We start from the raw sequence: 72089 nt of genomic DNA, 5'->3' as shown, positions 1-72089 counted from the left end.
CTTTACATGTTTACATTTATAAACATTCAGAGTAAAAAAAGATAGCACCATTGTTTTTACTCGTTACTGCTTTTTGTTGTCACTTTACGTTTGTTCATGTTTTATGATTAATAATCATATTTCTAAAAATTTGTTTTTTAGAGGCGGTGTCTCACTGTGTTACCCACCTAGGCTGGAGGGCAGTGGGACAGTCATAGCTCACTGCAGCCTTGCACTCCTGGGCTCAAGCGATCCTCTCACCTCAGCCTCCCAAGTAGCTGGGAATATAGGCGTGCACTACCACGCCTGTGTTACATCTTTTATTCTCTCAGTGACAGTGTGCAGTAGTGTGCTGGTATTGTTTAACAAGCAGTTCTCCAGGGGAGGAGTTTACTAAGTTTTGTGGTGTGAATATTCTTACCAGAGCTGAATTCGGGTTACTGACATGAGGTCACTGATTACTGAGTTGGGAAAGGCAGGCACAGTCAGGCCTTGTGAGCCCATGTCCAGGACACTGTGGAGAGTGAGGTTCAACCAGTGCACCGGCTCTTGCTTGATCCACCCATGGATTCTAAACTCTCAAATCACTGATCATGCTTGTAAAAACGTGCTAAATGCTTGTTCCCAGGGGCTCATTACTCCATGGATGTAGAAGCTGTGTTATCCTGTTCACCACTATTTCGAGGACTTAATCTTGCTTTCTTCATCTGTTGCTTTCTTAAAATTGCATAGCCAATGAAATGTGATTCCTGAAGAGCCCACACCTGGTGACATTGTGCACGGGTACCAGTATTTCCTCCACACCCATAGAGCTCAGTCTCATTCTACATTGATTTCTCAAGTGAGCTCTCACTTCTAACAAAAATCCTCTCTGTGCTGGTCATTGCTATGATGATTAATGACTATTTTAAATAAAGAATATCAATTGCCTACTTGCAGTTGATACTGAACCCATCCTGGGGACTGTGCTGGAGAAATACACTCTCTGTTTTACTCACCATTATTGGTACTGTAGACTTTGACTTCCTCTTATGGTCATCAGCCAGGGAATATTTCTTTAGCAAGGAGGGAGGTTTACCTAAAAATAAATGAGTTTTAAAATCTTTATCCTAAAACTTGTCTGAATTGTAAAATAAATCACTCTGGAGATTCGGTGAATTTTCTGGCCCTGAAAGCTTCTATATTTGACTGTCCCGGAACACGGTGTTCTCTGACTGTTAAACCATGTCCATTTGTTCCTGGCTCCAACACTTCAGAGGACTTTGTGGCCTTGTTTTCCAGATCTGAGTTTAATTGGAGAGTTAATTATCTGAGCAAGAACATGTAAGCCAAGTTGAGTTTGGGAGTGAAGCCTATGATCTCTGTTCCGCTTCAATAGACAAGAAGGTCTTTGTGAATCTTTGTTGATTTATATTTTTACATAAGCGGATGTTCCATATAGCAAAGGGAAGAAATCAGGGAGAGGAGCCTGTAACAAGATCATGTTTAGCTAAGATGAGTACAAACGTCCTTTATCTCTTTGCAATAACTTAGCCCAGGAAGACCCACAGCCAGAACTGTGAGATGTTCGGTTCAGTTCCAAGCAGACGTCTGAGCTACTAAAGCAAAACAGGAAAGCACGAGGGTTCATTCGCGTGGCCTCAGCCTTGGTCATGATTTCTGATCAGCATGTGCTTCCCAGATGGAATTCATAAGCACCTTGAATAATTTATCCTTCTTCTCATTCCAGAAATTCTTTAGTTAGGTATTTTCAAAAGTTTCTTTCTTTTAAATCCACATGACCCAGGCTACTAGACTGCCTTCACTAATTCATGGTTTCCATGGCAACCAACTGATGGCTCTATTCAAGTCCATCTACAACAACCTTAATGCAAATGATGTAACATTGCATAAAATAGGTGTCTCTTCTCTGTAGCAGGGTTAGATTCCCTGCACTTCTGATGACTGTCTCTTGAAGAATCCTCTCCTCCACATCACAGGTTTTACACATTTTTGTCGTTCCCAGAATCCTATATCTTATCAAATTGTTGTTTTACTACAGGGAAACTACGTACTAATCTTGGTCTCATTTGAAAAATGAGGATAATAATATTCCTATCTATTTTGTAAGATTAGTTCAAGATTAAGATGGATGCCGGGCACTGTGGCTCACACCTGAAGTACCAACACTTTGGGACACAGAGGCAGGAGGATGGCTTGAAGCCAGGAGTTTGAGACCAGCCTGGGCAACAAAATGAGAACCCTACTCTACAACAACAACAACAACAACAACAACAAACTAGCCAGGCATGATGGTGTCTGCCTGTATTCCCAGCTGCTCAAGCTGAAGCAGGAGGATCACTTGAGCCCAGGAGTTCAAGCCCAGAGTAAGCCGTTATCAAGTCACTGAACTCCAGCCTGGGTGACACAGCAAGACCCCATCTCAAAAAAAAAAAAAAAAAAAAAAAGAATGAGACGGTGATGTGTAGGTGCTTGAATGTAAAGAAGCACTTGGCGTGGATTACACAAATGCCTACTGAGACCAGGTGGGAAACATGAAGGTGAGAGAATCCAGGAATAAGAAAAGTGACAGTAACATCACAAGGAAAAATGGCAGCTGACACTAGGAGACGTTATCCGGCTAGTGGACTACGAAAATGCGGGTCCAGGCGCATCTGAAGGCAGCAGCTGCTACTCAATTTCAACCAAATGTTGTTTTTTTGGGAATATGCAGCCAGTGTTGCCAGTTCTTCTGATTTCGTTTTTAAGGAAGAATCAGAAATTCAGATCTTAAAAAAAAAGTCCTAATATTTAAATTCTGGCAACAAATTCACACTGAGTATATGTATATGTACACATGTGTGCACACTCACTGGGTGGGACAAGCAATATGTAGCTGCTGTCTGGAAGGAACCTGTGGGCATCTAGTTTGAGACCTTTGCTCTAAGACATTTTTAGAACCATTTATAAGTCTGGAACGAGCTAGATATTAACCTCTGTTTGTTTAATCTTGTCACTCGTACTTGCAGATGTGTGTTAGGAATGTATTGAGAACAACTGGAGAATGCCAAGAAGTGAAATTTCCAGGGAGGTTATGTTGGCTGAATGTTGGGAGAAATTTACTGAGAATCAGAGATGCTGAAAATAGGACGCAGAAAATCACTATACATGTATTAGAAGGGCCAAAATCCAGAACACTGACAACACCAAATGCTCGTGAGGATGTGGAGCAACAGGAACTCTCACTCATTGCTGATGGGAATGCAAAATGGTACAGCCACTTTAGAAGACAGTTAGGTGGGATTTTTTGTTTTGTTTTGTTTTGTTTTTTAACAAACCTAAACATACTCTCACTATCAGATCCGGCTATCACACTCTTTGGTATTTACCCAAAGAAATTGAGAAGTTATGTTCACACAAAAACTTGTAGACAGATGTTTATAGCAGCTGTATTGATAAATGCCAAAACTTGGAAGAAACCAAGATGTCCTCTGCTAGGTAAATGAATAAATTGTGGTACATCCAGACAATGGAATATTATTCCATGCTAAAAAGAAATGAGCTGTCAAGCCATGAAAAGACATAGAAGAAACCTAAATGCGCATTACCAAGTTAAAAGAACTAATCTGAAAAGGCTACATACTGTATGATTCCAACAATGACATTCTGGAAAAGGCGAAGTATGGAAACAGTAAAAAAAATCAGCGGTTGCCAGGAGTTGTGGGGGACGAATAAACAAACAGAATACAGAGAATTTTTAGGGCAGTGAAAATACTCTGTGTGATACAATAATGGTACATGTCATTATACCTTTATCCATCATATAGAACATATAACACCAAGAGTGAATCTTAATGTAAACTGTGGACTTTGGGTGATAATGATGTGCCAATGTAGGTTCGTCAGTTACAGCAAACGTATCACTCTGGTGGGGAGGTTAACAGTAAGGGAAGCTACTGCACATGTGTGTGCAGGGGATATAAGGCAAGTCTGTCTATCTTCCTCTCAATTTTGCTGTGAATCTAAAACTCCTCTAAATAATTGCTTGAAAAATAAGATGGAGACAAACCAATCACATATGATAGATAAATCTTGAAAAGATCTGATTTCCGGGGGAAGAAAGAAACAAGAAAATAAATTCTGTCCAGGACAATTGCAGAAGTTTAAATAGAGGTTGTATATTAGATGGTATTATTCAATTAATATTAATTTCTTGGGTGTGTGTAGTAATAGAGAGTGCTGTAATTATGTAGGAGAATTTCTTTATTCATAGGAGATGCATGCTGAAGTATTTAAGAGTGGAGTGTAAGAATGCATACAACTTAGTTTTAATGGTCTACCCAAAAAAAGTGTGTGTGTGTGTGTGTGTGTGTGTGTGTTGAGAGAAGGAGAGAAGGCAAATGTTAATAGAAAGAGTGGCTAACCTAGGTGAAGAGTATCCACTGTGCTGCTACCCTTTCAACTTTTGTATAGGAATATAATTTTTATTTTTATTTATCCATTTTAAAAATTTAATCGAGACAGGGTTTCATTATGTTGCTCAGGCTGATCTCAAACTCCTGGACTCAAGGGATCCTCCTGCCTTGGCCTCCTGAAGTGCTGGGATTACAGGCATGAACCAACTTGCCCAGCTTGGAATTTTTACTTTTAAACAAAAGGCTGGGCATGGTGGCTCATGCCTATAATCCCAGTACTTTGGGAGGGCAAGGTGGGTGGATCATCTGAGGTCAGGAGTTCGAGACTAGCCTGGTCAAACCCCGTCCAGGCTGAAACCCCGTCTCTACTAAAAAATACAAAAATTAGCTGGGCATGGTGGTGCATGCCTGTAGTCCTGGCTACTTGGGAAGCTGAGGCAGTAGAATCGCTTGAACCCGGGAGGCTGAGGTTGCAGTGAGCCGAGATCGCACCACTGCACTCCAGCCTGGGTGGCAGCACAGGACTCCATTTCTAAAAAAAAAAAGGCTGGGCATGGTGGCTCATGCCTGTAATCCTAGCAATTTGGGAGACCTAGGTGGGCAGATCACTTGAGGTCAGGAGTTCGAGGCTAGCCTGGCCAACATGGTGAAACCTCGTCTCTACTAAAAATACAAAAGTTATCCAAGTGTGGTGGCAGGTGCCTGTAATCTCAGCTACTTGGGAGGCTGAAGCAGGAGAATCGCTTGAACCTGGGAGGTGGAGGTTGTGGTGAGTCGAGATTGCACCACTGCACTCCAACCTGGGTGACAGAAGGAGACTCTGTCTAACAAAAAAAAAAAAAAAAAGATTTCATATGAGGTAAGCTATGAGCTTCTGGCCATGGGAATCATTCAAGTTGATTTACTTGAGGGACTTCGGTTGGGAGTGTTGATGCAATGGCTGACTAGCTGGACCTCTATAGATGGCTTTCAAGTCCTTTATTAAGGGTCTACTAGGGAAGGACCCAAAGAGGCACATCTAGAAGGCTTCAGTTGTTCAATTCTGCAAGCCAACCGTTTTAGTTTCCTTACTTAAACTAGAATTTACCTAAGTGAACTAGTTAGGTTCTAGACTTATGATAGGTGTGCATCTAATGCTATTTTTCTTTTCATTTTTTTACTTACCTATGTCATAACTAAAGTATTAACATCTTACTAAAATCATATTAGGAATAAACTTCAGCATGAAGGGAAATGTTTTCAATTACTGTCCAATTAAAACCTATTCTGGTGAGTCGTAATATCTAAATCCAGGAAATAACCTCATATTAACACTTAAAGAAATGATTTGAGGCTGGGCACGGTGGCTCGTGCCTATAATCCCAGCATTTTGGGAGGCCGAGGTGGGCAGATCACCTGAGGTCAGGAGTTTGAGACCAGCCTGGACAACATGGTGAAACCTCGTCTCTACTGAAAATACAAAATTTGGCCGGGTGTGATGGCGTGTGCCTGTAATCCCAGCTACTTGAGAGGCTGAGGCAGGAGAATCACTTGAACCCAGGAGGCGGAGGTTGAGAGACAGAGTGAGACTCCGTCTCAAAAAAAAAAAAAAAAAAAAAAAAGGAAGTGATTTGAAGTTCTCACTTTAAGGGTACTCTCATCCTCAGCTCCCGCTTAAGGACAAATGAAAAGATGTGCTACCTTAAAAGTTTCAGAACAATCAGATGGCACACAGAGACACCAGAACAAAACGGAACACTTCACACAGACACGTGGACGTCTTTGGGAATCATGGCTATAACCTAGAATTCCCGGTGTGGTCTCCTCCGTGCGGATGCTGAAGGGCTCCTCTCTGGTAAGCTTCCCCTCCCTGAGGACACCCTGCCCATGTTGGCATCAGTAACTACAGCACTCTGTGGAGCTCACTCTCACGTGGAGTGTCTGCTGTCCCCGCTGGCATCTCCAAATGGGCACATTCTAGGATCTGTCCTCATACCGTATTTTACTTGACCTTCTAAACATTTTCTGGGATCCTGGAGCACTATTTTCAATTTGCCCACCTTGGAACCTGTTCCGGTTCTCATTGCCTCCGTAGAAACCACTCTGTCTCTGGGTTTCCCAAATGCATCTCCCTGGGACACACGGCTCTGCTCTCCAGAAGCCCACAGTCACAGTAGGGCATGCCGTCTCGAAGCCCTGCCTTAGAGGCAGGTTTGCTGGAATATTTGTAGGAGCTGGGTGAGAATCCATGTAGAGGCCCATATGACGCCTGTTTAAGTGCATAAATGTTTGAAAGCAAGTTTATGAGCTGTTAAATATACTATGTTCTACCCTCCTTCCTTGGCAAATATACCTTCTCTTGATGCCCTCCAGGCAAAGACCACCAGGAACATATTTGGAGCTAACAAAGTTGGGGGGGTTGACTCATTGCACTGAGAGATCACACCCCATGGGGACCCAAGGAGTATCTCAATCACGTGTAGAAGGGAGTTGTTGGAGCATTTGGGCTGGTGATGGGGAACTTGCGAGGAGGGTTCAAGCAGGCACAACTTTGCTCTGAATTAAATAATCACCATCAGAAAGTGGGGGTAGTTCAGTGAGCAAGTATCTTAACAAAGCAGGGCTCATGCCGTGATTGGTAAAGGAGTAGTGGTCACTCACACTAGCAAGGAAAAAGAGATGTGGTCATTGTTGTGGTTTGGATAATGTTCTTGTTTTGGTCTGTGCTCAGATATGATTACAGACTGGTCTTGTTTTCATCTTGCTCCATCCTGGTCACAGAGTGGCCTTGTCTGATGTTGGTGTTTTGTGAAATTGTTTGGGTTCAACTGGAGAACACCAGGGCCCATCTGAGAACTGGAGCCAGCTCCTGGTGACACTGGTCTGGGTAATGGTGCCACGTTGCTTTTCTCTTCCTCCCTTCATAATGACAAGGAGGGTCATATTTGAATTGAGAAGTCTTGAGCTCCTCAGTGTTCTGAACTGGGACATGGCAGTGGGGGGGGACCCATCTCCATACCCCTTCTCCTCCCACTCCTCACTGGCTCCTCCCTGCTCTGAATTTGTCTTGCGCTGTGAAAGGCTGAACACTCACGAGTGTGCATATCCCGTTTCACACATCCAAGCTGACCCCTCGCTACCACTTGGGCCTGGAGGTCCAGTCACGCTGGCAGTGATGTGCATCCTTGGGAGGATGATCTCTGGAGAGAGGCCCCCACAGGCCTGGTAAGGGCTTGGACTGCTTGGGCAGGCAATTCCAGGGCCTTGGGTACCTGGAACATAATCTAGGAGTTGGCTGCAGGTGGATCATGCCTTTGGTTCAACAGATTTCTCCCCTCATGGGGAAGGGCATGGCCAGAAGCGGGCCACAGGGGACCCCTCTCTGGTGTGGGCCCAGGAGCCCTCTTGCCTAGATCTAAGATGGTCTGTCTATAATTGTTGACTCCTTGCCTTGGTCCATTCATTTTATTGATCTCCTGAGTCTGGCTGGACTTCCACTCCTGGCCTCTAGCTTGCCCAGTTCTGTTGTCACTTATGCTGTTGTATGATGACAGTCACTTAGCACACATGTATGCATGCACACACACATGCACACAAACAAAAGATGGGAACCCAAATTGACAGTAACAGTGAAACCTGTTCCATATTTAATGCCATTGCTAGTCCCTCAACTGTTTTTCTTTTTTCTTTTTCTTTTTTTTTTTAAATAGAGACGAGGTCTTGCTATGTTGCCCAGGCTGGCCTTAAACTCCTGGGCTCAGGTGATCCTTCCACCTCAGCCTCCCAAGTAGCTGGGACTACAGGCACGTGCCACGGTACTTTGCTCCATCAACTTTTTAAAAGGAAACATAACAATACACAAAAACTGACTTATAATTAATGTTTGTATAAATGGCCTAACTCCGTAGGAGTAAAAATAGGCCCCTAATGGGCCAGTATTTACCAAAATGCAGTAATGGGTGAGTCACATTTCCTGAGAAGCTATACTTCCTTCTATAATTCTATCTTCCTTAAAGATGTTTTGGTTTCTAGATTAGAAACAAGGTTAACATTTCCAGAACGAATGTTCATAATGGATTTCAGTTCTTACCTAAGAATATTTGAGGTTCTTCTCTTGATCCTTAACTATCCAAAGAGGAAAAGTCTTTATTATTCTAGAAGGTGGAGAACATGACCTCTCATTTTTGTGCTCAAAGAATACCCCTTTAGATAATAATAACCTCCAGTGATGACACTGTAGGATGTTGGAGATGAAGGTTTTTCAAGCAAGGCAGTGAGGGGTTATTGGTGTAAATATTGATCTACAGCTGACCCCATGAGAAAGGGCATCCTGAAGTTTTTTTCTCACCCGGAAATTTTTCTCACCTATTTTTCTATCCCTTGCATTTATGCAAAATAATATTTGTCCCTTCTTTCAGGTAGTAATATTTAAAACATTTTCACCTTGCTGTTGGTCACAGATCAGTGAAATTTCTGAGCGCTATATGTGTGTATTTCCTTCTTGAATCTTCCATCTGTTCTTCCTTTCATTCCATGAGTATGATCAATGAAGGAGGTAGGTTTGGAGTCAGACTTTCTGTTGAATCTCAACTGTATAATTTAGAGTTCCTGCACCTCAGCTTCCCACCTTAAAATGGGGAAAATAGGCCGGGCACGGTGGCTCACACTTGCAATCCCAGCACTTTGGGAGGCCAAGGCGGGCAGATCACCTGAGGTTAGGAGTTTGAGACCAGCCTGGCCAACATGGTGGAACCCTGTCTCTACTAAATAGAAAAAATTAGTTCAGTGTGGTGGCACGTGCCTGTAATCCCAGCTACTTGGGAGGCTGAGGCAGGAGAATCGCCTGAACCCAGGAGGCAGAGGTTACAGTGAGCTGAGATCACACCACTGCACTCCAGCTTGGGCAACAGAGCAAGACTCTGTTCAAAAAAAAAGTGGGTGGGGGGGAATAACAACAGTTACTTCATAGGGTTGAAAGGATTAAATGGAAATCGCATTTAACCTGGCACACAGTAAGCATTTACTTACATGCTGGCACACAGTAAGCGTTCAGTAAATGTATGTGTTGATTTTTTTTTCAACAGTATTTAATGAATGCCCACTATTGATGAGGCACTATGCTAGATGCGGAGGACACAGTAGTGAACAAGATGTGTTTTCTATTCTCTGGGGACTGACAGTACACACATGGAGGCAGGCAGGTAAATAGTAGGGCATAATGTGATTGGAGTTGAGATGCCATAGGAGTGCCCCCTATATGGTTGAGAAGTCAGGTAAACCTTTCCAGGGCTGATGTCTCCACTGACTCCTAAAGAGTGACCAAGAACCAGTGAGGTCATGTGGGGTCTGATGAGGCATTCGGAGCAGCAGGAACAACAGCATGTGCAAAGTCCCAGACGCAAGAACGACCGTGGACACTGCAATCCTACCATCTAAGCTCCTCAAATCCTTGATGCACTAAGAAAGAGTGAAAATAAATTAAACAACTTCCCCGCCCCCTACATCTTTCGTTCTTTTTGCGTTTTTCTCTGCTTCTCAGAAGTCCCGGATGGAGCCCAGAATGATGGCCCCTCGTGTAGCGGGACCAGTGTGATTCTGCTTCCTCATGGACAGCTTCAGATCTTGCCTGACTTCCCTCTCCCCTTACACATCCTCAGCTTTTATGTCTTGTTCATCACCCCCTCTCCCTGGGATTTTTCATCCCAGCAAATATTTGTTTTAGCTTCTTTTACGCTTTTAGATTTAGTTTGTTGTTTTTAAGGTTAACTTTCTTCCCATTCTATAAAGTCTTAGATTTTTTTCCCCCACTGTTTCCTGTTGTTCTTAGTGCCTTCAACGGATGGTCAAGCTTAAGTTTTTCACGTGTTTATTTCATTCCTTTGTCTTGTGAGCAGTGAAGACTAAAATGTGTTTAGTCCCCGAAATGGTCTTTAGAATATAGTATTTTCCTTCACACTGATCATCTTCCTATACAATGCTTTTACTAGGACTTAGTCCATTTTTAGGATGTTCTTGGCCAAGATATCGAAATTGGTATTACAATAAAAATGTCACATGCTTTTGAATAACATACCTTGCTGAAACCAAAATAAATCATTTCTACTGGCTATTTAAATGGAGTCTGAGATACTTGGGCACTTAAAAATCCACAATCAAAATTTGCCCAGAAGGATTAGTGACTGGCTCAAAACTGAATATCTTATATATCTCAGAAAATCATCACTTTTCACCTTTTTTTTTTTTTTTTTTTTTTTTTTTTTGAGATGGAGTCTCGCTCTGTCACCCAGGCTGGAGTGCAGTGGTGTGATCTTGGCTCACTGCAACCTCTGCCTGCCGGGCTCAAGTGATTCTCCTGCGTTAGCCTCCTGTGTAGCTGTAGAGGGGCTAATGCGGTTACAGGCATGCGCCACCATACCCAGCTTTCTTTTTTTTTTTTTTTTTTTTTGTATTTTTAGTAGAGATGGGGTTTTGCTGTGTTGGCCAGGCTGGTCCTGAACTCCTGACCTCAAATGATCTGCCCACCTCAACCTCCCAAAGTGCTGAGATTACAGATGTGAGCCACTGCGCCCAGCCTAAGAAAATCATCACTCTTAATCCCGATTGTGATACCCTCACCCACCACCCTTTCCAATGATAACAGCAGAAGTTGATAGATTTTGCACTTGCTTCGCTGAGTGAATGCAAGCACTAGCTCATTTAGTCCTTATAAAAACCCTACAAGCTAAATACTATTATATGATTTTCCTCTCTGTACAGATGAGATTTCTCAAGAGATTAATGCTCTGCCCAGTTTCACACAGTGATATGTGACACAGCTGGGGTCGAGCCCTTTTCAGAAGTCCACTCGATATTACTTTGCTCTGTGGCCAGATGACCTTGAACCCATAAAGGAGCAAGTGATAGAGAAATTGGAGGTGTTGATTAGCAGTCAGGTGGGCCAGTGCAAATTCTATGGGTGCTGAATTTGTCTCCCTATTTGAAGTTTGTAGTCAGGTGCCCTGTACCTCTAGTTAGCTAGACTAGAATATAGCTCATTCTGTGCTGCTGATTTTCAGTATCTGTAGGTCTATTGTTAGCTTTTTCTTAAGTGTGCTTATAGTAGGTGTTCAGATTTTGTTTGTTTTGTTTTTGTTTTTGAAATATGCCCTCAGTCTGTCGTCCAGGGTGGAGTGCAGTGGTGCTATCATGGCTCCCTGTAGCCTTCACCTCACCAGGCTCAGATGATCTTCCCACCTCAGCCTCCTGAGTAGCTGAGACTACAGGCATGTGCCAACATGCCCAGCTAATTTTCGTATTTTTTGTAGAGACAGGGTTTTACCATGTTGCCCAGGCTGCTCTCAAACTCCTGGGCTCAAGTGATCCACTTGCCTTGGCCTCCCAAAGTGCTGGGATTATAGGTGGGAACCACCATGCCTGGCCCTATGTTGTGATTTTTAAAAGGTATCTTCCTTATCTTTTAAGAGATTCATATTGAAATGATGTGATATCTGGGATTGGCTTCATAATAGTTCATTTGGTGGAGGAGGGGGAATGGGTAGCACTAAATGGAAATAAGATAGGCCATGATTGTTGTCATGAGGCAGTAGATAGATGGAGTTCATTATACTATTCTCTATATGTTTGTGTGTATTTGACACTTACCATAATAAAAATCAACAAAAAAGTGTTTTAGCTACATCGCTCATCCCCTGTAAGGATGTCTTCTCCCTAGCTCCCCTGGCTGATTATATTTCGTTGTCATTTTTAACAGTTCTGTAAATATGTCACTTAAGGGCAGCACTCATCCAGGCATTCTCCTTGTGGACTCTTTTCACTCCTCTGTGACAAGACTTATTAAAAGCTTGGTTATTATCATGTATATTTTCCTTCATCTTCCTGCATCTGCCTTTTTGTTAAAGCAGCACTTGACTGCTAGCCCAGGTTTTTCCTCCTGGACCTTTTCTCATCCATTCTCTAACACATTTTTCTCCTGACAGTTCGATTTTGTGCAGTTAATTATAACATGACATTGGTGCGTTTTCCCTACACAAATCCCTTCCCAGAAGTACTGCAGTGTTCCAAATTTTAGGAGAATATTAATTCTTTTTTACCATTATGAAACTCGAATGGCTCTCTGGTGCATCTTTCCTATGAGAGACACTCACATTCTTATTAAAACAGAGTTCGGGTTTGAATGATGGGCTCACTTATTTATTTGTGCATTCATTAATTCATTTGTCAATGAAAAAAGTATTAAATACCTATACCTATTGAGTACTGCAAAGAAGAATCTGCTGTCTTGAATACTAATATTTTTGCAGGGATTTTTATAAAATATTACTTTTAAAAAATGTAGCCTGGGTGCGGTGGTTCATGCCTGTGATCCCAGCACTTTGGGAGGCTGAGGCAGCGGGTGGATTGCTTGAGCCCAAGAGTTCGAGACCAACCTAAGCAACATGGTGAAATCTGATCTCTACAAGAAATACAAAAATTAGCTGGGCGTGGTGGTGTGCACCTGTAGTCCCAGCAACTTGGGAGGCTGGTTTGAGGCTGGGAGGCAGAAGGTGCAATGAGCTGAGATCGTGTCATTGCACTCCAGCCTGGGCATCAGAGCCAGATCCTGTCTCAGACAACAACAAAAAAAAATTTGTTATGCTGAAACTGAATTTGGAGCCATAGCTGACATTAGCTGAATTATTTTCTGTAGGGATCATAAAGCTCATGTTTCTTTTTATATAGTATGCACTGAAAAGAATGATAAGGGGAAGATTCATTTGTTCATTCACTCAATAAATATTAATTGAGAGCCTCGTGTATGCCAGATACTTTCCTAAGCTCTACTGATATTTTGTTGAACAGATGTAATTCCTGACATCTTGGAGTTTATATTCTAGTGGAGGAGACAGATAACCAAAATAAACAAGTTTACACACAGTGAGTCAGAAAGTAAGGAGTGGGCAGAAAACAAAGCAGTGAAGAGGAAAAGGAAGCACAGGCTGTGATGTTAGAAAGGGCAGTGCTGTGGACTGAATGCTGGTGTCCCCCCAAATTCATATGTTGAAAACTTAATCCCCAATGTGATGATACTAAGACGTGGAGCCTTTGGGAGGTGACTAGATCAAGAGGGTAGATTCCTCATGAATGGGCTCATAAAAGAGGCTCCAGAGAGCCAGCTAGCCCTTTCCACCACGCAGGGACACAGCTAGAAAGCACCATCTAAGAACGAGAAAGCAATTTCTTCCCAGACACCAAGTCTGCTGGTGCCTTGATTTTGGACTTCCCAGCCTCCAGGATCGTGAGAAACAAATGTCTGTTGTTTATAAACCACCCAGTTTATGGTGTTTTGTTCTAGCAGCTTGGAGGGACTAAAACAGGCATCCAGGAAAGGCCTCCTCAGCTTTTGAGTGAAGAACTGAAAGAGTGAGGGGGCTGGCCTGGGTGACTTGGGAGCAGAGGAGTCCAGGTAGGGCCTGATGCAGGAGCAGCAAGGAGGCTGGTCTGGTGTGGCTGGGGCAGTGATGGGAGGGAGAGAGAGGCAGGAGGTGGGGCTGAGGGGCCAGAGCCCAGGGCCTTGCGGGCAGGGAAGGCCAGGCTCTTCCTCTGAGTGAAATGGGAAAGAAAACTTACACTTGAAAAAAATCACTCTGGTTGCTGTGTTAAGACCGTAGGAGAACAAGGGCGATGGAGACAAGTCAGGACCCCAAACAGTAATTCAGGTGAGAGCAGGATGCTGGCAGGCGGATGGTGAGAGGTGTTTGGATTCTGTACATGTTTTGGAAGTACAACTGATATTGGTGCAAAAGTAATTGCTGTTTTTGCATTGTTGAAATTTGCTGTTTGACCCTGGAATACATTCTTAAATAAATGTGTTTACATTATACATCATTTCAATGCACATTTCTTGCTTTTTTTTGCTAATGATTTATTACTTGTTATTTTATATTTATTTAAGGCTATGGAAATGATGTTAGACAAAAAGCAAATTCAAGTGATTTTCTTATTTGAGTTCAAAATGGGTCATAAAGCAGTGGAGACAACTCGCAACATCAACAACGTATTTCGCCCCAGGAACTGCTAATGAACGGTGGTTCAAGGAAGTTTTGCAAAGGAGACGAGAGCCTTGAAGATGGGGAGTCTTGTGGCTCCCATCAGAAGTTGACGATGACCAGTTGAGAGCAATCATGGAAGCTGATCCTCTTACAACCACACAAGAAGTTGCTGAAGAACTCAACATTGACTATTCTGTGGTTGTTCGGCATTTGAAGCAAATTGGAAAGGTGAATAAGCTTGATAAGTGGGTGCTTCATGAGCTGAGCGAAAATTTAAAAAATCATCATTTGAAGCGTCATCTTCTCTTATTCTACACAACAACAATGAACCATTTCTAGATCCGATTGTGAGGTATGACGAAAAGTGGATTTTCTACAGCAACTGACAACTGGCAATGAACAGCTCAGTGACTGGACCAAGAAGAAGCTCCAAGGCACTTCCCAAAGCCAAACTTGCACCAAAAAAAGGTCATGGTCACTGTTTGGTGTTGTGCTGCTGGTCTGATCCACTACAGCTTTCTGAATCCCTATGAAACCATTACATCCAAGAAGTATCCTCAGCAAATCCATGAGATGCACAGAAAACTGCAGCACCTGTAGCCAGCATTGGTCAACAGAAAGGGCCCAATTCACCACAACACCCAACCGCATGTCGCACAACCAACGCTTCAAAAGTTGAATGAATTGCGACGCGAAGTTTTGCCTCATCCGCCATATTCACCTGACCTCTTGCCAATCGACGATCACTTCTTCAAGCATCTCAACAACGTTTTGCAGGGAAAATGTTTTCACAACCAGCAGGATGCAGAAAATGCTTTCCAAGAGTTTGTTGAATCCTGAAGCATGGATTTTTATGCTACAACAATAAACAAACTTATTTCTTGTTGGCAAAAATGTGTTGATTATAATAGTTCCTATTTTGATTAATAAAAATGCGTTTGAGCCTAGTTACAATGACTTAAAATTCATTGTCCAAAACCGCAATTACTTTTGTACAAACCAATATTTGTTGCTGGGTGGGATGTGGGGAGTGAGCGAGAGAGGAGTTAGGGATGATGGCAAAATATTTGTTCTGAGCAATTGGAAGCTGGAGTCATCATCAGTTGAGGTGGGAAGACTGCAGGAGTGGCAGCATTAAGGATGATCAAGAGACTGGCTTGGGTGTGTTAAATTTGGAAGCTTTATCAGACATTCAAGTGGAGATGTTAAATCAGATCTATGGTTTGAAGTTCAAGAGGGAAAACCGACTGGATAAAAATTTGGGAGTCAAAATTTCCATCAATGGCTTCCTAGACTATTTATAAAGTTAAATGAAGACCCCAAGTAAAAATTTCTGAAGCATCCTTCATAGCCTCTGTTAATTGCCAAAAGTCTCCCTGCTGTTTAGAATTGAAAAAGGATGGCATAGTGGGAAAAAAAAAAGTTTTTGATATCAGCCAGACTTGTTGGAATCCCTCCCTGCTCTACCACATAATAACTGGGTGACCTTGAGAGAGTTACTCAACTTCTCCGAGCTTCTTTCTTTAGAAAAATGACGATTCGCTGTACAGCTCCAGGGCTGTGTGAGGCTAAAATCTGATAATGGATAAACAGTCCACTTGTACAGAGCTGGGAAGTGCTGGATGATGTTAGCCCTTTTTCCCTCTGATAGGGACTGCTTAAATGGTATTTATAGCAAAATGCCTCACCAGCCGTGACTGGGTTATCCCTAAGGTGTGGGGAAATTAATGCTGGGGTGAGGAGAAAGCACCCGGAGAGCGTGGAGGGACCCAGAACCCATCTCCCACTTCACACATCCCCACCAGTGTGATCCTAGGCTCCACAAAGTATCTGTTAAGTTGAATTCTTGTCCATGTCGTGTAACTTGGCTAATTTAAATCTAAGGACTGTTTTGGCATTTAAATATTTGCAATCATACACAGTTTCTGGGAAATCCCAAAGGCTTTAGAGGTTTTACCTCAAGCGGTGGGTCCTAAATATTGATGAGCAGCTTGCTTCAGAAACTGTGGTAGTGCAGAGTCCAGCCAGCATGGTTACAGGATTACAGGGAGGATCCCAGAACCAGAATATTTGATCCCGTTAACTCAATAAGGCTATCTCTTGATTAGCCACGGACAAAAATCTTGTATTAATGTAAAAACACGGCATCTTGTTTATTTTCTATGAGCCTGAATTTTAGCGATCTTGAAATCTTGAGTCTCTTTCTAATTTGCTTGATTCCTGACCAAGGGGTCTATACAACTGAAGGGGGGCAGCAGGGGGTGAGGAGTAGACCCCCTATTCTCAGAGCAGTTGCCTCTCCCTGAGGGATGCCCTCTCTTGGTAAAACCACAGGAGTCCTGCTACTCTGCCTCCTTCTTGAATTCTTTCTGGAGGCCTGAAAATACCCTGTACCTCAAACCCGGAAAAGCCTCCCTCCATCCTGGTTTGAATGGGGTCTCCCAGTTGTCCTTCCCACTCAGCTCAAGCGCATCCTGCGCCCAGCCCCCGCACCACCCCCCGAGGGCCTGGAGGAAAGGACAGGTTTACAACGGCTCATTTTTATAATAATGTCTCTTGTTTGTCTCTGTACTTAGAACTCTGTCTGGAGTGGATTTAAAAGTCTCGCTCCTTGAAACGTGAGGCAAAGGGATCCACAGACCTGGGAGAGGAGCGGGCTCTAGCTTTCCTACAGTCTGTGCACTAGAGACTTGGAGCCAGTTTTTCTTAAATATTAAAGGAAAGGGTGACTCCACAGGGCTAAAGTTAAGCCATGGATTTAAAAAATAAATAAGCAAATTATTATTTTTTAAAACAACCTTTCTCCTCGTGATGCTCCTGAGCTGTTTACTCTTGGAAAAGCTCCTGGAACACCAGTGTTCTCAAGTCACCTCCCACATGGACGGGGAGAGCTGTGTGTCCTTGTTTCTCCTTCTCTCCAGCCTGGAGGGACCTGTGAATTATTCCAGCCTGAGCCTGTGATCAAATTCCCCGTGAAGTCACATGACGATTCCATTATAGGTGACTGTGAGAAGAGATCTCAAGAGGTTCAAAGGCTCTGCTTTCCTTGGGGCCCTAGCACTGCACAAAAGGAGTTGCATTAATAATTTTATAAAAAAGCTTAAATCATGGTTACTTTTTTCTGATCATAAAAATTATGTTTACCTGGGCACATCCAGGTTTTGTGGATCCTAAAGCTTATGCAGCTTGGGAATACTTTTTTTTTTTTTTAATCAGCTAATTTGAAAAAAAAAAAAAAAAAAGGATAAGCCAGGCGTGGTGGCTCATGCCTGTAATCCCAGCACTTTGGGAAGCCGGGGTGGGTGGATCACGAGGTCAGGAATTCAAGACCAGCCTGGCTAACATGGTGAAAACCCATCTCTACTAAAAATACAAAAATTAGCCGGGTGTGGTGGCATGTACCTGTAGTTCACGGCTAGTGTTTTCAGTGTTCATCCATGTTGTAGCATGTGGCAGTAGTTCCTTTTTTATCGCTTAATAATATTCCATTGTATGAATACGCCACACTTGTAAAATCCACTCATCAATGGATTTTTTTATTTTATTGTATTTTATTTTTTATATTTTATTATATTTTTATATTATTCATTATATTATTATATTATATTATTATATTATTACATATTATTTATAATATATTATTACATATTATTTATAATATAATATATTATATTATTATATATTGTTTATATATTTCATATATTTTTATCATATTTTTTATTTTACTATACTTTAAGTTCTAGGGTACATGTGCACAACGTGCAGGTTTGTTATATATGTATACATGTGCCATGTTGGTTTGCTGCATCCATTAACTCATCGTTTACATTAGGTATTTCTCCTAATGCTATCCCTCCCCCAACCCCCATCCCACGACAGGCCCCAGTGTGTGATGTTCCCCGCCCTTTAAATCTCCTGGAGACACAGTTGATGGTGTCCCTAGAGAAAGGGGAAAGCTTATTTCATTAGCTTCATTCTTAGCTCTTCCTCTTCTGCTTCTTCCTTTCCCATCCCCAGATTCTGGCTGTATTGGAAATTAAGAAAGAATCAGAGCCCGTGAGTTGGGTGTCATCATTTCCATTGTGTTACTGAGAACTCCTGGTTCCTGAGCTTCATGACACAGGCCCTGTCTGTGGGGTGAGCTGGGTAGTAGCTGCCATTCTTCTGCTTGCTGGTGGGATTTGGCCCAAGGAATGGGCCGGCCCCAGGCACTGATGGATGGCCATACTCTCCCCCTTAGGAAAGCCCGATGACAAGTTCAGGGAAGACAGAGAATAATAACAACTGGAAGGACCCTGGACAGGCAGGTGGTTTGGAGTAGGGCCGTCTCTTTGATTTTACTTCTGAACCTTGAGTTTATGCACATGCCTGGAAGGTGGGAGAAAGTGGATCAAGCCTAGTCTGGAGTTTAAGGTTCACTGGAGTTTAGGCCTGGCACTATTATAAATACAAGGCCCAAGGGGCAGAGAATACTAACCTTTAGACTTTTTGCCTCCTAAACCTGAAAGACACTGGGGACTTCTGAAACAGCCAACTTCTTACCAAGAAAGGATGTGGGCATCTCAGAGAATTGGGCTGAGTATTCATTCATCCCACAAATACTTATTGAACACTTACTATGTGCCAGGCACAACTCTAGGCTCTGAGGATACAGTACCAAACAAACCAGTCAAATTCCCTGCATTCAAGGGACATATCTTCTAATAGGGGAGACAGCTGACAAAATGATAAATATAGTATATTGATGATGATAAATGCTATAGAGAAAAATAAAACCAGAAAAACAGCATTTGGAAATATAAGGTGCTATAATACCAAATAGGTTTCTCAGGAAAGGCCTCACTGAGAAAGTAATATTCAACCAAAGACTTGAAAGAGTGAGCCATATTCATAGCTGGGAGGTGCTCCCATGCAGAGAGACAGCCAGTGCAAAGGCCCTGGGGTGGAAACATGCCTGGTATGTTCAAGGAACAGAAGGGGCTACTGTGGCAGAGAGAGTAAGGGGAAGAGTAGGAGGAACTGAGGACCAACAGGTGACAGGGGCCGGATCATGCAGGCATCCCACATCATTTTAAGGACTTTGGCTTTCAGTCTGGTCATTGGAGGATTTTCAGCAGAGGAGTATCATCTACCTGACTTGAATTTTAACAGATTTGCTAGAGCTGCTGTATGGGGAATAGACTGCTGGGTGTACAGGCAAAAGCAGAGCCACCAGTCAGAGGCGCTTGCAATAATCCAGGAGAGAGAGGATAATGGTGCAGAGCAGGATGGTAGCAGTGCTCAGGAGTAATCAGATGCTGGATATACTTTAAAGGAAAAAGAGACATGAATTGTTGATGACTTGGATGTGGGATTTGAGGAAACCCCACTGACTTTAGTGACAGCAAGGTTTTGGGACTAAAGAATTGGACCACAAAAATGTCTGGTAACTGAGATGGAGGTAAGGCAGGGAGGCAAGGCAGGCTTGGTGGGAAAGTGGGGACTTTCATGGATGCAGGTCAGCTTTGGATGTATCACTTTTGAGATGTCTACTAGATATGTATGTGAAGGTCTTGAATAAGCAGATACATCTCTGAGTTTGGAGTTCAGAGAAGACATCTGGTCCGCAGAGGGAAATATGAGAGTTCGCAGTGTTTAGATGTGTCTAAAGCTGTAGATTAACTGAGCTCACCAAGAGAGGATAGCTGATTAAAAAGAAAAGACAAAGGATAATCTCTGGGGTACTACAACATTCACAAGTTGGGGAGATATGGAGGAACCAGAAGAGAAGACTGAAAAAGAGCCACCTTTGAAGCACAAGAATATCTGGGAGGGGGAAGTTCCAGAAGCCAAGGGAATAAAGTGCTTCCAAGTAGAGGGAAAGATCAGCTTAGTCCAATGCCAACAGGCCGGGGAGGCGGGGGCAGGGCTGAGCATTGGCCGCTGGATTTGGTAATGTGAGGTCAATGGTGACAAGATCAGTTTTGGTGAGGGGTGAGGGCAAATGTCCTATTATAGGGGATTGATGAGGGAATGAGAGGGAAGGAATTAGGGGTGGAGAATAGAGATGACTCTCTTAAGAAGTTTAACTTTCTTTATAAAGAAGGAATGAAATGGGGTGGTAGCAGCATGAAGATGGGGTTGAATGGGAACTGTGTGTTTGAATGAATCAGTAGAGAGAGGAATTGATGCTACAGGAGAGAGGGAGAAAGGCCAGGACCAGGCGAGGGGGTTGGGGAGGACATGACTGTAGCCCTTACACAGGAGCAGGACTGTTCTTCTGTAAAAGTAGGAGGGCAGGGGAGCTCGGGTGCCCTCTTTGGAAGGTTTTAGGGGAAACAGGAAGCATAGGTACCACTTGAGAGGGAGGAGCTGGGAGTAGGGTGTGAGGTTGGAGGAAAGCACACAGTAGGAGGGAAGGTCCAGGGGCACTTCAAAGGATGTCTGGAGAAGGCTGAGGGCCACTGGAGCATATCCTCCAGCACGTGCTTTTCTCCAGCCACAGTCAGCAGCCTGGGCATGGGTTTAAGATGGGTGGAGAGTTGGGTTTTACCAGAGGTGGACGCTTGGCAAGTAAGACTGACTAGTTCAGAGAGAGAAAAGAGAGTTTAGAGATACTGAGGTTTGAATGTGTCCCCCAAAGTTCATGTATTGGAAATTTGATCCCCATTGCAACAGCATTGAGAGGTGGGAGCTTTCAGAGATGATTGGGTCATGAGGGCTTGGCCCTCATGGATGGAGTAATGTCACATCAGTGGGCTCCTGATAAAAGAATGAATTCAGGCCGGGCATGGTGGCTCATGCCTGCAATCCCAGCACTGTGGGAGGCTGAGGCGGGCGGATCATGAGGTCAGGAGATCAAGACCATCCTGGCTAACACTGTGAAACCCCGTCTCTACAAAAAAAAAAAAAAAAAAAAAAAAAAAATTAACCAGATGTGGTGGCATGCACCCGTAGTCCCAGTTACTCAGGAGGCTGAGGCAGGAGAATCACTTGAACCTGGGAGGCGGAGGTTGCAGAGAGCTGAGATCGTGTCATTGCACTCCAGCTGGGCAACAGAGTGAGACTCTATCTAAAAAAAAAAAAAAAAAAATGAATTCAGCCCCTTTCCTTCTCCTCACTCTTGTTGTTTCTTGCCCTTCCGCCTTCTGTCATGTGATGACACGACACAGTAAGAAGACCCTCACAGTAAGAAGATGCAGCTTCTTGATCTTGGACTTCCCAGTCTCCAGAAGCATGAGTCAAACAGATTTCCATTCATTATAAATTACCCAGTCTCGGGTATTATGCTATAGCAGCACAAAATGGACTAGGCAAGAATGTACATGAGGAAGCATTCTACACTGTAGATTTTAATGATGTGAGATTTAGTGAAGGTGAGGAGGGAAAAATGGACATGAAGGGGTAAGGACAGTAAAAAGTTATAGGATCAATGGATTTGCAACTTACATGTAGTGTTCTTTGGTTTGCAAAATACAGTAGTGTTCTTTGGTTTGTTTTGGGCACTTAGGGTATTTGGTGTGGTTGAAAAAGCATAGACTTTGGAGCCGCACAGATAAGAGTTCAGTTTTTCAGCTCAGTCACTTAAGAGACGCTTAGCCACACCTCATTTCTTCTTCTATAAAGCAGGGCCCTCATTCTTCCCTTGCATGCTTATATGAGGTGCCATTTAGAAGACACAGGTGAAGGGGTGCAGTGAGTGGCACTTACCACGGGGGTTTCTGAAACAAGGTCCCATGTCCTCACCCACCGGCATCGAAAGTATTAAAATGATTATTTAAATAATTTAATGACTTACATCATTATTCATATGAATAATTATTTGTTATTAAATGGTTAATTAACTATTTAAATCACCCTCTGAAGATACTGATTCAACAGAAGTTAGTTTAAAAAAATAAACAGAGCTGGGCGTGGCAGCTCACACCTTTAATCCCAGCACTTGGGGAGGCTGAGGTAGGTGGATCCCTTGAGGTCAGGAGTTTAAAACCAGCCTGGTAGACATAGTGAATATCATAAGATATTGAACTTCATTCTCATGTCCAGGATAATGGATTTAACCTCACGATAATTTTCTTTTTCTTTTTTTTTTTTTTGAGATGGAGTCTCTGTCACCCAGGCTGGAGTGCACTGGTGTGATCTCAGCTCACTGAAACCTCCGCCTCCCAAGTTCAGGCGATTCTCCTGCCTCGGCCTCCTGAGTAGCTGGGATTACAGGTGTGCGCTACCACGCCCGGCTAATTTTTGTATTTTGAGTAGAGACGAAGTTTCACCTATGTTGGTCAGGCTGGTCTCATCTCCTGACCTCATGATCTGCCCGCCTCAGCCTCCCAAAATGCTGGGATTACAGGCTTGAACCACCGCGCCCGGCCTAAAGTTTGTCTTAAATAAAGGGGATAAAGTGCTCTCACAGTGAGGAGCTGTCTGCTGTGGAGGCATTTGTGGTTCCAATACTGCTGGTAGGCAGGTGTATATTAGATCAGCACCTGGGAGTGCCCACCCATAGTGGAGGGTAGGGCAGGTGGCCTGGTTAGCGGGGCAGAGGGCTGGTGTGGCAGGGTGGGGGTCAGATACTGGACACTAATTGGTGGGAGAGGGAGAGCTGCTTGTCATCCGATGTGTTTGGGATATGTTAGTTTCTGCCATTCTGTTTCCTCTTCTTTCTCTTTTATTCCTGTTTTTCTTGAGGGCCAAGCATAGTGTCCCTCCTAAAGCATGGCTCGCCTACCTGGAAAGTGCTTGACAGTAAATCTTCACGAAAGATTAAAGCACATGAAGGCACATGGTAAGAATGCTGGTGATCCCGCAAGCCTCATTCTAGAGGAAGGAGAGGCAGTCACCTCCCCACCCTGCTGGGATTGACTGCCTGAAGCCCAGTGGGCTGGCATCCGTCTGCTGCGTGTACTGACATCCGGCACAGCAGTTACTGCCCTGTTCTGCCATGCTTGCTTCGGTCCCTTTCAGTTCTAGCAGATGTAGTCCCCTGAGGGTGGGAATTGCTCTGGATTTAATACTGTGTCCCTGGAACTTAGCGAAGCCCCTGTCACTCAGTTGAAGTGAGTTTCAGATCTGCAGAGAGACAGAAGGACTCTTTAAATCTGCACCAGGTTAATGAAATGTCCTTATTTTTAATAATGTTTACCTTTAAAAATATTGTGTTCCAGGGCCTCTCTGTTTCAAGACAACTGCAATGGTTCCCAGTGACTAGCGACAGTGCAGCAGCATGAAGTTACTTCACCTGGGCAGACGTGCCAGTGCCCCAGTCACAGTCCTTGGCTAAGCCGAGAGTTCACCTAGAACTTTGGTGGGCAGTTTGCCTACACCCCTGCAATAGGTATCCTCTACATTAGCTCCTGGGGGTCTCCTGCTATTCCATCTCTAGTGTAACTCCTTCCCCTTGACTGTGGGATGAACTTAGCACTCATTTCTAATAAATAGAACACAATGAAAGTGATGGACGTCACTTTTGAGGTTGGGTTACACACAGAAGACTGTCTTTGGTCATGCTTGTCCTCTCTTGCCCTCCTGCTTGCTTACTCTGAGGAAGCCAGCTGCCACGTGTGAGCTGTCCCATGGAAGGCCCTTGTGGCAAGGAACTGAGGGTGGCTTTTGACCAACAGCCAGCAGAGAACTGAGTTCCTCAGCCCATCAGCCTGTGAGGAGCTGAATCCTGCCCACAAACCCCTGAGTGAGCCTGGAAATGGATCCTCCCCCAGTTGAACCTTGAGATGCTCGCAGTCCCAGACAAAACCTTGCTGGCAGCCCCTGAGAGAAGCTGAGCAGAATCACCCAGGAAAGCTGTGCCTGGGTTCCTGACCCCCAGAAACCGATATCATAGTGTGTGTTGCTTGAAGCCACTAAATTTTGGGGTAACTTTTTATGCAGCCATAGAAAACAAATGCAGCTCTGCTGTCTGCTTAACTTCAACTACTGCTTCTTTCTGACCAAGGGCCTTCTCTGTCCACTAGAGCATCCCTGGTTGCAGAAGCGACAGCCTAGACAGGCCTGGAGTTACTGTCCCAGGAGCAACCCTCAACCAGCGAGGAATGGGAGTTGGTAGATAAATATTCCCCCTTGCTAAGGCTTAGAGGCACAGTTCTAAGACGTGTTCGTGTTTGGCACAACCCGTTGGAGGGCCCAGTGGAACTGAGCCACGGTTGCCCACATAGGTCACCATTTGTTAAAGCACATGTCAGTGGCTTCCTTCCCTTCCCCAACTTCTTACCATGCTTCCCGAGGTCACTTCCCAAATAAACTACTAGCATCCAAATACTGTCTCAGGGTCCGAAGGAACCGAAACTCCAATGAAGCCTCTATATGGTATTTTCTAAAAGTTCCCTTAAGGATGTAAAATAGCTAACACAACCTCCAAAAGTTGTATTCAATTCCGTATGTAAGGCAACAGCAAGTACCTCCTCTAGACAAGGGTGAATAGGGTGAGCCTGAGCAACTTTTGCAGTACTTTTTCTCTTTTTCCTCATTTATAAATCTCAATGTCTGCTCCATGATGCTAAGAGTCCTAGGGCTTGTGACAATGACAACCACAAACAACACATGTTTTAGAGTTGAGAATTTAGATATTCCCAAACAATCAAATAGTGAAGCTGTGTGATGGGTCTCAGAGGATCCTGTGGATGCTGGTGCCATAGAGATAACGGCTGATGGTCTCTGCTCCTCACCAAGTCCTCTGTCGCTACTCCACTGCCCCACTCAGCACTGCTGTGCCTGTGGAAATTACAGAACTTTTTATGCCTCTAATAATCCTTTGGCTCCTTTCTTGAGGATTAGTTGAAAATGAGAACGGGCGTGGTGGCTCATGCCTGTAATCGCAGCACTTCGGGAGGCTGAGGCAGACGGATCACTTGAGTCCAGGAATTTGAGACCAGTCTGGGCAACATGATGAAAGTCCCTCTCTACCATAACTATAAAAATTAGCCAGATGTGGTGGGGTACACCTGTGGTCCAGCTACTCGGGAGGCTGAAGTGGTAGGATTGCTTGAACCCAGGAGGTAGAGGTTGCAGTGAGCTGAGATAGCACCACCGCACTCCAGTCTGGGGTAAAACCCTGTCTCAAAAAAAAAAAAAGAAAGAAAGAAAGAAAATGACCACATTGCCAGGATATTCTAATGTAAGCGTAGGTTGAAAATACTTTCTAGATGAGCTGATGAGAATGGTGAGGGGGAGCTCTTGAAATCCACTGCCCCTTTGGAAATAGGCACTGGGTGTAACACTAGCCCAGCCCAGCAGTTCTCAAGTGGGGATGATTTTGCTCCCTCTTCCTCTAGGGGACATTTGCAATATCTGCAGACATTTTTGAATGTCACAGTAAGGGAGGAGACCACCCCTCACCTTGTCTTATGCCCAATTTCTGCCTCCAAAGGAAGAAGAAGTAAAAACTAAAAGGCAGAAATGAAATCCACAGGCAGACACCCTGGTGCTGTGCCCTGGGCCTGGTAGTTAAAGATCAACCCCTGACCTAATCGGTTATGTTATCTATAGATTTCAGACATTTAATGGAAAAGCACTGTGAAAATCCGTGTCCTGTTCTGTTTCATTCTGATTACTGGTGCACGCGGCCCCCAGTCACATACCTCTTCTTGCTCAATCGATCATGACCCTCGACCCTCTCACGCAGACCCGCTTAGAGTTGTGAACCCTTAAAAGGGACAGGAATTGCTCACTCGGGGAGCTTGGCTCTTGAGACAGGAGTCTTGCAAAGCTCCCGGTTGAATAAACTCCTTCCTTCTTTAACTTGGTGTCTGAGGAGTTTTGTCTGTGGCTCATCCTGCTCCAACAGTTGTTGCAGGGGTAAGGGGCGTTTTACTGGCATCTAGTGGGCTGAGTCCAGGGATGCTGCTCAACATCCTACAATGCACAGGACAGACCCCACAACAAAGAATCATCCAACCTCAAATGTCCATAGTGCTGAAACTGAGAAAACTGCACTACAGCCAACTCTTTAAAAATAAAACTGTGGGTCTGGGCATGGTGGCTCATGCCTGTAATCCAAACACTTCAGGAGACTGAGGCGGGTAGATCACTTGAGGTCAGGAATTCGAGACCAGCCTGGCCAATATGGCAAAACCCCATCTCTACTAAAATAACAAAAATGAGCTAGGCATGGTGGTGGCACCTGTAATCCCAGCTACCCAGGAGGCTGAGGCATAAGAATTGCTTGAACTGGGGAGGCAGAGGTTGCAGTGAGCTGATATCATACCATGGCACTCTAGCCTGGGTGACAAAGTGAGACTCGGTCTCAAAAAAATAAAAATAAATACATAAATACATAAATAAAACTGTGAGGAGATGGGTTTATACATAATGCTATTGACAAGTGAAATCAATTTAGAATGTAAAGAACAAAGTTTTTATTTAAAAGGAAAGGCAGGCAGCAGTTTTCTTTGAGGGAGGTCGTGAAGCCCAACGGTTAATGGCTTGGCTTTAAAGTAAAAGTTGAGGTGCTGCTGGACTCCAGAGTCTGTATTTACTGCTCTGTGACCTTGGCGAAAGATGTGAACTTCTTTAGATATGTTTCCCCGTTTGTAACATAGGTTTAGTAATGGTGCCTGCCGCACTGAACTGTGAGAATTAAATGAGCAGAGCATAGAAGTGTGAAAGGATAAGATCTTGCGCCCCTTCAAGCTGGGAACTGCTCCCATTCTATTCAAAGTCACCCCTCTGCTCGCTGACATAGATGCATATCTGATTGCCTCTGTTGGAAAGGCTAATCAGAAACTCAAAAGAATGCAACCATTAGTCTCTCACCTACGTGTGACCTGGAGGCCCCCTCCGCTTCGCTTTAAGTCTTCCTGCCTTTGCTTCGAGTTGTCCCGCCTTCCCAGACTGAACCAATGTACTTCTTACGTGTATGGATTGATGTCTCCTGTCTCCCTAAAATGTAGAAAACTAACCTACGCCCTGACCAAGAATAGTTCTGGCCAGTGGGCCCTGGAAATGAGACCTGGGAATGTGAAGTCTCCATGTTAGCAGGACTTCCCGAGGCTGTGCCACAGGCGTGGGTCCTCAAACTTGGCAAAATAAACTTTCTAAATTAACTGAGACCCATCTCAAATGTTCGGGATTCACAGAAGGCTCTCAGTGCAAAGCGTCGCATCCAATAAGCCCTTAATAAACGGAGGCAAGGTAAGAACAAAAGCAAGGAAGAACAGGGGCCTGGAATCCAAGGACTGCAGGTAACAGCAGGGCAGCGAGAAAACGGACTGTTCCACCCTCAAACATATTAGTATGAGGACAGAATCCTCTCCGAAATCCTGCTTGTGAAATCATCACACAATCTGCCTTACCACCCAGAATGTCTCTGTCTAAATTCCTGCTGGTTTTGATTTTCATTCTTCAATGTTTATTTCTTGAACGTAAATAAGCAATCCACGGCCGGGGCCTGTGGGGGCCTTCACACAAACGAAAGCATTCTCACGGCCGGCTTGCCGCCTCTCCCCACGCTCCTTAAGCGACGCTCCGGGTTACTGCGGGAAGACAGCCTGCACAAACAGAGCGGCCCAAGACAAATAAATGCTGGCCCTATTTGGTCTCCTATTCAAGGCGTGAGGCCTCAGAAGAAGAATGAGTCTTCACAGGCTGGGAGGTCTCCTGGATGCATCTGCTGGTAGCTGGCTCCTGAGAGTGAGAGAGAGAGAGAGAGAGAGAGAGAGAGAGAGAGAGAGAGAGAGAGAGAGACAGTGAGAGGTGCAGAGAGAAAGAGAGGGAAAGAAGGAGGGGGAGGAGAAGAAAGAGAAGGAGGAGGAGGGGGCGGGAGAAGGCAGGGAGGAGGGGAAAGGGAGGGAAGGATGGAAGGAGAATGTACAAGCAAGGAGTCACAGTCTTTCATAACCCACTCTTGGAAGTGACATCCTATCTACTCCAGTGTAGCCAGTAGAAGGAAGTCACCAGGTCCAGCCCGCCCGTCAAGGGGAGGGAATTCTATCAGGGCATGAACAGCAGAACCCACTTCAGAAGCAGTCTACCACAAGGACCTGCATCTGCTTCGTGCACACACACTGTCGGTCCTCATGGAGTGGACCTACTGATGGATTGGACCTCCACCTAGGGTGGAGTAAACAGGCATCTTGAGGGCAGGGACTTGTATCACCGTGTGCCTAGGAACTTGTGGAGTAATCTACATTTTCAAAGGATTTAAACTGGAGAAAAAGAATAATTCTGGCCAGCGGGCCCTGGAAATGAGACCTGGGAATGTGAAGTCTCCACAGTTTCTGCACTTGGCCCATACTGTATTCAGTTCCTATTGCTGCTGTAACAAATTAACACAAATTTAATGGCTTAAAACAGCACAATGTTATTCTCTTCCAGTTCCGGAGTCCAGAAATTCTAAGTCACTTTCAGTTGGCTAAAGTTATTGGAAAGGCTGGTTCCTTCTGAAGTTCTAGAGAAAAATCCATTTCCTTGCCTTTTCCAGCTTCTGGGAGGCCACATCCTCCATCTTCCAAGCACATCACTCCAACCTCTGCATCTACTGTCACATCACCTTATGACTCTGATGCCTCCTTCATCTTTCTTATACAGACCCCTGTGTTTACATTGGGTCAACTTGGATAATCCAGTATAATTTCCCATCTCAAGATCCTTCATTTAGGCTGGGTGCAGTGCCTCACACCTGTAATCTCAGCACTTTGAGAGGCCAACGCAGGCAGATCACCTGAGGTCAGGAGTTCGAGACCAGCCTGGCCAACATGGCGAAACCCCATCTCTACTAAAAATACAAAAATTAGCCAGGTGTGGTGGTGGCACCTGTAATCCCAGCTACTCAGGAGGCTGAGGCAGGAGAATCTCTTGAACCAGGGAGACGGAGGTTGCAATGAGCCGAGATTGTGCCACACTGCACTTTAGCCTGGGTGACAGAGCAAGACTCCATCTCAAAAAAAAAAAAAAAAAAAAAAAATCTTCATTTAGTAGCATCTGCAAAGTCTTTTGGCCATATAAGGTAACATCACAAGCTTTGGGGATCAGGATGTGGATATCTTTTGGAGGCTTTCAGCCCACCATGATTGTATAAAAGTTCACAGCAATTTAATGGATCTTATTGTCACTCTCCAATGCTATGATTGTTACATTCTCCTCCAGGATCCCCTCCTTCCCAAACTGCAATGCCATGATTGCTAACATTCTCCTCCAAAAACCCCAAGCACAGTCAGATTGTGGGATTGGACTATTCACTACTCGTCTAATCCTACAATGACTAGTCCAATCCTACAATATGACTATGCTGTTGCTTGCCTGATTGCTCCCAGATCTGTCCTGCTTTTCCCCGCAAATTAATTTCCAATCCAAGGCTCTCTTGCCAACCAGCTCGTAGCTGTGTTTGGCCAGTGTGCTGGTGAGAGATTGGAGGGTAGTGGAAGAAGCCAGGGGACACCCTCTGCCCCAAGTCAGGCAGTGTCTCTTAGTGGCAGTGCTCTTCTTTAGGGTTCCAAACTCTTGCCAGACTCCCTCCATGGACCCAGATCTTACTGGGCAGCATCCACCCAAGATCCAGCTCCTCCAGGGGAGCCCCAGCTCTTAAGGCTCTGGCCCTATGGGTGGTAGCAGCTCCCTGTTGGTGATAAGCCCAGGTGGCTTCACCATCCCTTATTAACTTTTCAGCTTTCCCAACACCTTTGTAACTAATTCCTCTTATGAAATTATTTCAATTGGTCTTGAGCTGTATAGGCTCTGACTGAACCCCAACTAATATACTGGCTTTCAGGGGTTTTTATAACATTACACCAAACTATTTGTTTAACTTTATCTCCTAGATTCCTTTATTCTAGCTAACCCAAACTACGTTATTATTATTATTATTATTTTTTTTTTTTTTAAACATAGTTTTCTGCTTCAGGAAAGGTATGCTCAAGCCACTCCGTCCATGTGAAATGCCCCTCCTCCATTATTGGCTTTGCTTGTCAAAATATTTGGGTTTTTGGAGGATCACTTCAAAATCATCCTCTTGCTACAATGCCCTCTTGATTACCATGTCTGGAATTATTTCCTTTTGCAGACGCAGTGCTGTATAGTAATGAGCTGTTGGAATGTATGCAAAGCCTCATCACATAACTGCCTTGCATTGGAGAGATTTGTTTAGGTCATAAGCTCCCACAGTTTGAGTCTGTGCAGTGTACTCTATGGGTGCTCAATACATAGACCATTTAATCAAATAAATGTTGGGATTCCAATCATGGGCATGACTCTTACTATCATTCTCTGTTAGATAAAAGAAGGTAATCAATTTTCATTCTATCCTTACTAATTATATTTACTCGAGGCTAGAAAAACAAATTTAATGTTTTAAAATTACAAAACTGCTCTCCATCCTTTCCATTCTAGTTAATTGAAAGAGTATCAATTTCCCAACCAAAAAATTCATGCCTGTGTTTCACAGTACATACATAGCTTAAAAACTCAATCAAATGTAAGATATTTCTGTCATTATTGTCACTAGTGGAGGGGTTAGCATCAACTATTTTCTTTGTCCATCAGCAGTTACTCCAGTAAATTTGCAGGCTGACAAAGTCACGTGCTCATCACCTTGTGTGATAAGCTGCAGAGCTGACCAAACAAGCATGTGTTTGATGAATTTTTTCCATTTATGTGAGTGGGGGAAATGACTCCTAGCAAAGAAACCTGACCTCATCACAGACAAAGACTGTCTAGATTGACTAGGCTACCTAAGCCAGCCTGGGATAGTGCGGACAGGGAACATAATGACCTTGGTGAGTGTCTTACCTATCAAGTGTCCAAGAGCAGGTCAAGCATGGGGTCCATTCTTCTCTTCATGCTTGGCTGCTCAGGCTCAATTTTAGGTATCCCCCAGTGACAATGACCCACACGGATCAAGAGGCAAACAGACTCAGGCTTATCCCCCTTCCTCCCTAGCCAGCATCACTGGCCAGAGTCCCAAAGGCCTGGCCTATGCTGTCAACATGGCCTAACAGCAGGGTTACCAGCTGCAAGGGACTTCCTGGAGACATTTGAAAATCTGTGGTGCCGTTCCCAACAGCCTTATTCAAACAGAAGGCAGAAACTCTGACCTGAAAAAGAGGTGCAGCCTCTAAGAACAGGCTGTCTACAACCTTCCTGAAGACCAGCACTTTCGGAGGAGTGGCTGGTTGGTAGCCTGCCCAAACCTGCCCTCTTGAGAAATATGACTTCCCAAGATGCAGAGCGTTTGAATTGATAGGAGGGCCTGCATTCATTAATGCTTTTGCTTGTGGGTCTGTTTTTGGGTAGCAGCCTCTCCAGGTCAGGAATTCATCTTTATGGTTGCTAGCGATTGTCTGGGGGCATGATATGGAGTGAGAAGGAGGGTCTGGGGACTGTAGCTTGCGCTTGACTTCTCTCTTTAAATGGCAGCGTCCGTGACCATTTCCTCTTCTCTCTTCATGTGGCCACAGGATGGCAATGTTTAGGAATGTTACTGTTACCTCCCAGGGGCTGTTTAGATCCTAGATTAGAGCTCAGCAATGCACATGAGCAACTGGAGATTTGTGTAGGGCCAAGAACTTTTAAATCGGGAACAAGAGGAGGAAAGGAAGGGTCATTTATTATGAGATTTTTTAGAAATCCAATTAAAAGTATTGCGAAGTGCATGCTGAAGGGTACTTGAGTAAATGCAGAACCTGGCTGAATCCTGCGTGAAGCCACACTGCTGGGGGTACCTACTGTCCCTGATGATGCATCTCATGCTGAATTCTGACCATTACAAGTGATTTTTCTCCCCCTGCTGGGAAGCACTTCCACAGTTATGTGACTAATTTGTCACATAATTAGTTTAGCACGCACCATGCTATAATACCTTAATCTGAATCAGTAGGTTTCCCTAGGTTGGAAGTTCCCTGGGACAAGGACCCATGCTTTCTTTATCTGTTTCCTCAGATATAAGATGGATTATAAACAACCTGAGCTCACTGAAGATGGATTATAAACAACCTGAGCTCACTGCATGTTAAATAAGTAACTCATGGGCTGAAATAGTATCAGAGTTTAGGGACAAAAATTCCTGTAGACTAATTTGTCAAAGAATGAGCCAGAAAGGTAATATTTGGCCTGAATTTTGAAGAGGACTCAAAGGAGAGGGGGCTGGTTAGGAGTGGCTCAGATAGCCCCCTCTCCACTCACCTCGCTCAGCCCGGAGCATGGGGAAGAGGACATTCTGAGTTTAGAGGAGCTGAGGCAAAGGGGTGTGGAAATCAGAAAGCCGTGTTCAGGGCTGCTTGTGACATGGAGAAAAAAATATGGGATTATGGTAAATACAACTGGAAGAGCAGATCCAGGCATTTAATTTGAGGAGTTTTTAAATGATGTTAATGAGGCCTTTTTGCTTGATTTTTTCCATTTTTCCTTCCAGTGATAGCCCAGATTTGCGATTGACACAATGAGGGAGCAGCTGTTTGCTTAAACAACCCAGGAAACTGCTAGAGAGGAATGGGAAACGGTGATCCACAGACCTCAAGCTCTGGAGAGGCAGGAACAGGCACCCTGACCTGCTCTGACTCACAAGGCTCCAGGCGATGGCCCCAGGGGAGGGTCCTGGGTAGTGGCCCCAGGAGGTGGCATTAGATGGTGGCTACGGGTAGTGGCCTCAAGTGATGGATCCCAGATGGTGACCCTCAGGGGGTGGCACCGGATGGTGACCCTGGGTGGCTGCCCCTGATTCTCTGTCCCTGTAACTCAAACAGAGGCTATTTTCAGCTCCACTACCCCCTCCCCACATCATGATCTCAGGGGGCCCAGAGGAGGCTGCACAGTTTTGTGACTTCAGAACGTGGCAGGCAGAGGAACTGGAGCTTTCCTGCCAGCAGGAGTTGGATAGATCAGACAGGGCCCCTGGAGAGATTGCTGATGAGTATGGATGAGTCAAAAAGCCAATGGCACCCTGGGAAGGTGTTGGGCATGGCTCGTACCTCTCACACACAAATTTAAAAAATTGGTTTGCAGCATAGACATCCCTTAGTGCAGTGCAAGTTCAGCAAAATACAGGGGAGCTAGATGCCTGTTTTATTCCAGCTAATCAGATTATATGAACTGATTAAGTAGGCTTTGTTAATCACATTCACTTATAAGCAGTGGAGAGCTTTATTAATAAGTCTTAGGTTGGCAACTTTAAATACCTGGCATTCAAAAGCAATTCCAAATGCTTTTGTACTGCAAACTTCTGGACTCTAAGAAAATAGCTAACACCTGGTGTGCTGCATTCCTGCAATGCTCAAAGACATTATAGAAGAAAAAAAAAAAAGGAACGTGTCCCAAGCTTTCAGAAAGTAAGCTATTGCTCTGCTCTGAAACCTGTTCTCTGATTTTGTTCACGGTTTCCCTCAACCTTCCTTCAGAAGAGTTGCAGCCCTGACGGGCTGTTGGTGAAGAGATGCATCATCAACAAACGGGGCTTCTCTGGGCAGTAGATGGATACAGGTGGTCTGTTCTTCCCATTTTAAAGACAGAAAAGCTGGGGTACATCATAATTTGTTTGCTTAATATGCCCCCTCACATAGAGAGGAAAGAAATTAAGGAAATGGAGAGACTAGGAACTGGAATCCAGACACCTCAACTCCCAGACTTCCCCATGACTTCTCCAATGTAAATAACTCAGTGGCTGTCCACTGTCAATGGTGGCAATTGGCTTTGGGTGTGGTGATTGGGCACACAGTCTGTAAAGTTGAAAGGGTTTGGAGTCCTGGGCTTTCCCTGTGTTAAATTTGGCCAAGCTAACTACTCTGTGCCTCAGTTTCCTCATCTAAACCTCTTTGTATTTTAGGATCGAATGAGTTATCGCATGTAAAGTGTTTGGAACAGACCCTGCCACACGTGAGGAGCTCACTAAATGGCAGCTATGGTGATATCTGTGGTTCCTGTTACAGCTGTGGTAAAGCCAAGCGGCAGTGGGAGACCTTTACTGACAGTGCCTGCCTTCAGTAACTTCAGGATGTGGTGGTGGATGACGAACACAGACACATAAAATAATACTTAGGAGGTCACATGCGGATTAGGGCTCACAGGGTGGAAGCCAGGTGTCACATACGCAAATGCGTTAAAAGGCCAAGTAGGCAGCTCAAGCCGGGAAGTGAGGGATGTAACAAGAAGTAGGGAGTCTGAGACCTCGAGACATGCGGGTCTGTCTGCAGGCATTCCAATGCCTCCAGACGTGCAGGTCTATCTGCAGGCATTCCAATGCATTGTGAAACTTTCTGTGGGCTGTACCGATCACATCTGAGGGCTGAGTCATGCTCAGAAGCTGCTGTAATTACTGAGATTTGAAGTGAAAAGGAAAATAGGATGGGTTAAAAAAAAATGAGACAATAACAGGAAGCCAGACTATGGCCAAAATGAAAGGTGAAGAACTCTTGCCCTTTGGACCTGTGGTGCAATACCCAGGCCCCGGGGGGGGGGGACACAGGTGTGGAGCCAGAGACTGGGGGTCTCGTTGCCAGATTAGCCGCCCTCACCCAGGAGCACCCCTTCTTCTATTTCCCCTTCCCTCCCTTTTTTCTTGCCCTCCCTTCTTTTATGTCCTTTATCTTTTCCCCCACATTTATCTTCTCCTTTTTTTGTCACCCTAGGCCTGTTGTGGTATCCAGTGGTACCTAGGGACGGTGCAAAGATTCATCGGTGACACTCAGCATTGGTTCAGTGATCTTATACCAGGCCGCGCTTTCCGCATCCTCCACAATACTCATATCCGAAAGCGTTAATTCTGGAAAGAGTTGTTAGCAGAGCAAGGAGAAGGAGTAGCAACATACAAAACCTCAAGGAGGCCGGGCGCGGTGGCTCACGCCTGTAATCCCAGCACTTTGGGAGGCCGAGGCGGGTGGATCACAAGGTCAGGAGTCTGAGACCAGCCTGACCAACATGGTGAAACACCGTCTCTACTAAAAATACAGAAATTAGCCAGGCATGGTGGCGCACGCTTGTAATCCCAGCTACTCAGGAGGCTGAGGCAGGAGAATTGCTTGAATCTGGGAGGCGGGATTGCGCCACTGCACTCCAGCCTGAGTGACAGAGCAAGACTCTGTCTCAAAAAAAAAAAAAAAAAAACCTCAAGGAATAATTGAAGAAAAATGGATAAAACCAGAGTGCCAACAAAGCTATATTTCTGGCTCATCCAAGCATGGACCAGAAACTAATCATTTAGAAATAAAAACTCATTTTCTATGTTGTAAGTAATACACAAAAGAAATCATCACTTGTCCTTAGCTATTAATCCATTATATCTGGCAAAGATAACATCAAACTTCTTTCTTTCCTTTAGCTAATCTGCTAAATTTCTCTGAGTAACCCCCAAGTCATTATTTGGATGAAGTTACATTATCCATAAACATCACTAAGAACCACACCCTGACCATCTGTCAGCAATGTGGATCTTGACTAATTGGAAACCAAGAAGTTAAAGGAAACAAATGAGCCTCCCAACAGAGGAGAGAAGGCAAACAGTCCTGCAAGAAGAAGAAGAACTACGGGGCACACGGCTCCAAGTGTTAGTGTGAGTGAGGCAGGGGAGAAGGTGGGGACAGTACAGATAGACGGCTGGTCACTCTCAAGTGTAATATTAACAATATGGCCTGTGAGTGCCACATGATCAGTATGGCCAAGGGACATAAGTTTAGTATCAGAAAGACAAGAGTGTATATCTTGACCCTGTCACTGATGATCGCTGTAATCATGAATATGTTACTTTGCCTTCTTGGGCCTTTTGCTTCATTTGAAGAATGAGAGTGATAACATCACCAGGGTCATTGGTACAGGAATTCACCTACATTCAAAGGTACACCTGTCAAATGCACACCTATCAAGGCTTTGGTACAGAAAATCACCTACATTCAAATGTAGGTCTACATGAGTTGGGGCAGATAAAATCACCAATCGTTATAAAGCTTCCTCCCAATCTGGTTTTCTACTGTTGTGAGGAGCTAGCTCCCTCTTTCTCTGGGTTGGGTTGCATTCCGCTTGCATGCTTTAGGAGAAAGAGCTAAGCTTGGGACATTTTCCTTGTACTCTCACCCTCCCCTCAGCATATCGCCCTTTGAACTTTTGTGGTAGTAGTTTTACTGTTTGGTTTCTCTTCCTGAAAAGTTTGGTTTCTCTTCCTTAAAAGCTTCCAGGAGTTCATGCAGGAGTTTCTTCCTTTGAAACCCCAATTAAATGACGTTGTTTTTTACAGGATATAATTCCAATAGGAATAAAAAGATAACAGCAACAAATTTTGGAAACCAGTAAGCAGATGGATGAGTGTTGATCAATTTGGCTGACCTGAGGAGGCAGAATCCTAGCCAATAGTCGGAAAAAAACAAAAAAACAAAACAAAAAAAACGCCCAGCAATTTTACAAAGATACCCAAAGGCTCAGGCATCCACGACACAAGTATCTATGGAAATGGGTTTAAAGGTGAGACTAGAAACACGACTCTTGATGAAAAGTCTAGTCAACAGGCAGTTAGATCTCTAGATAGCTTTGCCTGCTCTATGTAGACCAGGGGCTGCTCTTCACCACTCCCAGCAGGAGATAAGTGTTATTTTCTGGACTGAGTACTAAGAGGAGGGGGTCTCTGTCCTGGGGAACACTAGGCACAGTTAACAATAAGGATACCATAAAAACAGGGGCATTGACCCCCAGGCTTCTTCCCATAATATTGACAGCCGGGTCTCTACCCTCCAGGCAAGAGACCAGATGGTTCTTCTCTGGGGAATTTGCCCAATTCGAGAGGAAAGACCTAAAGATACTAATGTCAGAGGTTCCCTAAGGGAATGGCCCAACCTGGTCACTTTACACTGAAGCTCACATTCAATAAGCCCCATCTGTGTGTTGACAGCTTCCAATCAGAATTTTAAGGCTTTGCTCTTAAATATGAGCAGAGTATCAGGGGTCACTAGGCGTTTGAGGTGAACCTCTAAAAATAAAGATGGAAACCAAAACAAATAGCAAAAAACAAATTGGAGAAACAGAGACCATTTAAGAAAAAATACTTAAAAATATAATTAAATTCTCAGAGAAAGCATCCATGAAACACGAACAAGATGCTGTTATGCTATAAAAAATATCAAGGGGATAAAAGAGGGCTTTTAGAAATTAAAAGCACCGCAGCTGAAATGGAAAACCAACAAGAGGTTTTGGAAGATAAAGTTATCTTATCTCAAAGTGGAACAAAAATAAAAACAGAAGTGAGGGAAAAGAGAAAAGATAAGACGGCAAAAACAGAAGGAATGAAAATAACCACTCAATCAGAAGATTTTACAGAATGAAACATCCAGAACAACCGGGGAAAATAACACCACATTAAGGTACCGCATCATGAGCTTTCAGACCACTTAAAACCAAAAGAAGATCCTATGGGCTTCCAGGGAGGAAAACCAAGCTACTTACAAAGGACTGGAAATCTGAAGGGCTTTGTGTTTCTCAACAGTTCTGAAATCTACACAGTAATGGATCAATTCCACCTAAAATTATGAGGCTATTGAAGTTATTTTTAGATTAGTATTCTATTTTCAATCAAATATTAATCAAGTGAGAGGGTGGCACAAAAACATTTTCTTGATCTTAAAATGTTTAATTCCCAAGCACTTTTTCTTGAAAATCTCTTGGGAGAATTGATCAAGAAAAAGGAAGACATGAGTTTTAGAAAACAGGAGGTCTCGCATGAAAGACCCCCTCAGGACAAGGGTGAGGCAGCTGTGTACCTGGCAGTCTGATCTGTGTACCAGATCAGGTTGGAGCCATCAGCATTTCTAGGAGAGATGACTTCTAGGCAAAAATCGCAGAATAGTTAATGCATCAGAATGTCTTGATTTAGACAGCTGAGTGTCTTTAAATAATTCTTGACTAGGTGGAAAGGTTGAAGTTGACTCAATGGCAAATACATATTTGCCATTACAAAGCTAAACCAACAAAGAAAACTATCATTATTAACTCCAGGAAAAACACAATTGTACAGAAAAGTAATCAGAGAATATTATTATAATAATGTAATCACTGGTTACTGATCTAACCAAGATTATACAACATACATATACACATGCAGATAGATTGATAGATAACTACATTGAGAAGATGTATATGTGTGTTGATGGTGGTGGAAATAGAGTTAAATTCTCATCTTTCACAGTGGAAAGTCGAAGTGTGATGATTTCATCTAAGAAATATTAAGAAGTGGCAGGGTGCACAGTGGCTCACACCTGTAATCCCAGCATTTGGGGAGGCTGAAGAGGGAGGATCGCTTGAACCCAGGAGTTCAAGACTAGCCTGGGCAAGCTGGTGAGACCCTATGTCTACAAAAAAAATAAATAAAGAAACAAATAAAAGAAATTAGCCAGGCATGGTGATGCATGCCTGTAGTCCCAGCTATTTGGGAGGCTAAATGGGAGGATCACTTGAGCCTGGTAGGTTGAGGCTGCAGTGAGCCGAGATGGCGCCACTGCCTTCCAGCCTAGGCAACAGAGGGAGACTCTGTCTCAAAAAAAAAAAAAAAAAAAAAAATTAAAAAGTACTCTCAATTGATTTAACAAAAAGCCAGAAAAGTATTGGGTAAAAACAAGTATATAAATAAACTATTTAGGATTATGGAGGCAAATGTCAAGATAATGGCTAAAAAGATGTGAAAAATGGTTGCCTCTGATAAGGAGAAAATGAGAGCAACTGGGTGGGACCACTATTATTTTTCATAATAAACCTTGTAAAGCTATCTCACTCTTTAAATGTATGTAGCCATAACACAGTTAGAAAATAAAATACATGTGACTCATACCACCAACTATTTTATCTTTGACATACTAATCTACAAATGTTGGAAGTTTATTTATTATCACTGCAAGCAATACATTGTTTTTGACAGTGTGCCCGTGTCTTTTCTAACTGTATTACTTTCCTCAATGACACTTGTTTCTGGAAGTGTTAAGAAATTTAACTTGAAATTGTGTTATAGTAACTTCTCTTGAATTTCTCTGTTGACATCCGCTCATTTTCTCTATTTGACGTTTCAGGAAATAGCTCATCTCTGGTCTGACCTTAAAGCTTTCCTTAATGAACAACTGCAATCTTTAACATGTTTCTGGGTCTACTGGAGGCATTTTTATTCCTTTTGTTTTGGCATCTATATTCATGTTATTGTTTTTTAGTGAAATAACTCCTAAGTAAGTAGAATCAAAGGATGAACTTGAAGACTGCTGATTAAAAACATGTGCATGTATTAATAACAGAAAGTAAATGTCTAGGAGGTTATCCTAAGAGTAATCAGAGATGAAGTTAAAGATTTTCATTCAAAGATGTCCATCAAAGCCTTACTTATGACTTAATAAATAAAGGATTATAATACGTCCAAATGACAGAACTGTATGTAGCTGCTAGGCAACATATTAAAGAAAATATCAATTGGTATGGAAAATATTTATAACATATTGCTAAGTAAAATACATACATCAGTAAACCAAAAGGTTTTATGTATAAACATGTAATTTTTGTAAAAAAAAAATCTATTTAAATATAAAAGAGACATATATTAGAATGCCTAAAGTAGTCTTGGCAAGATCTTAAGTAACCTTGAATCTGTTGTGTTTTTGTTTTCCAAGCTTTCCCCATGAAGCATAAATGGATTTTGTAATTAGGAGAAAAGTGCTATTTTAAAAACAAAAGCAAACAAAAAAATACACCCTGACTTATTTTTCTTGTCACTGAGAAGACTTGGCTTCGCTGGAATTAAGATTATTGGAGGAAAAAAGAGTAAAAATCCTTCCAGTCGATGCTATCTGGGTTTGGTTCTGGGTTTGGAAGGCTTAGCATACTTTGGGCCAGTTCTGTGATTTGTTCCGGCCCTGTGAGTAGACACGTTTCTTATCATCCTCTGGATTCTTCAGATTACTGCCATTTTAAAGTAGTTTATAACAGCATAGCTACTCAAACCATTCAAAGGTATCAGGTTTAATAGATTTGCTATTTGACTTAAATCAAAGGCTCTATAATTGGTGAGCAAGGTCACCTGCCAGTTCCTGGGCAATTAGAAGATCAGGCTTCCTATACGTTTTTCCCCTACCTGCTTAGACAAGAGGCTTTTTGTTACCATACAAGTCTTTCATGCTACACGTGCAGCAGCAGTGACAAGGAATACTGAAATTTAGTAAAATGCTCATACCAGGCCACAGAGGGGAGGGTGTGGAAATGGTGTCTGTAACAACAGTTGGAGTGATGCCAGGGAAAGACAGCTTGAGGTGACAACTAGCACTTGCAGAACTGCTTTGGCGATGCCCATGGCCCGGACTAGCTGGAGAATGTGCCAGGGTGTGGCAGGGAGGCAGGAGGCCTGGAAGCTTCCCCACATCATTTACTGCAGTTGTGCACTTGAAAGAGATAACTACGATGGGGAAGATGGCAGTTGAATTATAGGGCTAAGACATCTGAGCCCTTAGAACAAAATTTCCCTTGAAACACGGGGCTATGTTTGCCCATGCTGTGCTAAGCTTCCCTACAGACAAATATGGAGTGTCTTTAAACCAGTGGAGAACAGGCTGGGTGTGGTGACTTACACCTATAATCCCAGCACTTTGGAAGGCCAAGGTGGGTGGATCACCTGAGGTCAGGAGTTCGAGACCAACCTGGTCACCATGGCGAGACCCCATCTCTACTAAAAATACAAAAACTAGCCTGGTGTGGTGGTGTGCGTCTGTAGTCCCAGCTACTCAGGAGGCTGAGGTGGGAGGACGGCTTGAGCCCAGGAGGGAGAGGTTGCAGTGAGCTGAGGTCACGCCTGCACTCCAGCCTGGGTGACAGAGCTAGAACTTATATCAAAACAAAAAACAAAACAAAAACAGTCGAGAACAGGTTCCACCTCATGGAACAGTGGCATATCTGAAAGTTCAAAACAATTCCCTGAGCAACTTTACCTCACAATCTCGTTGGAAAGGCTGCATCTGTGGGGCCCTGGAAGAGACTCAGCAGCAGACAGGGTCTCCGGAGCACACGGCACGAGGAAGAATGCACGAAGGTCCACCGCAGTCGAATCAGCCGAAGCACAAGACAAACACAAGTAAATGCTTCCATTGTGTAGCTTGCACGAGAGCAAGTGCTTTCCCAGAGTGGAAATGAGGGAGACTTCTTAAGACTGGTGAACCACTCACAGGAGAATGAAAAGTAAACACTGAGTCCTTGAGAAATTTCTGAATATCCACGAGGAAGTATTCCTGGCTGGATCCACCTGACTGCTTTAGCGTTCCCTATTAGTGTCTCTTTAGCACTTGCAGGTCTCTGTTCCTTACTTTTTACACTCTATATAAAACATGATCTACATTTTCTTCTTTTTTTTTATTTTCACCCAGGCTGGAGGGCAGTGGCATGATCTTGGCTGACTGTGGCCTCAACCTCCAGGCTCAAGTGATCCTCCCACCTCAGCCTCCTGAGTAGCTGGGACCTACAGGCGCATGCCACCACACCTGGCTATTTTATTTGTTTGTTTGTTTATTTATTTATTTATTTATTGTAGAGATGGGGTCTCACTGTGTTGCTCAGGCTGGTCTCAAACTCCTGAGCTCAAGCAATTCTCCTGCTTTTGCCTCCCAAAGTGCTGGGATTACAGGGGTGAGCTAGCATACCCGGCCTGATCTACATTTTCTGGGAATGTTTTATCCTCTGCTATCTCGATCCCAGGTCCTTGATCTTGTGCCCAAAGGCATGGATGGACATCATGAGATTCAAGAATTCCCAGAAATTTAGTGTCACATTATGTAGGCATGTAAGTGACTCTCAGAGGAGCCCCTGACTCAAAAAATGTTGGAGAGCCACTACTCTGTCTGGGTTCTATGCTTGGTCAAAATAGAAATCTCATCTTTAATTTGCTTTGTACTAAGATTTAACATCCATTTGCTGAGAACTTACCAGGTACCATGCCTGGTGCTTTAAGATATATTCTTTCATTTAATCTCCACCCAACCTAGACAGAGTTCGTAATGTCATCTCCATTTTACTTCAGAGGCACCGTATTCACAATGGTGAAGTGACTTACCCAGGATGTCACCACTATAAATGTCAGAGCTGTGTTGAGACTGGGCCTCTCTCTCCCCTGGATGCAAGGCCTGGTCTTCCCCAGAAGTTGGGACAAAGGGCAGGCATGGCCCAGGGCGGTCAACATAGTCAGTGATAAAATTCCACTGAATGACCGGCAGCATGTGAAGGGGGTCATTGAAATATGGGCTATGGAAACCCATGAAAGGAGTCAATCTCTGTGGACTTCATGAAAACCTCTATCCCTGAAGGGCCAATCCTGCTCCCTGTCATATTCAAAGGATCCCTAATTGAATTGCAACTTTAAAAGACAGCTTATCATGTTATTCAGCCTTTAAAAAGGAAGGAAATTCTGACACATGCTATAACATGGATGAACCTTGAGGACATTGTACTAAGTGAAATAACCTGGTCACCAAAGGATAAATACCATATGATTCCACCTATCTGAGGTACTTGGAATAGTCAGACTCATAGAGACAGAAAGAAGAATGGTGGTTGCCAGGATCTGAGGGCAGAGGGAGCTGGGGAGATTATTGTTTAATGGGTGCAGAGTTTCAGTTTTGCAAAATGAAGAGTTCTGGAGATTGGTTGCACAACAACGTGTGTGTACTAAATACTATTAAACTGTACTCATGAAAATAGTTAAGATGGTAAGTTTTATATGTATTTTACCACAAATAAAAATGATTATTTAAAAAGACAGCTCATATGTTCACTTGCAGTAAAGTTCTATAGACCCATTGCTCTGTTCTTGTTGATCATTCTCCCCTCCCCAAGTAGAAGAGTGGAAGCCCAGACTGCCTGAGCAGAATGGGTGTGCCTGCGAGGCACTCCCAGACAGAGTGGCCCTGGTTCATACACAAGGGCCTGGGTGTATGCTAACAGGCTTGAGGCTCTGCCCCAGAAATTAGCTTCCCAGTTGTGCTTTTCTTCAAGCCTGCAGTCTGTCTGAGCAGAATGAGCATAATAAAGAAATAATTCTTCATAATAAATTTCTCCATTAAATTTGGTTAACCGCCCTTTCCCGACCCTGCATTTCCTTCTTAACAACGTACAAAGCCGTAGCAGTGGCTTCTCCGCAGCCAATGTGTGGGATGCTCAGGCTCTGAAGAGCATCTGCCAAGAAGACTGCCAGGTCCTAGCCCTTCCAACTCCAATAACGCTGGCTCCTGGAACCTAGGAAGTCTCTTCGGAAGTCATCCTACCCACTGGCAGGCCAGGGCCCCTGGGAAATCTCCATCCAGAGAGGAGCAAGGTCATGAAAATGAATTGCTGATTCTCCGAATTTAAAGCCCGAGGTTACAAGAGCCCCGAGTGCAGGGCCACTCTGAATGAATTCACAGCTGCACTCAGGCAGCCTGGGAGCTTGGACCCATCGCAGTGGTGGACTGGTGCTACTCCATCCCAAACAGATTTGTAACAGTGGCCCAGGCATCCAGGACTGCCAGAGCAGCATTTGTGTCCGACAAATGAGGCCTCACTCGGGACAAAGGGGGCTCTTAGTACTCATTCTGCTTTGGCTGCTTCATACCCAGCAAGAGCCAGGGGACTTCTTTTGTCAGGACAGGGAAAACAAAAACGATTCATTTTATCATGCACCATCACCACGTTCTTTGTGGTCAACCAATGCAGGGAGGCCTTGCGGCCAGCGATCCTTATAACCACTGCTTACTGAGGGCCTACTAAGGCCCAGGGACTATTCTAGGTACTGGGCACGTGCTGCCTGATTTAATCCTCCCAACAAAGCTATGCTGTAGGGATTATCCCCCTGTAGTCATGTGGAAATTGAGACGCAAAGAGGTGAAGGTCACACAGCTAGTGAACAGTGGCAGAACCAGAATTGCTACCCAGGCCCAATTCACTCTCAGCTTACTGCTTTTCCCAGTATATACCTGCTACAGATGGCAGACAGGCCAAAGGTAGACCTGTCCTCTCACCCTTCATCTCCAGGGAGGCCTGGAATGCCCCTGACTTTCAGCAAATACTTATGTCAAACGCAACAGAAACAAAAAGATATGAAGGCATAGAGATTCACATATATTTTCTTCTAAAAGCCACAGAAAATGCTCCTGTAAAAAAAGAATGTTGAAAAAAAAATCAAGATAAAAAGAAATGCAGAGCCCTGGGCATGGTGGCACTTGCCTATAGTCCCAGCTACTCAGAAGGTTGAGGTAGGGGGATTGCTTGAGCCCAGGAGTTTGAGACCGTAGTGAGTTACAACTGTGCCACTGCATCCCAGCGTGGGCTACGGAGTGAGACCCTGTCTCTACAAAATAGATTCATAAATAAAAATTAGCCAGGCATAGTGGCATATCCATAGTCACAGCCACTTGGGAGGCTCAAATGGGAGGATCACCCGAGCCCAGGAGTTTGAGTCTGCAGTGAGCTATGATGGCACCACTGCATTTCAGCCCAGGCAACAGAGCAAGATCTCGTCTAAAAAATAATAATAAAATGAAAAAAAAAAAAGAAATCGAGATCAACTTTTCTATCAGTAAAACTATTGGTCTCTTGTCTCTCTCTTATGAGGGTCAGAAGTTCCAGCTAACACATGTTCCTACCTGGTTATATCGCTGATCATTTCCAGTTCCCGACCTTGGACGTCATGTGTACTAAATGCAATCACCTTTCACTGTCCAGATGCCCTCAATCAGCATGTGTGGCCTTAGATAGAGAAGGACCCCCAAGTAGCTGGCCTCTCTCCTTTATCATTTCATAATGGGTCCAGAAAATGAGACAACCTTTCATCTCAGTGTGTCAGCATGTTAAATGCCGAATGAGAAGCTCTCTAGCATGGTGAGTGTGAATCCGGAATTTCCCTTCCCAAGCTCGTTTTATTCTCTGTTGTGTCCATTTATGCTAGATGGGGTATACTACTCCTATATCCGTCTGCTGACTTCCACGCACTGATGTCTCCCATCTCAACAACCACTTGTGTCACATTTTCCACTGACATTTTAGGAAGAATCCAAACACTGGTTTGGGGCATCAGGTTTTGGGATGTTCCAGGTGTCAAATTCCTGCTTTTGTCTGAGAGGTGACGGGTGACTATCCTATCAGTTCTCAGTTGCAGGGGACAATTTCAGAGCAATGTCAATAACCAAAGACTGAAGGGTCAAAAGTTTGAGAAAGGAATAGAGGAAAAGAAGGAGCTAGGAAGAGAGAGTAGAGGGAGCAGAATCACCTCAGAGCTAAAGGAAAATTAATTGCCTATCCGTCAATCCATTTTCCCCCCAAATACTTATTGAGTAACTACTTGTGATGTTAATAGTGAGTGTCAATTTAATTGGATTGAAGGATGCAAAGTAGTGTTCCTGGGTGTGTCTGTGAGGGTGTTGCCAAAAGAGATTAACATTTTTTTTGTTTTTTTTCCGGAGACGGAGTCTCGCTTTGTCACTCAGTCTGGAGTGCAGTGGTGCGACCTAGGCTCACTGTAACCTCCGCTTCCTGGGTTCAAGCAATAGGAGATTAACATTTGAGTCAGTGGACTGGGAGAGGCAGACCCACCCTCAATCTTCTTGGGCACCATTTAATCAGCTGCTAGCATGACTAGAATAAAGCAGGCGGAAGAATTTGGAAAGAGCAGACTTGCTGAATCTTTTGGCCTTCATCTTCCTCCCATGCTGGATGCTTCCTGCCTTCCAACAGCAGATTCCAAGTTTTTCAGCTTTTGGACTCTTGAACTTACATCAGTGATTTGCCAAGGGCTCTCAGGCCCTCAGCCACAGACTGAAGGCTGCCTTGTCGGCTTCCCTACTTTTGAGGTTTTGGGACTTGAACTGGCTTTCTTGCTCCTCAGCTTTCAGACAGCCTATTGTGGGACTTCACCTTGTGATCTTGTGAGTTTATTCTCCTTAATAAACTTCTCTTCATATATACATCTATCCTATTAGTTCTGTCCCTCTAGAGATTCCTGACTAATACACTACTGTTTGCCAAAATGCTAGGTACTGAAGCTACAGTAGCATGTCAGTCAGGATCCCAGCAGAAAAGAGAGGGTACACTTTAAGAGAGGTAATTGAAGGGACTATTAGAAAAGTTGTAGGCAGAGCAATGGTGGGAGATGGGGAAGACCCAGGATAGCAATAACAGGAAACTCTTACCTCTGCTGAGTCTGAAGGGGCAAGAGGAGGCAAGGACTAAAGGAACTAGGGAAAGAATGTAGTGTAGAAATGGGGCTTCCAGATAGCTAACCTGGTCCTTGGTAGAGGAATTCAGTTACTGCCAAATCTTGGCCCATCCTTGAAGAATCTGGGGGTAATAAATACCCGGAACGTTGATGAACCCAAAGGGAAGCCAGAAGGTAAGAGTCCAAAGATGCAGCTCTTAGAGATAAAGAACTGAGGCATGGAGCAGGGTGGAGAAAAACGGAGAATGGAATGGATCAGGAGGAAGGGGAGGCTATGGTTTGAATGTGTCTTCCACAATTTGTGTATTGAAAACTTAATCCCCAGTGCAACAGTGTTGAGAGGTAGGACATTTAAGATGCTTAGGTCATGAGAGCTCAGCCATTGTGAATGGATTGATGCTGTCATCTTCAGAGTGGACTTGTTGTTTCAAGAGTGGTTTTGTTATAAAAGCAAGCTTAGCCCTCTCTTGCTCTCTCTGTCACTCCTGCTCTCTTTTCTTTCCACATTTCACGATGAGATAAGGCAACAAAAAGGCCCTTGCCAGACGCAGGCACCTCAACCTTGGACCTCCCAACCTCCAGAACTCTAAGAAACAAATCTCTGTTTTTTTTATTTTTATTTATTTATTTATTTATTTTTTGAGGTGGAGGGCAATGGCATGGTCTTGGCTCACTGCAACCTCCGCCTCCCAGTTTCAAGTGATTCTCCTGCCTCAGCCTCCTGAGTAGCTGGGACTACAGTCGCACACCACCATGCCCGGCTAATTTTTGAATTTTTTTATTAGAGACAGGGTTTTGCCATGTTGGCTAGGCTGGTCACAAACTCCTGACCTCAGGTAATCTGCCTGCCTCAGCCTCCCAAAGTGCTGGGATTACAGGCGTGAGCCACCCACTCGGCCAAATCTCTGTGTTTTTTTTTTTTTTTTTTTTTTTTTTTTGATTGCTTAGTCTCAGGTACTCTGTTATATCTGTTATAGCTACACACAATGGACTAAGATGGATTTGCAAATATCCAGCATATGTGGTAAACGAGATAGAATTTGTTCAGGGTCAAGAGTCTGGGTCCAATCACATCAATACAGGAACCTGGGTCCAAGCCCATCAATATATTAAGTCAAGGAGCATTTTGGTTTTTACCAACAAAGTGGGTGAGGAGGTCTTCTAGTAGATAGGAGCTCTTCTCTGAAGTTCTCCTGGAGTAGGTAGGATCAATGACTGAACCTCTAGTGACCCAAGGATGCCTGGTTCATCTGACCCTCCCTGTATGGGGGCCTTCCCTGGGCTGGACCTGACAGCATCTACTTCTGCCTTTTGACCTTGGCTCTGGCTGGTCTGTATCAGTGGCCTTCCCTGAACTGAAGTTCTCAATCATCACCATCCCCCCAACAGGGTAAGGAAGACAATAGAGGGAAATTCTTTTCATGAATAAGAAAGAAACTACTTGCAAGCTCTCCTGGGGATTTACTAGAAACAATGGAAAGCTAATTTCAAAAACACACTTATTTATTCATTAAAGCCGATCCCCCAAGGATTCTCCCCCAGGCAGCACTTTGTTGGCCTATTTTATATTTCATGTACACTTGGGAGTAATAAAATTGCAACTTTAAAGACATCCCATAAGTCTGTTTTTTTCCATTTCTTTCTGACATTCTTTGAAATCAGTCTAATTAGCTGAGATATCCTTGAATATCTCTGTAAGATGGGAAACTGTGTAAGTCTGGGGACCCCGGGCTAGGGGTTGAGCCTTATTAAGAGAACACCCTGCCTCTCAATTTCTTCCTGCAATGATGAGTGTCCCCTTTGGGAAGTGTAGAGAAGGTGAGAAAGGTTAGAGGACAAGAACATTTGCAAGATTGAATCATCTGCTATTTAATGGAAGGGGAAACAGGATGGAACACTGGAAAGAGCATTGGCTTTGGAGCTAGACTTGGGTTTGACTCTCACTTCCACCATTTACGCTGGGCAATTATTGAACATCTCTTTGTCTCCATTTTGCTCATCTCTAAAAGGGAGAGAGTAATGAGTATGTCCTAGGACTGTCTGAGGACTAAATGGGATGAGGAATGTCTAATATAGAGTCTGGTGCCCTCAAAAATGGTCAGTTCATTTTCCTTCCCAGAAGTCAGGAGCTCAGCGTCCTGGAAGAGCATGAGCAATATGGAGATGCCTCTGGTTTGGAAAGATGACTAGCACTTGTGATAGTTTCCTGGGGCTTCTGTAATAAAGTATTGTACACTGAGTGGCTTAAAAAGGGAAATTTATTGGCTCACAGTTCTGGAAACTGGAAGTCGGAAATTAAGGTTTCGGCAGGATTGGTTTCTTGTGAGACCTGTTGTGGGGAATGGCCCCCATGCCTCTCTCGCCGCTTCCGTGGGCTCAGCCGTTCCTTGGTTTGTAGATGGCGTTCTCTCTGTGTCTTTTCATGGTCTTCCCACTGTGCATGCAGGTTTCCGTTGTCTAAATTGCATTTTTTATAAGAACACCAGTCATAGTGGATTAAGGTCCACTCTCATGACCTCATCTTTACCTGATCATCTGCAGAGATCCTATTTCTAAACAAGGTCACAGTCACAGGTACTGGGGATTAGGACTTCAGCATCTTTTGGGGGAACCCACTTCAATCTATAATAGGAGTCAACAGCCTTTTTCCTACTAGGGAAGGAAAAACCACATGTTTCTTCCTGCACATTCATGCGACTCATTTTAAACAACTTCCCTGGTCTGGGGCCCTCTTGGCCAGAACCCAGTGTTGCATTCTGGTCAGGAGGATACAATTATGAATATAAGGGGTAGGGTAGGGTCATGAAAGGTCATATTAGGCAAAGGAAGCAACATGTGTGCTTCCCAGCAGGTGGTAGGAGAAACCCTATGTTGCTGTGGCCAAGAAAATTATATGGAGGTGTCCTCATGTACGAATTAAGTATTTGAATGGTACCTACCTGATAGCATTGTTGGAGAATTAGAGAAGTTATGAAAAGTGCTTAGTCTAAAGCCCACCCCAAGGTCAATATTTAACAATGTTACATATTTGTTTTCTTGCAAATAGCTTATTAATGGCTGTTATGTTTGACTCGTCAATAAACATGTACAATAATAATTACAGCAGATATTATTAGCAATTTAGAAGCAAGGCATTGTATACTTGCTCCTTATTATCTCATTAAATCTCTACAATCACGGCGGTGAAGTAGACATGATTATTTCTCTTTTATAGCTGTGGAAACTGAGGCTTAGAAAGACGGAGTGATTTGCACCTGGAGCTCCCCTTGTCACTGATGTAGAGATTTAAATTCAGAACTCATTTGTTCTATGTTGGGTCACTGTGTAACACTGCCTCTTTCCATTGCAAGACAATGTAAATTCCAACTTGATATTACAGAAAAGAGATCTGCACCAGACTCTCCAAGTGGATGCAAATGATTATCGATGCTGAGATATTAATCCTTTCGATCCTTGGAGGGACTTGGTGTTGGGAGCAGCCAGAACCCTGGGGCTCACTTCCCATGTGTATCCTCATGAGAAAAATTGAGAATCCCCATTCCAGTCACTGGGAGGAGGTCACCATGGGCTGAAGTGGTCAAGGGAAGCTGCAGAGAGGACTTGAGTTGGAGTTTGTAGGGTGTGCGTGAGATTTGGGTGACTAGAGAGGTGTCAGTGGAAGACAAGGCCATAGCAATGGCATCCAGGTGGAGCTCACATAACATGCCTGGGTAATTAAACTGCTTGAAGTGCCAGAGAGATGTCTGTGAAGAGATTAAGTGGGAAATGGGGTGGCTGGGCATAATCAGGGTTTGCTCAGAGAAGCGGAACCATTAGGAGTGGTTTATTCCACGGGTTAGCCCTGATGCAGTCATGGGTGCTGTTGGAGGAATCTATGCAGGGCTGTTGCTTCTTGAATCTGATGTTGGGCCTGCTGTTTCCATAGGTCAGATGTTGGCAGTTGGGAAGAACGGCTGGATAAGAAGTAGGAAAAAGCAGAGCAAACAGGGAGCTTCAAGGACCGAAACTCTTAAGAACCATTTGACTCTGTCTCTCACCACTTCCAGCCTCAATGACACGGTGACATATAGAAGAACTGATGCCCTTTGCTTTGAGCTGCACAAAAACCTGGCCCTGGACTTGGAGAAGCTGAAAGACAGGACCCAGCAGGAGCCTGAGGAGCTGCAGGCTGCTAGCCTGTAGACCCCGTGCTATGTTAGCCGCCACAGCTGGGACCATTCTGACCTTCAGAGCCTGGAAATGGCTGATCCCTCATGCCTGCTATCCAAATATCATGCAAATTTCTCTGATGGGCAACACTAACATGAAACTCTTTGGGGAAGGGAATTGAGGAAATACAGTTCCAAGATTAGCCAATTTAACTCAGCATAAACCCATCACAGGGTTTGACTATAGACTTATAACTTTTTTCTGTAGGCAATGAAAACAGAATTTTTTGAAAAAGGCATCCATTTGATGAAATTGATATTTTGGGGAAGATTAATCTGCTGTGTAAAATATAACAGGTTGGAGGAAGATGAAAATGGAGAGAGTAGAGTGTAATTAACAGTTTGTTGGAGGCCAGGCGCGATGGCTCACGCCTGTAATCCCAGCACTTTGGGAGGCTGAGGTGGGCGGATCACGAGGTTAGGAGCTCGAGACCAGCTTGGCCAACATAGTGAAACCCCATCTCTAATAAAAATACAAAAAATTAGCTGGGCATGATGGTGCACGCCTGTAATCCCAGCTACTCGGGAGGCTGAGGCAGGAGAATCCCTTGAACCCAGGAGGCAGAGGTTGCAGTGAGCCGAGATGATGCCATTGCACTCCAGCCCAGGCGACAACGTGAGACTCCGTCACAAAAAAAAAAAAAAAGTTTGTTGGAGTAGTCCGGGTGTTGTTACCAGGGCACCTATGATGAAATAACTGGGAGAGTCCTTTTTTCTGCCTGATTTTCTTCAGTCCCTTTATCTATAGGCACAACTGCTGAAGAAACCAGATGGCCTGGGATGGCAACAGAGCTTCTTTACCCTTGACTGGGTACTAGAGAGAAGTAGGACCCCACAAGTGGGCACGAACTGGAACTGGCAACCCCCAGTTGCCTTCAGATCATTAACACATGATTATAATGCTAACATTCCCTGCCATTTTGTGAACACGGGTTGTATGAAGACATAAGTTTATGAATTGCCTCTGCACACCTAGAGTCCCACCTGTACATGCTAACATTCCTCCCTACATGCACCCCCCAAACGCCCTGCTGCCTGCCCCAGACCTTACACACCCCATGCCTTCTCCTGCTTGGGGAGAAGGTGCGTTTAGAGTGAGAGTCCGCGTTCTCCCATCTCTGGCTAGTGAACAAAACCAGATTGCTTTTTACAATTGATGTTCTTTCTTTACTACCAATACAAAGTAGGGAAAAAACTCAGTTTACCAGCGACAGTATGAGATTATAGAGATCTGAACAGGAAAACATGGAAATCAGGTGTCAGATTTTAGAAACATTCTAAAGGAGGAATTGATAGAACTTGTTAAGCAGCTGAATTGGAGAGTGAGGGCAATGACAGAATCCAAAATGCGGCCGGGCGTGGTGGCTCACGCCTGTAATCCCAGCACTCTGGGAGGCCAAGGCAGGCGGATCACCTGAGGTCAGGAGTTTGAGACCAGCCTGGCCAACTTGGTAGAAATCCCACCTCTACTAAAAGAATGCAAAAATTAGTTGGGGGTGGTGGCAGGCACCTATAATCTCAGCTACATGGGAGGCTGAGGCTGGAGAAATCGCTTGAACCCGGGAGGCGGAGGTTGCAGTGAGAAGCCACTGCACTCCAGCCTGGGCGACAGAGGGAGACTCCTTCTCAAAAAAAAAAAAAACCAAACAAAACAAAACAAAACAAAAAAATCCAAAAGCTTCTGAGATTTTTGAAATTTACTTCACAAGGGTTGCTCTTTTGTATGCACCACACCAGGTGCATAACCAATGTACATTAAATACTTTTCAGGTGGCTAATTGATTAAGGGACTCTTTCTAGCCCAGATGATGAGAAATGTGACCCTTGATGAGAAATAGCCATTCTATTCTAATAGACTAAAGCCATTCTACTCTACTGAAACACAGTACAGTATTCAGAGAATTTTTAAAGTTTGTAACAGTTGAACAGTGTAAAATTGCAGCACAGCAAAGCGAATGACCGTCTTGGAGTATTGATAAAGGAGGAGGAGGAAATTTCGCTGAGTTGTTAGTGAACTTAAAAACCGAAAAAAGAAAAAAAAAAGAGTTGTCAGTGAACTTGTTTCTGAGGACTCTTGTCTGTAGGAGGTGGTTGAGTCTAGACGTCTCCTGCAGAAAGATGGTCTTTCCCCAGGTTTTATGCTTTAAAGGTAAAGGAAGGAAGAAACATTTATGGAAATTGTTCTTTTCTTAATTTTAGATCACAATTCTTCATCTTTGTTTCTTAGATTCTTTTGAGTTTCAGGAAAGCTGTAAGGTTTCTCAAGTGTTTTGCAAATGTGTTGGTGTTTTGTGAGGTGTTAAATCAAATTCATAGGAGACCATTGATTTGGACTGAGCTCCTGCACTAGACCCCAACAACCAAACCAAAATGGAATCACTGATGCTAAATTTCCGCTTCACCAAGCTGAAAGCAAATTGTTTTAAGTGACCTTCTGAGAAATCAGGCAGGAGAGATAATAGCCAAATCTCCAAACAGGCCAATTTCGGCCGGATGATAAGGAAGTCCCTTCCACTTAAATACTTCCAAGGAAAGTAACCTGATGTTAACCAACTCATTTCTTATATTATGCAGTTTCCTTGTTCCTGCTCAGCTTCTTTATAAAAGCTGGCTATTCTGCCATGCTTGGCATAGCACCTCTTTATTTTTAGACGAGATGCTGCCTGATTCATGAATCGCAAGTAAAAATCAATTAGATTATTTAACTGAATTTGTCGAAATGTTTTTTGACAGAAGACATGAATTTTTTCGGGGGGAGGGTGCAGGAGGGATGTAGCTTTTATTAGATTTTTAAAGGCATCTTGTTTCCAGACAGGTGAAGAATATTTCCCATAGAGTGAGACCACTGAGTGTGGCTACTCACTCAACCCTTACTCAGCTTCATTTCACTTCCAAGTTTTGATCCAGGAACTGGGACCTGTGGGCATAGAGGGAGAGAAAGCCCAGGAAGTAATGGAAACAAACTACAGACAGAGCAAGGGCCAGCTTCTGACAGCTTCCTCCTTTTTCTGTCCTGCTAAGTGAACACAGTATGCCAAGGACAAGTGGAGAGGCTGAAAGACCTGTTTATTTCACAAGGGTTGTTCTTTTGTATGTACCACACCAGGTGCATAACCAATGTATGCTAAGTACTTTTTCAGGAGACTAATTGATGAAGGGACTCTTTCCAAAGTTTCTGCTTGGGTCTCAAACACTAAGTCATCCAAAAGCAAGCCAACTGCCCTGTCTCAGATGTTGCTTCCTGCTTCTGATTATAATCCCCTGTGCCAAGCTTACTAATTGGCGTGTTTGCCTTGAGTTCGTTTTATTCTAAGCACTGACTGATCACATGAACAGCAGATCAGTTCTAACAGGACTGCAGTGCACAATTGCTACTTTTTGGCTTCCCAGCATCTTCATCCACTTCCTGGTTGTGCAGAATCCTCTATTCTTTTAAGTGGAAAACAGGCCTCTACCTTCCACTAAATAAGCTGGAATGGAAAGATGATGTTTCCTCTCCCATCCCTCTGACATCAGGATAAAGGCATACGACCTGTCTGGGCCAATCAGACACTCCCACCAGGGACTTCGACCCTTGAGGGACACAGAGGCAGACAAATGATGAGGTTTAATTCACAGCCATGGAGTGGGTTTAGCAGTGGCAGCTGTGTGGCTTCAGTGTCCAGTGGTGGGGCCGTGTGTAAGCTGGTGGTAGTAGGACTCTGGCAAGCTAGTTTCTACTGGCTAGCTTCCCTGGATACATGCTACTTTAAAATCATGTTTCGCCAGCCCTTCTATCCATGTTGCCAGCAACCTGATATCCTTCCAACAGATACCTTTTTGCATAAATCAACCAGATTTGGTTTCTGTTGCTTGCAAACCCTGAACGATATAGGAAAAGACAAAAAGATAGTCTCTCAAGCCCTTTGAATAATCTTTACCATGAAGCATGGATAGAAATGGAGGTGCCAGCCCTTGAAACGACTCCTGTAATGGTTAATTTTATGCTTCAATGACTGGGCCACAGAATGCCCAGATATTTGGTCTAATATTATTCTGGGTGTTTCTGTGAGGGTGATTTTTGATATGACTAATGTTTAAAGTAGATTGTCTTCTGTCTTAGTATGGCCAAGCTGTTATTGCAAAGCACCATAGTCTGGGTGGCTTATAAACAGCAGAAACTGGCTAGACATGGTGGCTCACTTTTGTAATCCCAGCAATTTGGGAGGCCAAGGTGGGTGGATCACCTGAGGTCAAGAGTTTGAGACCAACCTGGCCTACATGGTGAAACCCCATTTCTACTAAAAATGCAAAAAATTAGCTGGGCGTGGTGGCAGGCATCTGTAATCCTAGCTACTTGGGTGGCTGAGGCAGGAGAACTGCTTGAACCTGGGAGGCAGAGGTTGCAATGAACTGAGATTGTGCCATTGCACTCCAGCCTGGACAACCAGAGCGAAACTCCATCTCAAAACAAAAACAAAACCAGCAGAAACTTATTTCTCACAGTTCTGGAGGCTGGAAGTCTCGGATCAGGGTGCTGGTATGGTCAGGTTCTGGGGTTGCAGTACCTCTTCTGGGTTACAGACTGCCAACTTCTTGTATCCCCACATGGCGGAAAGCGAAAGAGTGCTCGGGGTCTCTTTTATAAGGGCACTAATCCCACTCATGAGAGTGCCACCCTCATGACTTAATCACCTCCTAAAGGCCCCCCTCCCTCCTGATACCATCTTCCTCGGGGTAAGGATTTCAAAATACGAATTTTGGGAGGACACAAAACATTGAGTCCATAACACTTTCCCAAATGTGGATGGGCCTCATCCCATCAGTTGTAGGCCTGGTCAGAACAAAAAGGCTGACCTTTCCACAGATAACAGGGGATTCCTTCTGCCTGACTGCCTTTGGTCTGGGACAGCTTTTTTTCTGCCTTTTGACTCGAACTACACCATCAGCATTCCTGGTTCTCAGGCCTTCAGATTCTACTGGAAACACATCGTTGTCTCTCCTGGGTCTCCAGATTGCTGACTCACCCTGCAGATCTTGGGATTTGCCAGCCTTCATAATCATGTGAGTCAATTCCTTATAATAAGTCTCTTTATATGTCTCTATATATCTCTTTCGACATCTATACATCACGATCTATATATATTATCTTCTATTGGCTCTGTTTCTCTAAAGAACTCTGACTACTACAACTCTCCATTGGACTGCTTTGTTAAGCTGTCTATCTGGCTGTTAGGAAGGCCTAACAGCCTAATGTAAGGGGATCTCCTGGTGGGTAGGGTGCAATATTTCAGACTGGAGTCTCCCCTACAATAAGGGATGAGTCACTTGGGAAAAAGGTGGAGTTGCTGTCCTGACCTTCTGGCGAAGTGCTGCCACTCTCTCTTCTATTCTCTCTCTCTTTGGTGATAATGTTGGTAGAAGATCTTCGTGCAGACAGTTTTCTTAAAATTTAGACTGTTTGACAAGAAGTGCTTTCTCCTTTGGGCCTAAAAGTATTGTATATATTTCTGTCTCTTCTTTTTGAAATGAATCTTTTAATGCTTTGAAAAAATGCCAGCAATAACAAAAAGCAAATACTTATTGTAAAAAGAAAAATTCAGAGACTATCACAAATAAAATAAAAATCACCTGAATATTTTAATTACATAATTCTTTCTAGACATACTATCATTCATTCATTCAATACATTCATTCAATGATGAAGGCTTACTATTGCCCAGAGGATTGATTTTCAACAAAACACACATGGTCCTTGGCCTTACCTTATGGAGCTTATGGTTTATTGGAGAAGACTAACATTCATCAACAGGTGCCACATGGCCATGTCTCCCACACAGGTGGACACGTACACAGGGCACAGGTCTTACAGTTTCTAAAATGAATTTCTTATTTATAACACTGCAAACTCATCTCCCTTCTCAAATATTTGTTAGGTCCCACATCACCAGGCAGCAGACTAAAATCAGTATTTTCTCTTATCTTCTCCCAGATTGTTTTTTTAATCGCAAAACTGTGCGAGATGATGAGAAAAATAAGAAAAGCTATCCAAACCATTTCTGTTACCTTAGTGAGTTGAATTATCTGACTCCCAGCAATGTGAATCCCCACGCCTATATTTTATTTCACCCAATTCCCTCTGCAAGTGCTACACTTTTGCTTAGTTTTGTTTTCTTTGTTTGTTCCTTTGATGAGATGGAACAATCTAGCCATTTCACTATTGAGTAAAGTGATCTGGGGCTCTGGAGAACTGTTCCCAGGCACCGCCCTGAGAGGGTGAGCTGTCTGTGAAGGTCCTCTGGCCATGTCCTGAGCTTCTTCACTTTTAACAAATGCCTACCGATATGGTTTGGCTATGTCCCCACCCAAATCTTATCTCAAATTGTGATCCTAATAATCCCCATATGTGAGAGGGTCCTGGTGGGAGGTGATTGGATCATGTGAATGGTTTCCCGCATGTTGTTCTTGTGGTAGTGAGTGAGTTCTCATGAGATCTGATAGTTTTATAAGCATCTGGCATTTCCCCTGCTTACACAGTCTCTCTCTCTCTTGCTTGCCACCATGTAAGGTGTACCTGCTTCCCCTTCCACCACGATTGTAAGTTTCCTAAGGCCTCCCCAGCCATGTGGAACTGTGAATCAATTAAACCTATTTTCTTTATAAATTACCCAGTCTTGGGTATTTCTCTTTCTTTTTACTTTCTTTCTTTTCTTTTTCTTTTTTTTTTTTTTGAGACGGAGTCTCGCTCTGTCACCCAGGCTGGAGTGCAGAGGTGCCATCTCAGCTCACTGCAGCCTCTGCCTCCTGGGTTCAAGCAATTCCCCTGCCTCAGCTTCCTGAGTAGCTGGGACTACACACTACAGGTGTGTGACATCATGCCTTGCTAATTTTTGTGTGGTTTTTTTGTTTGTCTTTGTTTTTTCTGAGACGGAGTCTCGCTCTGTCAACCAGGCTGGAGTGCAGTGGCCGGATCTCAGCTCACTGCAAGCTCTGCCTCCCGGGTTTACGCCATTCTCCTGCCTCAGCCTCCCCGAGTAGCTGGGACTACAGGCGCCCGCCACCTCACCCAGCTAGTTTTTGTATTTTTAGGTAGAGACAGGGTTTCATGGTGTTAGCCAGGATGGTCTCGATCTCTAGCCAGGATGGTCTCGATCTCCTGACCTCGTGATCCACCCGTCTCGGCCTCCCAAAGTGCTGGGATTACAGGCTTGAGCCACTGCGCCTGACCCAATTTTTGTGTTTTAAGTAAAGATGGGGTTTCACCATTGTTGGCCAGGCTGGTCTCGAACTCCTGGCCTCAAGTGATCCACTTGCCTTGACCTCCCAAAGTGCTGGGATTACAGGTGTGAACCACTATGCTTGGCTGGGCATTTCTTTTTAGCAGTGTGAAAACAGACTAGTACACCTACCAACAACTGTAATTATTGCATATAGGCCTCAGTATCTAGCCTAAAGTCCCACACCAGATGTCCTTTTTGGAAGAAACCATAGAGTGAATAGGGCCATACAAATTAAGAGGGAGGTCACTGGGGCAAATAAAAGCATATTTAAATAGGAAAACAGAGTCTCACTATAGACATAATCCCAATCCTAAACATTTTGAACACAGCAAGACAGTAAATCATTATTTTTTGGTCAAACAATTAAACCTTATGGCAAGTTACATTCTCAAAACAGAAGTCCCTCTATTATAATTTGTGCTCATAAAATAATCTAGAAAGAGACTACTGTCAAAAAGAATGTGTGTATGGAACCAGGAATTGGGAAATCTAGATTCCACTGCCAGTCTACTTTTCAATAATTTATTTTGTGCATATAGCCAAGTCCTTAATCCAAGTTACCCACATTTTTGGTAGCTCGTTGTCTTGCTTTGTCTTGTTTTTACTTCTAGAATGTGAGCAATAACACTATGTTACTGTTATCAGAGGTAAGAATAATATATAGAAATTTGGAAATATCACTTATGATAGTACTTGAGAAGTAAAAATTCCTAAACCAAATCGCACTATTTGCTATCAACATTTCTAGACAGTTATCAAAACCTAGCCCCTATCTAGCATATAACAGAGAATTCAAAATTGTATTCCGCAAGTGTTCAAACTTGTTTTTGGATCCTCTATGGAAAAGACCAGCTTCTCAGAGGGGCCAAGTATTTACTTGAACTTTAAAGAGATTCATTGTGTCTAAGTGTTTGCTTCTCTGGGAGAAGTAAGGAATTTGGGCTACAAATGAAAATATTTTTAAAAATTAGCATGGACTTTGGCATTAGAGAATACTGGCATTGGAGAATGGGTCAAAATTCAATTCCACTATCCTATTTGTTTGTATTACATTGGGTAAATTATTATTTAACTTCTCTGAGCCCCAATCTCTTCACATGTAATGAGAGTAAAAGTAGCCTCCTTATAGATTACAGGAAGGATTTGCTGAAGTCATGTTTATAAACGCCTGGTAGGTTTCCTGCTACATACTGGTGTGCAATGTCTGTGGTTCCCTTTTCTTTTCCTGCATGAGTTTTTGTTTTTGTTTTTGTTTTTGTTTTCGTGATGGAGTCTTTCTCTGTCACCCAGGCTGAGATGCAGTGGCACGATCTCAGCTCACTGCAACCTCCACCTCCCGGGTACAAGCAATTCTCCTGCCTCAGCCTCCCGAATAGCTGGGACTACAGACGTGTGCCACCATGCCTGGCTAATTTTTTATATTTTTAGTGGAGACAGGGTTTCACCATGCTGGCCAGGCTGGTCTCAAACTCCTGACCTCATGATCCACCCACCTTGGCCTCCCAAAGTGCTGGGATTATAGACGTGAGCCACCTGTGCCCAGCCTGTAGAGGAGTTTTCAAACAACACCAGAGGCTTAATTAAGGATCATAGAAGAAATATTGGTCTATGGGTAGAATTAGGTGCTGTCTTAGTTCTTTGAGCTGCTGTAACAGAATATCCAAGACTGGGTAATTTAAAAAGAACAGAGATTTATTTCTCACAGTTCTAGAGGTTAAGAAGTCCCAGATCAAGGCACTGTCAGGTTCAGTTGTCTGGTGAGGGTCCAATCTCTGCTTCCAAGATGGTGCCTTGAAAGCTGCATCCTCCAGAGGAGAAGAATTCTATGTCCTCACATGGCAGAAGGCAGAAGGACAAGGAGGTAGCTTCCAACTGTTACAGGTACTCCATCAAGTCTTTTTATAAAGGATTAATCCCTAATCCCATTCATGACCCACATCCTCCAATACTCTTGCATTACAAATTAAGTTTTAACATGAATTTTAGAGGAGATGAAAACATTTAAACCATAGCAGATGCAAGATACAGATACACGTCTGTAACTTGAAAAAATGTGATATCAATGAAAAGACTAATCATGCAATATGATTAGCTAATATTGCTAATATAGCTAACATAATTAGCTAATATTAGGTAATATTGGCCAACAAAGAGGAAAATTGAAATTACATTTCAGAAGTTCATAAAAATGAAAAAATTTTAAAAACAGTTAACTTTTAATACTGAGGACTAACAGAAGCCACATATATATATATACACACATATATATATACACACATATATATATACACACACACACATATATATATATATTAGTTTCTTCACTCTAGGCTTCACTGAACTGACTGAATAACCAAATGAATTTCTTCACTTTTCTTAACTTAGCCTCCAGATGGGAGGATAAGGGGTTCATTCTATTTTGCTGGGCAGTCAATGCCATGTGTTTGGGGATTCTTGGACAGAAGACTGGTACATCTGAAATACTGTGTTGACAGAAGTAAATCAAACATTAAAACCTTCAATGCTCTGTTCCTCACTTCATTTTTTTAAAGTGGCATAGGGCATTTCTGGTGAAACGTAACACATAATTCACTGTAAATTTCTTGAAAATTATTTTTGTAGGATAAAATATTATGTCATTGTGACTGCCACTCTTATTTTAACATTTTACTTGGAAGACAACCCTCAAATCTACCAACCAAAAAATAAATGAATTGGTCTGTCTTTGGGTAGATAAAAAAATAGAAGAATAAAAGGCTAGAAAAATGACCCAGGGGAAAAAAACTACCTATTTCCCTCCTAATTCTTAAACTGCCCACGCTATGAACAGCAAAGATTACCAGTGATGGCAGCGGCTGCTGTCACCATGCCAGCTGTAGCAGGGAGGCATGGCTAGGGCTGCACACTCCATGAAGCCAGTGGAAACCCTGCCCCTTCTGAGTTGGGACAGGAGCTCCCCGTCCTGCCGCAGCTGCCCAAACCGCAGCTGCAGACCCAGGCCGACCTCCTGCTCTACGGAACAGGCAGGAGCTCCGCCCTCCTGGGCCCAAGTACAGCCACCCAAACTGCAGCTGTGTATCCGAGCCTCCCTGTACTCTTGGGGGAGCTGGGAACAGGCAGGATCTGCCCTCCCAGGTGCAGCTGCAGCCTTGGCACCTGTGGCAGCAGACCTGGGCCTCCAGGTCCAGGAAGCAGGCAGGAGCTGGGGACAAGCGGGAGTCCTGACCCTTCAGAGTTGGCAGGGCAGGAGCTCCCGGGTGCAGCTGTAGCTGCCCTCCCAGGTGCAGGACCGAGGTATCTGTGCAGCCTGCACTCTCAGGTACCCCAGTAAGGACCCCACCCCCATCCCTGCAGGCTCAGGGGCGTCTGCTCCCACTGCCCAGCCTCTCTCCACTCCCAGCACCCACTCCGATCTCAGAGTGGGGTTGGGGCCAAGCCCTGGGGCCACGAATGGCAGCTGGAGGCAGACAGAGTTCTGGGTGGAAGGGGCTGGGGGTTCCCAGTAAGGCCCCACCTTCAGGCCAGGGAGGGCCTGAAGGTTGGGGGCCAAGCTGCCAGTTGTGCAGACTGGAGTGAGGACTCGTGGTGCCTCTTCCGGGCCTGCCCATAGCCACCCATGGACCAATCTGCAGGCACTTCCTCCCCTCTGAGGTCCATAAAAGCCCTGGGCTCAGCCAAAGCGGGCCAGAGGGTGGCTAGAGGGCAAAGAGGTCAAAAAGACTACAGACAGGATGACCAGCTGCAGAGAGGAGTACCCTCTCCACTGACAGCTGCAGAGATGACTGACCAGCAGAGAGGAGTATCCTCTCCTGGGAGGTTCAGAGACCTGCAGAGACTTCCAATGACTCGGCTACAGAGAGGAGCCACCGTCTCCAGGGCCTCCTCTCTGCTAAGAGCTGAACACTCAACTGGACTGGATGACCTGCCTAGGGAGAGGAACTACCACTCCTCTCAGCTGTTCTAACACTAAATAAAACTCTTCTTCTTCACCCTTCACTTGTCTGTGTACCTCATTCTTCCTGGATGCAGGACAAGAACTCAAGCAAAGGTGTCATGGCCACAGAGATTTCAGGCCAGAAAAATTGGCACCCCAGAGATCCTATAACAGCAGGAATATGTGGTTTTGATGGCATTTGTAGGGCATCAGATAAAACAACGTAGTTCTCTTTTCTGGAATTGGTTACTTTAAACATATAACTTCACACTCTTCTCAAGAAAAAGCAGAGAAAGTAAAAAAAGAAGCTGTAGCTCTGCACCAGCCTCCACCTCCCACCCTACCCCAGCAGAGTGAAGGTCTTGAAAACCCAAAAGGCCATATACTGAAAACATGCACACCCACAAGAAGATGATCTGGAGGCTGTGGCGCAGGAATGCCCAAGGCTAGGCATTCCTGAGCTGAGCTTTACTTGCTTGAGTACCCCTAGATAGGCATGTTTGATCACCAGTGTCAGCATAATGCTTCCTCAACCACGGAGCCCACCATGAAGACAAAAGACAAAACCATACTGGGATTGATCAAGAATGATCAAGCCAACAAGCGGGAGAGCAAGTAGGATCTGAAGAAGCTGGTGGCACTGATGTGGCCTGGGCCAAAGCAGTAGAGAGAAGGCAATGGAGAGAAAATGTCGGACCAGCCTTGACTGCATCACACTGGGTGCCATCAACACAGGTTAGTCACATCAACACAGCAGGTTTGTCCTAAATACAATGCATTTTTCCACTGGGGGAAGAAGGGAGATAACCCTGACCTAGACCAACGTCATAAGATAAAGCTTAACATGCTTACCAGACGTGAAATTTCCCATTGCTGGTCAAAGCTAGTGACCAGGAATTTCATGGGAAAACAAGAAACTGGCTCTAGGCTCTTTCTTAGATCCACTACCCAGATGGTAGCTTCCAGAGTCAACTCCATTTGTCCAGAGATGATTGAGTGACAAGAGAGCTAAAAAGTCCCTGAAAGCATGGGCAATGTAACCTGAGGGCCCGTATGAGGAAGACAGGAGTGCCTGGAACTTTCTGGTCATGTACTGCTAGCGCCCAAGTCACTCAGAGTCATTTGACCTGATTTTCCGTGGTGGATCTTGCCCCCTGCAGAGGCAGGGAATTCTGTGGTGTCCTGATTCCCATCACTTGTCTCTACCATCCTTTTTTCTTTCAGGGCTAATGTTTCAAAGCTGCCTCATTAAATTCCAGCCTCTGTATGCTTTGTATGCATTACTTCATTTAATCACCAGCCACCCTCCGTTTTAAAGATGAGGAAACCAAGGCCTAGAGGAAATAAGGCCCTCACCCAAGCTGCTCAGTTAAAGGGACAAAACACAGATGCTGACCCGGGTCAGTTTTATTCCAAAGCCAGTGCTTTGAACCTCAGCACTGTATTGCCTTCCATTGACTGCTTCTTCATTCTGAATTGAAAAAGAAATCTGATCCAAAGGAAATGAAAACAGAAGGAAACAGCCATGAATGTGCACATGAAGTGCAGGGTCATTAGTGGGATAGGGGAAGAGGGGAAGAGGCAGGAGGTCTGTGAAAGATAATGCCTTGGTGATTTTCCCTGATGATCCCCTGCTGTGGTCATTACAGCAGCCACCAGCAGACAGCTGCCAGTAACTGCAGAGTGAACTATTAAAACCAGGGTGGAGACCTCAGATGCTGAGTACCCCAGAGAGGCGCTCCTCATTTCCTTACTGGGAGAGCTGTCTCCCCAATCTGCTTTCTTCTCCAGATTGGGTTTGGCAATGTTGGCTGGCCCCTAGCTGTAGTTGACATCACCTAAACTCTCAGTGATCGTATGCATGGGCAGCCTGGAACTTGCAGGCAGACGGCCAAGTTAGCTGCCTTTGAGTCTCAGCTCTGCTCCTCACTAGCTGTGTGTTCTGGGGTTGATGTCTAAATATCTCTGAATTGTCTCATTATTTAAAAATAGCAACAATAATCCCTACCTTGCAGGGCTGGTGAAAGGATCAACTAATATAATGAATGTAAGGTGTTTAGCATAGTGTGTAGTACATAATGTGGTCCAATCTGATCATCATTCTTTTTTGTGTGAGCAGAAACAGGATCTCACTGTGTTGCCCAGGCTGGTCTCGAACTCCTGGCCTCAAGCAGTCCTCCCACCTCAGCCTCCCAAAGTGCTGGGATTACAGGTGTGAGTCACTATGCCTGGCCACCATTCTTATTACATAGATTTTTAAAAAATTAGTTTGTAATATGTTTTTCCCCCATTAAAGAATTTCATACTCAAGAATGAATTATATGTTCCTTCTAATCAGAGTACAACACTACTGATGCAGCGGTTTGCTAGGACTGCCGTAACAAAGAACCACAGACCAGGTGGCTAAAATAACAATTTTATTTTATCACAGCCCTGGAAGCTGGAAGTCCAAGATCAAGGTTTAGGCAGGGTTGGTTTCTTCTGAGTTCTCTCTTTCGCCTTGCTGATGGCCTTCCCTCTGTACCTGTATGTGTTCTAATCTCTTCTTCTTATAAGGACAGTAGTCAAATTGGATTAGGTCCCACACATATGACCTCATTTTCACTGAATGACCTCTTTAAAGGCCTTATTTCCAAATATAGCCACATTCTGAGGTGCTAGGGGTTACGACTTCAACATATAAATTTAAGGAGATACAATTCAGCCTGTAACAACCTGTATAGTATTTTTGCCAACAGTAACTATCAAGTCAAGGAAATACAGGACACAGAGGAAATTGTTTAAAGTATCATGGGGGAAGTTATTAACAAAATCTAGGAAGAAAAAACTCTACAGGACAAATAAACTGGTCTCTTCAACAAATTGCAATTGCAAGGAAAAATAGGATGGAAACCTAATGACTAAAAGAAACTTCCGAGACCTAGTAAGCAAAAGTTAGGTATGGACTGCATCTGGAGATTTCCTTCTTTCTTTTTTTTTTTTTAGACAGACTTTCGCTCTTGTTGCACAGGCTGGAAGTGCAATGGCACGATCTTGGCTCACTGCAAACTTCACCTCCTGGGTTCAAGTGATTCTCCTGCCTCAGCCTCCCAAGTAGCTGGGATTACAGGGTTTTTTTGTATTTTTAGTAGAGATGGGGGTTTCACCATGTTGGCCAGGCTGGTCTTGAACGCCTGACCTCAGATGAGCCACCCACCTCAGCCTCCCAAAGTGCTGGGATTACAGGCGTGAGCCACCGCGCCTAACCTTGCATCTGGATCTTAACTGGAACGAACTAACTTTTTTTAAAAAGGCACAACATTATGAGATAATCGAAGAAATTTAAACACTGTTTTGATATTGATATTAAGGCATCATCAATTTTGAGGTGTATTAATGGTGTTGTGGTTTAGTGTTTTAAAAGAGCCTTATTATTTGGAGATACGTGCTGAAATATTTATGAAAGCATTAAGAACTCTGGGATCTGCTTCAGTGTGATGCAGGGAGGGAGGAGAAGGGAAACTAGTGTGATTGTAGATGAAATAAGATTGGCCATGAATAAATAACTGTTGAAACTGGATAATCGGTTTGTTATAATGGACTTGCTGTTTTGTACATGCTTGAAACATTGTATTATAAAAAGATTGAAATACATGGAGAACATTTTTCTATGTCATTAAATATTTTTCTACAACATGAAGTTGTTAATGTAGCACTCCATTGTATGGATGTATTATAACTTATTGACATAATTTTTTCATCGTCAAACTGTTAAAGGATTTTTTTCTTTTGCTATTAAAGATATGCAAATCACTGTACACTCTCTAATTGTTTCTTTAGAGTGGATTCCTAGAAATGAAGCTGCTGAGCCCAGAGGCAGGCTTGTATTCAAGCTTTGGTTGCATGCTGCCAAAATGCGCTCCATCAGTGACAGCCCCTTTTCTCTCTTCTTTGCTAACAGTCTTGGGCTCCCTCCTGCATTTCCCATTAGTGATGTAGGACATACAAGCCAAGCTCCAGAATTGATCCTGCTGGACAGCAGTCCCAAAGCATCTCCTGAAAAGAGTGTACTGAAAATATTCCCCATTTGTTTGATGGTTTTCTTTTTCTTTCTTTCTTTTTTGCTATTTTTATTTATTTATTTATTTATTTATTTGAGACAGGGCCTTGCTCTGTCACCCAGGCTGGAGTGCAGTGACATGATTTCGGCTCACTGAAGCCTCAACCTCCCAGGTTCAAGTGATTTCCCGCCTCTGCCTCCTGAGTAGCTGGGATTACAGGCGTGCGCTACCACACCCGGTTATTTTTTGTATTTTTAGTAGAGAAAGGGTTTCACCATGTTGGCCAGGCTAGTCTCGAATTCCAGAGCCGATGTGGTCCACCTGCCTCGGCCTCCCAAAGTGTTGGGATTATAGGTGTGAGCCACCATGCCCGGCAAGTTTGATGTTTTTATTTCCTTAGAATGTGCTATAAATGTTATTGATCATGCTTTGGCTTTGCCCTAGAACCTTCATCATGGGAATGGCAAATAAAACCACACCAACTAACTGACAAGGCTCTCTCGTTTGATGTGATAAGAGGACAGGGAAAAATTCATTAACCCAAAGGACCATGGTTGCAAGAAACTTACATTAAATATGAGAAGATAAACTATTAAACACGATTATCAAGCATAAAAACTAGTGTCAGCCTAAAGAACAAGAGGAATTATAAACCCTAGCCCTTAAAAAAACAAGTGAGCAGCAAAATATCTAAGTAAGTTATTCCCCAAGTCAGACAATGACAGCCTCATGACCCTGCTTCTTCAAACAGTTGCCAGAGGTACCTTAAAGAGACAGATCTGGAGCCTTGTTTATACATGTCAGTTGTGTTGGTGTTTTCTAATTGTGCAAAGGACCAGAAGCAAACTTACCTTACAACAGCTTAGTTGGTAAGCTAGAACAACCATGGACTTTGGCACCTTGCATATCTGAGGTTCCATCTCAGCTCTACCACCCACTGGTTGTGTGACCTTGTTCAAGCCACTTACCAACTTCATGTCTGAATTTACTTATTTGTAAACATGGATAATAAAACCTACTTCATGAGGTAGTTGTGAGCGTTGAGCAAATACGTATTTGTCAATTGCCTAGCACAATGCTGGGAATACAGCAGAAATTTCAGAAATGCCAACTGCATATGGTGAACTACTTTTAGATAAGTTTATCATCTGTGCTTCCACAACATTTTTTTCAAATGGTCATTAAAACTCTATTATATTGTCCTATGATTGTTTCCATTACATTGTCTTATTCATCTATCCTTGGGAGCATATACTTAGCAAAACTTTCTTTGCCGACTGAACAAAATTCAAATTCCAACATCCACAATAGTAAATATATAGTTATTGTCAAGTGTCCTAGAAATTACAAGGGAGCTTGAGCCATCTAGTTCGCCAAGGAATGTTTGTTGGTTTATGTGTTTGGGAGGCAATATTCAAAAGTGCTGGAAGTGTGGTCTTTGGGATCACAGACCACTGTTCCAATCTTGGCTTCACCATTTACCAACTGTGTGCTCTTAGGCACGCTTTACAGCCTTTGTAAGTTTCTTTCTTCTTCTAATAAATTAGATGTAATGTATTAGATGTAATAAATAGGTCTAATTTATTAGATGAGGGAAGTGAAACTTACAAAGGCCATAAAACGTGCCAAGTAGTATGTGCCCAAGTAGTAGTAGTACCTTCCTCTTTTGGTTACTGCAAAGATGAAATGGGATGGATGCAGCAAACACTTAGTATATAGCATGCTGGCATACAGCAAGTGTTCAGGAAATGCTATATAGTATTTTTAAAATCTTTTTTAAAGACTTTTTTTTGAGTAGTCTAGGTTCATAGGAAAATTGAGGAAAGTGCAAAGCTATCCCATAGGCACCCTGCCCCCACACATGCATTGCCTACCCTATTATCAATGTCCTTCACCAGAGAGGTCCATTGTTTACAAGTGATGAACCTACATTGACATGTAGTGCTATTACTGTTGTGTTACTGATAGGGACAAAAGGCAGGGAAATTCTGGTCAGAAGAGGGTGGGTCCCCATCGAGGGCCCCACCCTCAATCCTGGAGCCATGGCGCAAAGTGAGAACAGGATTTTCTGTTTTTCTGCTCAAATGTTGCCTTTTCCAAAACCACCCATGGCCCACCCAACTCCCATCCTGTGCCCATAAAAACCCCAGGCTCTGCTGGCAGAGAGAGAAGAGGAGAAGAGGAGAAGCAGCTGGATGTCGGAGACTATGGGTGGACATTAGAGAGAAGCAGCTTGACTTCAGAGGAACAGCTTGATGGTGTTGCTTCAGAGAAGAGTCTGGCTGGCCAGGGGAAGATCATCTTCCTGCTCTGGCTCCTTTTCAGTTCCCCTTCCCACCGAGCACCACTTTCATCGGCAATAAAATCTCCTATGTTACCATCCCCAATTTGTTTGTGTGACCTTATTCCTCCTGGATGCCAGACAAGAACTTGGGTGTGCATGCAAAAGGCTGTTACACTGACCCTCCACTGAGCTGTTAACACTTAAACCATCACGGACAGCAAAGTTAAAAGACCACTGACTGTAACATTCTTTCTGGGGCTTCCGGGGTCTCGGGCATCCTCCTAGATGCTACCACAGGACCACATGAAATTTTGCTCCTGCCAGCGCTTAAAAGTGCTTGCTCCAGCTCCTGCACTTGCTTACCTGTGCTCCCTATCCTGAGTCGGGTGGAACACAGTGGAATCTGCCCCTGCTGGCACCAAAGTGGCTGGCTAGTTCTAGCACCCGTGCACTCCAGCTCCTGCCCACAAAGGGGTCAGGGAAAATTTCCTGCTTCATTACTATGAGAAAAAAATGAGCTAGGTATCTTACGCATTAAAAAATATTAATAATGTGATGTAATTGCTATCCTCAAGAGGATTGTAGGTTTCTTAGGAAGATAAAACAAATAAACATGAGTAAATAGATAATATGTCAATCTATGGTTAAGCATTCAATGAGTAGAACAGACAAGAATTCTCAGCCAGGCATGTTGGCTCACACCTGTAATCCCAGCACTTTGGGAGGCTGAGGCGGGAGGATCACATGAGGTCAGGAGTTCAAGACCAGCCTGGCCAACATGGTGAAACCCCATCTCTACAAAAATACAAAAATTGACTGGACACGGTGGCTCACGCCTGTAATCCCAGCATTTTGGGAGGCCAAGGCAGGTGAATCACCTGAAGTCAGGAGTTCGAGACCAGTCTGACCAACATGGAGAAAACCTGTCTCTACTAAAAATACAAAATTAGCTAGGTGTGGTGGCACACGCCTGTAATCCCAGCTATTCAGGAGGCTGAGGCAGAAGAATCATTTGAACCTGGGAGATGGAGGTTGCGGTGAGCCGAGATGGCGCCACTGCACTCCAGCCTGGGCAACAAGAGCAAAATTCTGTCTCAAAACAAATAAACAAACAAACACAACAAAAATTAGCAGGGCATGATGGCGGGTGCCTGTAATCCCAGCTACTCGGAAGGCTGAGGCAGGAGAATCTCTTGAACCCAGGAGGTGGAGGTTATAGTGAGCCGAGATGGCACCATTGCACTCCAGCCTGGGTGACTGAGCGAGACTGTCTCAAAAAAAAAAAAAAAAAAATTTTTTTTTCTCAAGTCCTGGGCATGGATTAGTGAAGCAGATTTTTACCACTGTTTCCTCCATTTTCTTTCTTGATGACAGCCGTTGAAGGCTGGCCAATCTTTTCTTTTGTCTTCTTCCTTCCTCTTCTTTTGTATTTTGAGGATACAAAATTAAAAATTTAGATTGGTATTCACAAACTCAGGTGTCTTCACAGACCATGCAAGTATTGCAAATGTGTGATGCAGCAAGTGACAATAGGATGTGTTAGCTAATAAAGGACAAATCCCAGGCCTCAACGCATGAATCTAATACATGTGTTTAGAAATACTGTTGGCTAAACACAATTTGACCTACAGGTCATTGTTTGCAGTCCTTGGTATAGGGGGTTTCTAGTTATAACATATTTTAAACAGGCTGAAAAATATGATGGTAAGTGCTACTAATGATAAATGACTGCCTGGGCATGGTGGCTTACTCCTGTAATCCCAGCACTTTGGGAGGCCAAGGCCGGGTGGATCACCTGAGGTCAGGAGTTCCAGACTAGCCTGGTCAACATGGTGAAATCCCATCTCTGCTAAAAATAAAAATTAGCGCGTGCCTGTAATCCCAGCTACTCTGGAGGCTGAGGCAGGAGAATTGCTTGAACCAGGGAGACAGAGGTTGCAGTGAACTGAGATGGTGCCATCGCACTCCAGCCTGGGCGACAGAGCGAGACTCTGCGTAAAAAATAATAATAATAAAATAATAATAAATAACTAATGTTTATTGAATGCTTACCACATGTCAGTATTGTGTTAAGTACTTTACATTTAATTCTCAAAGCAAGCCAGAAACTGTTGTTATCTGTTATTACAGATAAGGAAATTGGGGCTCAGAGAGATTTAATAACTTGCTCAAAGTGACAGAACTGTAAATGGTTAGAGTCAGGACTTGACTCAGACAAGCATTTTTGATGGCAAGTTTTCATATTCTTAGACAGGGTCTTGCTGTGTTGCCCAGGAGTTCAGTGGTACCATCTCGGCTCACCGCAGCTGTGACCTCCCAGGGCCGAGTGATCCTCCCACCTCAACCTTCTGAGTTGCTGGGACTACAGGCATGCACCACCACACTCTGCTAATTTTGTTTCTTTTTGTAGTGATGAGGTCTCACTGTTGCCCAGGCTGGTCTCCTGGACTCAAGTGATCCTCCCTGTATGGCCTCCCAAAGCGCTGGGATTACAGGGGTGAACCACTGCACCTACTCAAATTCCACATTCTTGACTGTCACACAAGTCTTGGATTTTAGTCAGAGAATCTTTCAAGAAGGTAGTAGAGTTTGAGGTCCATACTGAAAGAAGGATAGAATTGGTAAAGAAAGACTTAACAAACACATTCAGGCTGAAGGCCAGGCTCGGTGGCTCATTCCTGTAATCCCAGCACTTTGGGAGGCCGAGGCGGGTGGATCAACTGAGGTCAGCAATTTGAGAGCAGCCTTACCAACATGGTGAAACCCTGTCTCTACTAAAAATACAAAAATTAGCCAGGCGTGGTGGCACATGCCTGTAATCCCAGCTACTCAGGAGGCTGAAGCAGGAGAATCGCTTGAACTCGAGAGGCAGAGGTTGCAGTGAGCCTGGATCACGCCATTGCACTCCAGCCTGAGCAGTAAGAGTGAAACTCCATCTCATAAACAAACAAAAAAACAAACATATTCAGGCTGAAAAAAAATAAAGACAGACTTAACTTTTCTATGATAGATTATCCTTATCTATTTACAGATTCTTGTTTTCTTGGTTAAAAAATAAGCAATGTTCTTTAAAATTACAATCAATTTGACATCTAATATTCTGGTTTCTTTTTCTGGCTGACCCCAGTGAAATCAAAGTATATAATACAATAATAATGTTGCAAAAAAGAATACAAAGTCAGACAAACATAGCCTTAATTGAAGCCTGCCCTAGCATCCCAGGAGGAGCCCTGGATAGCTAACAAGCAGCATGTGTTTTTTCATCCTTTGTTTCTTTAATATGCACAACACATTTGCCAGAAATCATGTAGGAAACTGCCACCATCTTGGATGGAATTTGGAACTAAGAGTGTAACTGTCTAGCTACCTGTCTCCAAGCTGTTTGGCCAGGCGTGGTGGCTTGCACCTGTAATCCCAGCAATTTGGGAGGCTGAGGTGGGCAGATCACTTGAGACGGGCAGATCACTTGAGACGGGCAGATCACACCGGCCTGGCCAACATGGTGAAACCCTATCTCTACTAAAAATACAAAAATTAGCTGAGTGTGGTGGTGCACATCTGTAATCCCAGCTACTCGGGAGGCTGAGGCATGGAAATTGCTTAAACCCAGTGGTGGAGGTTGCAGTGAGCAGAGATCACGCCACTGTACTCCCACCTGGGCGACAGACCAAGATCTTGTCTCAAACAAACAAACAAAAAACAAATAAAAAAACACAACAGGAGCTCAAGACCAGCCTGGCCAAGATGGTGAAACCCTGTGTCTACTAAAACTACAAAAATCAGCCAGGTGCGGTGGCAGGTGCCTGTAATCCCAGCTACTCGGGAGGCTGAGGCAGGAGAATCACTTGAACCTGTGAGGTGGAGGTTGCAGTGAGCCGAGATCGCACCACTG

At 43.9% G+C, this 72089-nt stretch overlaps 2 long non-coding RNA genes across 2 annotated transcripts; one reads left to right on the top strand and one right to left on the bottom strand.

Moving 5' to 3' along the window:
- Positions 1-26703: 26703 nt before the first annotated feature.
- LOC106996405 (uncharacterized) lies at positions 26704-41566 on the bottom strand. Its single transcript, XR_001442634.3, has 2 exons — positions 41227-41566; positions 26704-27994 (listed from the first exon to the last, which is right to left on the bottom strand). It is a non-coding gene; the product is annotated as an uncharacterized LOC106996405 (long non-coding RNA).
- Positions 41567-45749: 4183 nt separating this feature from the next.
- On the top strand, positions 45750-65666 carry LOC144336356 (uncharacterized). Its single transcript, XR_013408057.1, has 2 exons — positions 45750-46182; positions 50398-65666. It is a non-coding gene; the product is annotated as an uncharacterized LOC144336356 (long non-coding RNA).
- Positions 65667-72089: the final 6423 nt, after the last annotated feature.

Source organism: Macaca mulatta, chromosome 17, assembly GCF_049350105.2.
Source record: "Macaca mulatta isolate MMU2019108-1 chromosome 17, T2T-MMU8v2.0, whole genome shotgun sequence".
NCBI lineage: Eukaryota > Metazoa > Chordata > Mammalia > Primates > Cercopithecidae > Macaca > Macaca mulatta.
Note: the sequence above shows the minus strand (reverse complement) of the source record. Positions and strands in the feature narration are given on the sequence as shown.